Source organism: Panicum virgatum, chromosome 1K, assembly GCF_016808335.1.
Source record: "Panicum virgatum strain AP13 chromosome 1K, P.virgatum_v5, whole genome shotgun sequence".
Classification (NCBI taxonomy): domain Eukaryota; kingdom Viridiplantae; phylum Streptophyta; class Magnoliopsida; order Poales; family Poaceae; genus Panicum; species Panicum virgatum.
In genome coordinates, this window is record NC_053136.1 from 11,475,078 (window position 1) to 11,544,755 (window position 69,678).

General features: G+C 47.3%; 4 protein-coding genes and 2 long non-coding RNA genes across 16 annotated transcripts in view; 3 read left to right on the forward strand and 3 right to left on the reverse strand.

Annotated features, from left to right (window-relative positions):
* Window positions 1-1,039: 1,039 nt before the first annotated feature.
* LOC120694858 (auxin-responsive protein IAA7-like) lies at window positions 1,040-4,835 on the reverse strand. 3 transcript variants are annotated; one of them, XM_039978166.1, is made up of 7 exons: window positions 4,567-4,835; window positions 4,038-4,407; window positions 3,299-3,371; window positions 2,182-2,438; window positions 1,849-1,996; window positions 1,430-1,490; window positions 1,040-1,337 (listed from the first exon to the last, which is right to left on the reverse strand). In XM_039978166.1, the coding sequence occupies exons 2-7, from the start codon at window positions 4,306-4,308 to the stop codon at window positions 1,281-1,283; spliced, it is 867 nt and encodes a 288-aa protein (XP_039834100.1). In that variant the 5' UTR covers window positions 4,309-4,407; window positions 4,567-4,835; the 3' UTR covers window positions 1,040-1,280. The 3 variants fall into 3 exon arrangements, with proteins under 3 accessions (XP_039834100.1, XP_039834116.1, XP_039834108.1); XM_039978182.1 differs by having other exon boundaries at window positions 1,040-1,344; window positions 4,567-4,832; XM_039978174.1 differs by lacking the exon at window positions 4,567-4,835 and having other exon boundaries at window positions 4,038-4,518.
* Window positions 4,836-12,383: 7,548 nt separating this feature from the next.
* On the reverse strand, window positions 12,384-14,190 carry LOC120694876 (40S ribosomal protein S24-1). Its single transcript, XM_039978192.1, has 4 exons — window positions 13,956-14,190; window positions 13,695-13,865; window positions 12,818-12,904; window positions 12,384-12,651 (listed from the first exon to the last, which is right to left on the reverse strand). Exons 1-4 carry the CDS (start codon window positions 14,079-14,081, stop codon window positions 12,622-12,624), a joined length of 414 nt encoding a protein of 137 aa, XP_039834126.1. The 5' UTR covers window positions 14,082-14,190; the 3' UTR covers window positions 12,384-12,621.
* A 1,647-nt stretch (window positions 14,191-15,837) lies between these two features.
* On the forward strand, window positions 15,838-24,859 carry LOC120694885. Of its 6 annotated transcripts, XR_005683697.1 has the most exons (6): window positions 15,838-16,185; window positions 16,250-16,518; window positions 17,317-17,381; window positions 17,471-17,537; window positions 17,616-17,681; window positions 17,974-19,780. It is a non-coding gene; the product is annotated as an uncharacterized LOC120694885 (long non-coding RNA). The 6 variants fall into 6 exon arrangements; XR_005683693.1 differs by having other exon boundaries at window positions 15,838-16,518; XR_005683694.1 differs by lacking the exons at window positions 15,838-16,185; window positions 16,250-16,518 and adding an exon at window positions 16,844-17,182.
* Window positions 24,860-31,480: 6,621 nt separating this feature from the next.
* Window positions 31,481-42,445, forward strand: LOC120694904 (receptor kinase-like protein Xa21). The gene is made up of 4 exons (XM_039978228.1): window positions 31,481-32,998; window positions 41,422-41,440; window positions 41,699-41,853; window positions 41,924-42,445. Exons 1-4 carry the CDS (start codon window positions 31,556-31,558, stop codon window positions 41,927-41,929), a joined length of 1,623 nt encoding a protein of 540 aa, XP_039834162.1. The 5' UTR covers window positions 31,481-31,555; the 3' UTR covers window positions 41,930-42,445.
* A 226-nt stretch (window positions 42,446-42,671) lies between these two features.
* Window positions 42,672-44,928, reverse strand: LOC120694911. 2 transcript variants are annotated; one of them, XR_005683702.1, is made up of 5 exons: window positions 44,601-44,928; window positions 44,343-44,464; window positions 44,147-44,240; window positions 43,431-44,026; window positions 42,672-43,312 (listed from the first exon to the last, which is right to left on the reverse strand). It is a non-coding gene; the product is annotated as an uncharacterized LOC120694911 (long non-coding RNA). The 2 variants fall into 2 exon arrangements; XR_005683700.1 differs by lacking the exon at window positions 44,343-44,464 and having other exon boundaries at window positions 44,601-44,926.
* Window positions 44,929-66,615: 21,687 nt separating this feature from the next.
* LOC120694930 (monosaccharide-sensing protein 2-like) overlaps window positions 66,616-69,678 on the forward strand; it is a 4,560-nt gene continuing 1,497 nt past the window's right edge. The window contains exons 1-5 of one of the 3 annotated variants that reach the window (XM_039978274.1): window positions 66,616-66,730; window positions 66,951-67,163; window positions 67,268-67,374; window positions 67,787-68,353; window positions 68,935-69,678. The exon at window positions 68,935-69,678 is cut by the window's right edge and continues 218 nt beyond it. In XM_039978274.1, the coding sequence (XP_039834208.1) occupies window positions 67,296-67,374; window positions 67,787-68,353; window positions 68,935-69,678 (1,390 nt within the window). In that variant the 5' untranslated portion in view covers window positions 66,616-66,730; window positions 66,951-67,163; window positions 67,268-67,295. The other 2 variants (XM_039978259.1, XM_039978268.1) reach the window with 2 other exon arrangements.

Sequence of the window (69,678 nt, forward strand, 5' to 3'; positions counted from 1 at the left end):
AGGAGGACGAACAGGAGTCGTCGTCCATGGAGTCTGTGGAGGAGGAAGACGACGAGTCGTCCATGGAGTCCGTGGAGGAGGAGGAGGAGGAGCTGGACGAGCCCGGGGACGACGCGCCTCCCGCGAGGCAACTGTTCGACTTCTTGCACGTCCACCCGGGCCCCGCCGACGCCGACGCCGACGGCGCGACGGCGGAGCCGGGTTCGTCGACGTTCACGGCGAGCCAAGAGCCCGTCGACGTGACGCTGAGGCTGGGCGGGCCTCCCGTGCACGACCGTGGAGGGGCCGTCGACACGACGCTGAGCCGCCAGAGGCTGGGTGAGGACGGCGGCGGCTTCCGGTTGCACGGCGAGCCTGTCATCGGCTCCGCCGCGGACAACGCAGCCGGGCGTCGGCCATCCACCGTGCTGGACCTGAACAAGCCCTGCCCCTCAGAGTTCCCGGACGGCGCACCTGGCCCCTCCCGCGTGACGGACCCCGCCGCCGCGCCGGTGGACGTCGACGAGCGCCCCGCGGCGGAGCAGCGCCACCGGTCCCGGGCACTGTTCATCGACTTCTTCTGCAGCCCTGCCCAAGATGTCCGAGCGCCGGGCGTCCTCACCGCTGACTCCAGCTAACTGTCTCCATGCCCATTGCACAGGACCAAGCATCTTCAGTGGCTGGTCCTGGACTCCGGGTGTGTCACGAACGTTTGGCCAAGAACCGGAGAGGATTAGCAGCTTTCCCTTCCGCCGTGCTGTCTTATTTCTTTGTTTTCTGCTTGTTTGACATTGTCATCTCCAGCCTGTACTTCACAGGATCAGTGCTTTGCTGATCATAAGAATTGCATCTTTCTTTTCTTTTTTGTTGCAACTATTATATGTTATACGGCTACTGAATAGTTTCTGCAAGTCACGTGAGAAATTGATGATTATTAGGGGTATTCTACACACGCTGGTGTACTGAAGCCGTAAGCAATTGCAAATTTTTGGTGGAATGGAATACAGGGCCTGAATCAAGCAATGAGCTGAACCAAAGAACAGAAACAGTAATCGGCAGGTTGCATGCAACAAACAGAATTAGGCAGCGTTGATGTAGCGCTGATTCGTCTGAACATTTACATACCACGTCAAATTGACCCCAACACATCGCTTCTCTGAATTGACTTAGGCAGGAACAGAATAATAAGAACATAAAACCCAAAAGGTCGGCACCGATGATCCCCTTCCAAGAAAGTAGGCAAAAGAAAGGGAGCCCAGAGGAAAGACAATTTGATACAAGCTCAGAAGATGTTTTCTTCTTCACAGCACATCACAGGTAGTGTCAACACTCGGCCACCGCTCTTTTCCGGCCTGATGCTGTTAGCTGCAAGAAAAATTAGAGGTTAGCAACAATCTGAAGGCAGGTTCAGATGGTCAAGATAAGCAGGGAGTAGGGGAGAGGTACTGACAGATGAAGAGAGGTCAGATGTCTTCAGGACTCGCAGCCTCTTCACTGAAGAAACAAACATCCTGCAGGTATCGATGTAACATTGTTAGCTTGCTCTGCATTAAACAAACCTATACTGAAGGTAGCAGAGTTCAACTTTGGGCAGCATTTTTAGGAAGAAGTTTGACAAAATTTGCGTGTAGGAATATACAGTCTAGACCAATCAGACCGGTATTTTAATCTCGTCAAGTATATATTTTACTGTCAAACTAAGAGAATGAAGTATCGTACTAGTCTGAAATTCTGAATGGTAGCTTATAGGCGCTGCTATCAGATTTTAGCACATCTAGCTTCTATATCCTTACAGGTATGCATTTTAACATATTATTCAAATGCTAATAATCCTGTCATCTTCATAATCCCCCAACTAGATAAACTTACCCCCAGGGAACATCACCAACCAGTACCCTGTCACCTTCATAATCCTCATAAACTAGAGTGTAATCGCCGGTTCCATCTAGTAAACCAGATATCGCCACCTCTTCCTGTGGACACTCCCTTGGACCAGCAGCCAGAGGGTCTTGTTGTGCTGCATGCAGAAACAAAAGAATTGAACAAATTGAATCAGACACTGATCAAGCAACTCCGAACATTCAAATATTGAAAGCTATATAGAACTGAAAAGAGAAAATAGCTTTTCATCGCAATGCTTATCATAATCTTATATCAAGCAAAGGTAACAGGAACACGAAAACAAGAGGATTGATCATGTACCTGCGAGGAGTCCACGGAACAGCTTGTCGACAGCCAGAGAGAGATTCTCATAGCTATCAAGGGCATTCAGGTCGATTTTCCTTCCAATAGGAATTCCATCCATGTTAATTTTTATAAATGGAGCTCTTTTTGTGGTCTCTTCAGGTTTGGCAGCCTTCTTCCCACTCTGATGATCAAGGAATGCTTTGCTAGAGGTAGCTAGATTTCTTCTGAATGTACGAACTGGAGGCCACCCGATAACTGGGGCATTAGGAGATCTGAAGTACAAGAATGAAACTGTGAGACATGAAAATGAAGCATATGTAGTGGTTCTGGATAAGAATAGTAACAAAGAAGTTCCTGCTAGTGAAGTAGATGTACTGGTAACTGAAACATCATAGGCTGTTTGTTTCTGGGAAATGCTTCATGTTCAAAACAATTTGGAGTAATAACTTCTGGCGACTGGTATTAAGAGTCTTGAAAATTTAAGGCCTGTAGCGTTTGGCAACAAAATTGTGCAGTCTAAGGATAGAAAACTTCATGTCTATAGTTTATTAGTTTTACAAACATCGGTACTAATAAATGATTGGAAAAATTAAATACTCCTAGTACAAAATAAATCTAGACTAAGATAGCATAGTTTGTTTTTATTCTAAAGAAAAGTAAATACAGAACACATACTATGGCATGGTTCAGGTTCTTTTTTTTTTTTTGATAAACCATGGTTAAGTTCTAGGGGGTGTAAACTGTAAACAGAGAGGCAACATGGCATGTTCAAATCCATGGACTGGCCACTAGGGACTAGGGACAAAAAAAAAAGAGCACTGCACAGGGCCAAAAAACAACTGCACCCCTCATAAATGGGAGGAGCTCCATCTCCATATCCAGCTCCATGCATGGCAGCAGGCAGATGAAAACAAAGCCAACCGGCCCTTGAATCCTGGATGGTTTCGCCATGAATGAGGAGCAGGGAGGCAGGAGATGGAGCCACCTCCCTCTTAAACTCATGCCGGGGCAGACGGGAAGAATAAAGAAATCATTGGGGGCGCAAACATTTGAACAGGACTAGCTGCCAACTCCTAGCTACTAAAAAGCTGGTATGGAATTCGGCATGTGAGGGGTTATGATTGATTCACACCTTGTCTGGGAAGTGTTGTTAGTGGACGGAAGGGCATGCCCTGTAGCCTGTGCTGGGGACCCCTTTGCCTTGCCTGCACAAGGAGAAAGAAACAAGAGTTCATGCCGAGAACTTTTCACTTTCATTGCTACTGGGTACTGGCTCAAGAACAAAGCAAGAAACAAACAAGCTTACAAAAGGAACGAATGGAAGGGCTTGTGCAGAACGAGATCATAAGATCAAACAGGATGAATTTATTGGTTCTCAAGTTTAAAGGTCTCAATTGCTTGACTCGTACTACTTTGGAAGAAATGAACTACTTTTTTATTACTCAATTGCTGAGTTGAATGCAACAGCAGTAGTCGAAAAACTCAAGGTAGCACAAAATTACAAATATATAGGCACTCTCTTTAGATCTTGTCTGTAAAGTAAAAACCCTCTGAAATTAGACTGCATCTAGAATTTTTCAGGCCTTGATCATGTCCTCTGTAAGCTTAGTTTCTGAAGAAGAAGAAAACAGCCATGCTACTAATGTCTGTAAGAAATGCTGGAGAACAAAGGTGGCGCATTTTTTTCATCGTCTCATATTCATGTATTTATTTTAAAAAAGGACTAGCACTGTGGTAGCTCATTGCGCAATGCAACCATCCAACCAGACCAAGAACAACGTCAAGTCTGACTCGAATTGAAAACTGCTGCTGCCTGCTGAGAATCGAACCATGGTGCTGCGGGCGATCCAGAGCGAGATGACACAGCGTACCTTGCGAGCAGCAGGGAGAGAGAGCCGCCGCGTTGGAGTAGCCGAGGGAGAGCAAGGAGGCGCTGCCGGCGGCGGCAGCAGCAGCAGGGTGGCTCCCCTTGTCCCTGCCCGGCGCCCTCCGCCACGCGGGCGCCGCGGCCCCTCCTCCCCCTCCACCGGGGAGCCCGAGGCAGAGCTGCAGCGTCCTCTCCTCGTCGTCCCGGCCCTCCCCCTGCCCCGGCTCGCCCATCCAGTTGTGCAGGGTCTTGCTGGCCTCCGCTGCCTCCCCCATCTCTCCTCCCTCCTCCCTTGAAGCTCCAAGCAAGAGGATGAAGCGCACGAGACGACGACGACGCGCGCTGAAGGCGGCCCGGCCGGGGTCTCTTATACGCTGCAGCAGGGCCAGGGAGGACGAGGACGAGATCAGGGGAGGAGGGGAACACAGGGTGAGTAATAAACTAGGAAGAAAACAAACAGCTCGTCTCGGCAACAAGAAAGTCAAAATTGTATTTTAAAAAAAAAGAAATGCTGATGTGAAAACGGTGATGACCTCTGCTCCCTCGGCTCGCCTCCCTCGTGTTCTATGTCGGGGTGGACAGACAGCTCGCACGAAGAGGAAGCGAACAAATGAGCGGACGCAGCAGCTGCTCGCAGCCGCAGCTAGAGATGGAGGAGGAGGAGGTTGCCGTGCGGGAGTGGAAGTGGCCGGGCGGTCGCCTCTTGTGAGCGAGCCGGTGGACGGAGGGAGGGGGGGTCGGAGAGAGGAGGAGATCAGACGGGTGGTGGACAGGGGAGATTCCGCGGAGTGGGAGCGGGAATGGAGCACGGCAATACGCCAACGTGCTGGATTATATGGCATCTATAGCAGCAGCTGCTGCTGCTGGTGGCCGTCTAGCTACTACCCCATGGTACTCTATCATCATGCTGGTGGTGCTGGTGACAGAGGTTGTGTTTGGAACATGTTAGGATTCTAGCGCGCATTTTTTGAAAAAAGAATCTCGAATACATAGAGTATAAAATAAAGTCTATTTGCAAAAAAAAATTTAGAGAATGAGGTAACTTTTTGTGATGAATCTAATGACAGTAATTAATTAATAATTGGCTATAGTGATGCTACAGTAACTATTCTTTAGTTATGCAGTTAAAGACCTCATTAGATTTTTTAGGGTTTGTAGCGCGGAGGTTTTTAAATTGGTTTTATAAAGTGATTTTATTTAATATTGTAATTAGCGATCAAAAGTTTCCTAGCACTTAGCGCAGAGAACCAAAGAGGGCCAGAGGCTCTCTAAAAAGGTGGCAGGCGTTTAGTTAAACCCCCAGCATTAGCGAAGCGAAGACGGTTAGGAGGGTCGGTAGGGAGGCGATGGCGATGGGAGAGGAGAGTGATCAGTCAGCGATGGCGATGGGAGAGGAGAGGAGGAGCGAGGTGACAGGAGACGACAGGGTGGGTGAGGGGGGGATAATTGGGCGTGCAGCCGGAGAAGATTTGCACGATCCCAACTTTTGGCCGGCCCGCCCTCCCCTCCCGTGCAGCCGCCGTGCTGTTTTTCAGACACGGTCCACGCTTCCTCCCTAGCTCTAGCTGAGTACTACTCCCAGCTAGTAGTAGTCTGTCTGTAGCATCATCTTTTTCTTCTGCCCATGTCCATGTCCTCCTGGCCCTCCCAGAGTCCCAGCCAGCAGCGCGTTGGGCTGCGAGCGAGCGAGGCCGTGTTTGGTTTGTGTAGCGCATTGCTGTTGCTGTTCCCTGGGAGGACTGCTGCCGCCTTCTGCCTTCTCGTCAGGAACAGGGCGCTCTTGCAGTTGCGCCAGGCCATGTTTAGTTTTCAAAAAAAAAATTACAATATCTGTCGTATCGAATTTTAGAATATATATATAATATTAAATGTATTTAAAAAATAACTTATTATAGAGTTTAATTGTAAATGACGAGAAAAATCTTTTAAGCCTAATTAGCCTATAATTAAACATTAATTATCTAATAACAATAAAAATGCTACAATACTAAAATCCAAATAATTTCACAAACTAAACAAGCCCGAAAAGGTTTTCATTACAGCGACAGCGAGCGGGCAGAGGCAACAAAATATGCTGCGCTTTCCGCTGTCGCTGCTGCTCTGGTGGCCGCGCGCCGCGGAAACGGTTGGGTGCTCGGCTCAAGAAAGCTGCCCTTTTTTTCCCCCTCAGCTCAGCACAGCATTCGAGCTAGCAGCAGCATAGCATTGTTTGCATTTGCAGAGCTAATGATGGGTGGGTGGGTGTGTGTGAAGACACGCGATTTGGGAAGAAAGCGTTGATCTTCGTTGAATGGTGGCGAGCGAGGCTGGTCACTAGTCAGAGCTAGCTTTATCTTTCAACTATGATCGGGTTCTGATTCCTGATTCCTTAGGAAACGGTGGCTAATCACCAAATGTTCTAGTACGAGGTGCCAAACGACTTAGTCGACAAAAGCTCTCGGGGAACGGCTACTGCCAGCCCCTCTTTCCTAGTTTTTGCTAGCCAGCTTCTCCTAAAGATAATCCTGAACTAATAACACTTGTAAAGTGTAGCATGAGTCAAAGGTTGGACGTCGAGAGACAAGCAGGGCTCGGAAATGAAACCGCAGAGAAAAATCCAGTCGAGGTCGTGACTCGTGAGGTCTACGATTTCAGTGGACCAGAGCCCCAGGTCAGGTGAAGAAATATTGCAGAGATACGTTGTGTGTGTGCCGTGCCACAGCCACCGCAGCAGAAAAGAGTGCGCGTCTCTCTGAAGACTCTGAAGATGCTCTGCCGCCGGCCACGAATATCGACTGTGCATGCGCTGCTCTGGCCGGCAGAGGTAGAGCAGCAAAGCAGCGGCGTAGGCTACGACTCGCTCGACAGTATACGCACCCTCAGCTTTATAGGCTATAATTATATTTTATTTAATACCTCTAATTAGTGGTCAAATAAAATTGTAAAAAAATTCGTGAAAACTTTCTCACCTCTAACCAAACACGGCGCAGCAGGTAGCAACTCACCACAAAAATAAAATAAAAAAAATTATGGTCAAAATGTACATGTAAGTTACAAGTGGTTTTGATTTTTTTTCTAAATATATAACTTTTGATTGTCTAGATAACTTAAGACGCAGAGTATATGACATGACATGTCATTCTATCAGGCCGTAGGTGTAAATTGAGCTGCTAATTAGTACTAGCTTGTTTGTTTTGTGGTTTCCACGGCAGTGCCCGGTCGGCGCCGCGCCGCCTGTGTCAGCATCAACCCGAGGAAGCACGTCTGAAAAAGGCACACACGCCGAGCATCATGCATCTTGGCTTTCCGCATCTCCAACAGAAGCTATAAAAGCATCCGGATAGGTAAATTTTTACAAAACTTCAAAAACATGCATCCAACAGTCTCGCTATCGCCCCCCCCCCCCTCGGCATCCGGTTCGGAAAAAGGAGGCCATCGCTCGGCTTCTTTCGCTCACGTGCTCGGCTCGCTATCGCCCCCGGGCCCTCGCGCTCCATCCCTCCTGCGCGTCCCTCCCTGGCCCCGGCGCTCCCCTCCCGCGCTTTCCTCCCGGCGAGCTCTGGTCGGACCGTCGGAGGCCGAGCTCCTAGCGGCGGAGGGGCGGTGGAAGGCGAGCTTCCTCCCGGCGGCGGGCGAGCTCCCAGGGGCGACGGAGGGCGAGCTTCCTCCCGGCGGCGGGCGAGCTCCCAGGTGCGGCGGAGGGAGAGCTTCCTCCAGGCGGCGGGTGAGCTCCTAGGGGCGGCGGGTGAGCTCCTAGGGGCAGCGGAGGGCGAGCTTCCTCCCGGTGGCGGGCGAGCTCCCAGTGGCGGCGGAGAGTGAGCTCCCAACGGCGGAGGGGCGGTGGAGGGCGAGCTCCCTGCGGCGGCGGAGGGCGAGCTTCGGGCGGGCGCGCAGGCCGCCGAGGCCAGCAAGCAAGAAGAAGGCCCCCGCCCCTGCCCGCGCACAGGCGCTACGACACCTACGGCAGCTGCAGGAAGAAGGTCGAATCGGCGGTGGCGGAGTTCGGACTCGCGGCGGTGGAGTTCGCGCCCGCCGGCGGTGGCTCATGCACGGCCGCATCCCCACCGTCCAAGAGAAGCGCGCGACCATGGCGGACCTCCTCGGCACGGGCCTGGGCAGAGCGGGGCCGGCGGCGCTAAGCGGAGCGGGGCTGGCGGAGCCGGGCAGCACGAGCGACGCTGGACTGGCGGTGCTCGGCAGAGCGGGTGGAGCTGGGTGGCGCGGGGTTGGCGGAGCGGGCAGAGCTGGACAGCACGGAGCCGGCGGCGCAGGGCGAAGCTGGGCGGTACAGGCGGCGCTGGTGGAGAGGGAGTTTGGGAAATTTGGCTACTCTGTTGGTTCTCCCACTCTTTGGAGAGCTAATGGTTAGATAAATGGTTAGTTAAAAGTGAATATAGAGAGTGTGATTTGGAGAATCTGTTGGAGTTGCTCTAAAGCCGGCCGTTCCCTCGCCAAATGATTCGTCCATTAGGGCTTCTTTGTTTTTTTCAGTTTAAATAATAAGTCTTATCACATCACATGTTTACACATCAATAATTAGAAATACTAAATATAAATTTATTGCAAAAACTAATTTTATAAGTAGTGATTTAATCACGAGACGAATCTATTTAGTCCAATTAGTTAATAATTGGATCACTAATTGCTACAGTAGCCATTTACTAATCGTGCATTAGTTATACATAATGAATTCATCTAGAGCTTAATTGCAACTTATGCAATTAGTTTTATGTTAAGTTGGCATCTAAACATTTAAATTAATATTTGAATATTAATGTGACAATAATTTAGAAAACCAAACGAGACTTTACGTAGGTACGTAGCAATAAGCTCGGACGATCTCGTGTATCTGCTGAGTGCGCGCACGGCCGTTGGGTTCTCGGGTCGGACGGAGGAATCATTGCATCTGCCGCCGACCTGCGCCGCGCTCGCAACCACCTCACCTCACCTCACCTCACCTCACCAGTGACCACGCCCCTCGCATCGCATCGCATCTCCAGAGCTTGGAGGAGATCTTGGCCGGCCGGCCGGGGCGGCCGGTGGCCTCGCTCGTCGCCGCCCGCTGCACTACTGGTCCCCGGCCTGCACTGCAACTTTGGGCCGCCGCGCGCTGGCCTGCCGATAACTTTGACACGGATGATACCCATGGACCCGCATGCATGATACCGACATCAGTGGAGAGCGGGGGTTCGTCCCTATCGCGTCTGGACCACCGCCGCTTGGATTATACATACTATAATCTCTACGGACCTTGTCGCACTTAGGCTCCATTTAGGCCACTTGGATTATGCTTTCTGAACTAAATTCTATCCCATACTGTTTGGATCTATGGACTAATAAACTTTAGCAGCACGACACATGTAAAAAAATTGAAACCTTAGATTATATTGTATTGTTTCTCTCTCTTTTTTTTGTGAAAGATTGTATTGTTATTGTGCCTACATGCATGTTGCGCATAGTGAAGGGTAGTTTGATCTTTATACGCGGTTTGCGGTTGGTTTAATCCAAATTAGACGCGTTTTGATGGCTAATGGACTAAACTTTAGTAAAGGTGAAACTAAACTTTAGTATACATTTTAGTTCGCCTGTTTAGATATCTATCTAATGGACTAAAGTTTATTCCATGGGTCCAAACGAAATCTTGTTATATATTTTATACGGTGAGATAAAGTTGCTGTGGCAAGGAAAACATGCAAAACCAATGTGGTGACAGGGAAAACATGCATGGACGAAAGTTTGCGCTTTTTATTATCCTTCACATTTTCAGTACTTAAACTGTAACAGGTGTAGATTGTAATTTAATCTTCTGCCATGGATCAACCTGGATCGATCAGAGGTAATAATTAAGCACGCAGCATGGCATCAGTGTCTTCCTTTCTTTTTCCCCCCTCACTAATTTCCTTATTATTATCTTTCTCTGTTCGATGATGTTTGGCCTGGTCGATGGAGTTGCAGTTGGTGGCGCGTGGGTCGAACTTTTGGGTGTGGTGTGGTCCAATATTCCCCAGCAGGGTGCGTAGCGCAGCGTAGCTGGGTGGTGTGGCGCCAACTTTTGGCCGTCCATCCATGATCCATCCCCTCCGCTCACATGATTGCGAATTCAGTCGCTGCTGGAGTACTATTCATTCCTCTGTACTTGCGCTCTCTGCGACGCTGCCTTTGTCGTCCCTCTCAGTTCTCGTGAACAAAGAAAGGAAGCCATGCCGTCAGGGTTGGTGTGGTTGATGATCTGATCAGCAACCTGACGTAGCTAGGATTTTTACATAGGATATGCCAAATTAAATTATTTATATGTGAATAGGTAAAATCTATTTAGCAATTACAATCCAGATAGTTTAAAATAGCACATTAATAGGAGTGAAACACTATTTTTGAGGCCTATCAAGTCTACACTTTTTCTAATGGCCGTGAAAGTCTTGACTACGTCATCTTCATCCACATTCTAAAATGTCTCTCTCAATGAGCGTGACAGGGAGCAGGGAGAGGCGACGCTAGGCAGGGCGGGCGGGGCCCCGGCGGCGTGAGTCGTCCCAGGGGCGCTGGAGCCGTGGAGCGAGGACGGGTGACGGGGCAGGGACGAGGCGCGCCGCACGCCCAGGGGCCGAGCGCCGCCGCCGCCACCGGCCGCTGGTGTCGCGCTTCGCGCTTGCCCTCGCGTGGCCTTGCGAGCAGGCAGGGGCAGCCACAGGGAGAGCGCACGCCGAGCGTTCGTTTCCTCCATCTTGCATGGAATAAGTCGCCACGTACGCGACTTCACTTTAGCTCTTGTAAAAAATTAAAATCTCTTGTCATGACGATCTTCAATTTTGCGTGGTATCGATGGATGCCGCGCGATGCAGGCTAGGGAAGCCGCTGTACGCGCGTACGCATGTACACGCGTCAAGTGCACGGTCGCTACCTACATGAGGCCGCCCGGGGTGTGCGTCCGCAGACGTACGCGAGCGCGTCAGAAAACATGGCCTATGTGCTAGTAGTTGTTAATTACTTGGTTGCTAAGAGTGTGTTTAGTTGGTGAATTTTTTTTGGATTTTGATACCGTAGCACATTTCGTTGTTATTTGACAAATAATGTCCGATCATAGATTAATTAGACTTAAAAGATTCATCTCGTGCTAATCAGTTAGACTATGTAATTAATTATTTTTTCAACTGCATTTAATGCTTTATGCATATATCAAAAGATTCGATGTGACGGATACTTTAGAAATTTTTTGAGAACTAAACAGGCCTAATTAATCTGCATGCATGCTGCGTCTGGTTCAGACATTATTTGTTTTATGTTTTTTTTTACTTCCTCCGTGTTTTCTTGTCGGGGGTCGTTTTATTGGTATGGTCGTTTTATTGGTATAGTATCGCACTACCTCCCTTTATTGCAGTACAATACGAGGCGTTTGGATTATTGGCTAAAACAGGGGCGCTAAAGTTTAGCTCTAGAATGTTCTAATGGAGCTAAACATAGGCTAACGAGGGCTAATAGGTTCTAACAACCAGTTATCTATTATCAGTATAATTAGATCAACAATTAGCTCATATTTAGTCCTACTATTTGATATGTAAATAAATGGGCTAAAGTTTTAACAGTTGGATGCAAACACCCCCCTAAATCAAGAGACCTGCAGCATAGCACAGATGGTTCCCAGAAACTAACTCAAGACAAGCCGTTAGTAATAAGCGCGACATATGTGACGTACTACTAGTTAGCTCGATCGCATAAATTTTTTGAATAAAATGAGTGGTCAAATTTTAAATTAAAAAAGTTAAATAATCTATAATTTGAAACTGAGAGAGTACTAGCTAGATAGCTCACCCTTTCAACATCTTTGGTTGCCGATTCCTATTACTACATGCCAGCATATTAGGCCAGTGCATCCCATTCCCATAAAACACAAACACCCATGAAACACAAACACAGGAACGCTTTTAAAAAATGACTCGAGACGGGAGACGTCAAGGACTCGGGATATTCCTATATTCTCTAACCTGCCCTGGGACTGGGAGCTTTCGGCAGAGTGCATTGTGGCAGGCCGCGTCAGGTCTGACTGGGCTCAAATCATCAGCTAGCCCGTGTAATTGATACAAATCTGGCAGGCCGAAACCCGGCCCTCCCGCTCATAGCAAGCCCAATCGTTCTTGTTTCTTTTTATTTTCTGTTATGGAGGAGACAAGAGAGCGCTTTTAAACAACCGTTCTCGTTTCCACGATGCCCACTCTTTATTTTTTTTTTGAATTAATCCACGATGCCCATTCTTCTTGACGACACATACAACTATGCTAGTTATACCGTAAACCCGGGCTCCTCGTTTATAGCAGCCTCTGTCGACGCCGAACAATTAAACGTTTGCGCGAGTGGACGGGGGTCAAAGCTCACAGGCAGCACAATCTCGTACTCAGCAATTCAGCATAAATTCATGTCAAATCATTGTCAAATACGAGGGAGAGCCTCAAATCAAATGTGACAGGAGACGACGAAACTGCTCAAAATTCTACATCTAGCGGTGGATGAAGCATTTTCGATTTTCGCAGCGGCAACGAGATGGGCGTACAAAAATTTCTGATGGTGAACAGGCGGGCACCCGGACTCAGGGCTGCTAGAGCACAGTGACATCTTGCTTATTTCTTCTTCGCGTCGCCGGCCTTTGTCTGCACAACCAATCCGACAAAGGTTTTAGTTACAACCAACAAAAAAAATTAAGATTAATGTGGGGATTTTTAGGAAACAGTCAAAATTCCTGTGAGAATACAATGGCATCCAAACAGCCCCCCAAGTATTAGTGGGCAGCAGTCTGATGGGAGGAAATTAACATACCTTCTTCACACCACGGATCTTCTTCGCCCTGTTCTTCCTCTCCTTCATCTGCTTGCGCGACTTCTCCACCTTGGTAGCGAGACCGTTCTGCGGAATCAGAACAGAACCACGTCGTCAAAAACAAAGCAAAGCCATAGCTGGATAGTTGTTTCAGACATTCCAGAGGCGGCAACGTCAGGGTTTGGTGCTCATTATAATTGGCAGTGTCAAACTTCGGTGATCACAAAATTGCAGGACAATTTTACTCAAGAACACCGTGGCCATCAATTGTTCATTCCATGCCAGGTTTCAACGTTCATGTGCATAATTGACAAAAACCATATGCTAGACAAATTAGGTCTTCCTAAGGGATGATAGTTACAATAGAGGCCAGAAAAATCATTTCTGAACTTGAAAATAGGGTGTAGACATGTTGCTATTCAGTAGAACGAGAACTAGCACAATAAGAAAGCTTATCTTCATCCCAGTAAGGAATAAGCACACATTCTACTTCCATACAGCTTAGCACATTTACTCCAACTGACACTCTCAAGACTTGCATAATACAAAATGGCAAACAGGGAAGGGAACAAACACGATGCATCATGAGACAAATTTTGAACCATGAGGTAACAATGCAATCATTCAGGAAACTGTATCACATCATAAGGCTACATGACGACTAAATATCTTAATGACCTGATCAATGTATCACAAGAAATGGCTAACCAATGACCTGATCTGAACCAGCAGCCAGCTAAAATGTGCAGCAACCATAATAAACCACACCCAGCGAACAACTAAAAGGGGCAAAATTTGAGCATTCACTGTGCGCAGGACTAAGAATTTAGAGCTGGCAAGTGAGTAAAAGGGTGGTGGGGGTGCAAGAGGCTCGTACCCTGATGAGCCTGTATTTGGGCTCGAACTTCTTGGCCGCCTCGACGTTGTCGTAGATGAGGCCGAACCCCGTGGACTTGCCGCCTCCGAAGTGGGTGCGGAACTTGAAGACGAAGATGCAGTTGGGGTCCCTGACCTCGTACAGCTTGGCGAGCTTGTCCTTGAGGTCCGCCTGCAACGCCAAACGGATCGCGCCGCGTCAGCCCCGACCAGATGAGACACCTCGGCGGACGGGTCCCGACGAGCACGAGGCAGCACTGACCTTGGAGACGTTGGCGCGGCCCGGGTGGAGGACCTCGAGCACGAACTGCTTCCGGGAGAGCAGGCGGTTGGTCATGAACTTGCGCGTGCGGAGCGTCACCGCGGGCGCCGCCTTTGTGTCCGCCATGCTTGATGCTGCCTGCCTGCCTGCCTGCGGCGCGCGGGGTCGGCTTCGCCGGAGCTAGCTCGCGCGGGCGCTTGGAGGCGGCGGCGGCGGCGGGGAAGAGGGAGGGGATCGAATATATATCTGCTGAAACCCTAGGCCACTGCGGCTGACAAGTGGGAGACGAATGGCGCGTTTTGGTGGGCCGGATTGGATTCTACAGACTGATGGGCTTCAAATTATTAGTGAGCCTTTTTCGGCCGCCGCGGGAGGCACTCTGCCACTGGTTGTATAATTTCGGCCGCCGGGTTTTTTTTTTGGGGGGGGGGGGGGGGGGGGGCGCTATTCCTATATATGTTCCGGGAAAAACTTTTTTCAACACCTTCTACTTTGAGATGCGTGCACATAGGTAAGCTAACGGATTGGATGTGTATGGCAAACTAGCATGACGCGGCCTGGACGGAACAGCAGGTGCTGCCGTTAACCTTAAAAAAAAAGCAGGTGCTGCCGTGCGGAGGACCACCAACTGCTTAGGCCTCGGAGCAGAGCGGGCGGACGTGGACAGATGGGACATGAACTTTATTAGCTTACACGAATTTGTTTTCCAAATTGAATTTTGAACTTCTTTATCTCTCTAACGACTCATTTGTTTTCAATTCTGATTCAACCATCATCTTTATTAGGATTTTTCTAACAAATTGAGATCCGACATTGCAATATATTTTCTATTTTTTTATTTCAACATTTTAGATATACCATTTCAACATTTCCAGATATACTATTTCAACATTACTACATAAAATGTTGAACAAGTTTCTCTAAAATGTTGAACAAGATCTAAAGTAATGTTGAAATGTTGAAATAATATATACTAGCTCAACATTTACTTATCTTTTCTTCTGGTGGAAAAGAAAAATTGAGGGTCGCTAGCTTTAATGTACAACCGGAGCAAGAAAACGAACAAATGAAAAAAGATGCTTCCTGCTGTACTGCGCTCGGCTGCTCCTTACTGCTGTGCTTGCATTGGCCCACCAGCATCAACTCTCAGCAGACCTAAACCTGCTGGCAGAAAAAAATAAAAAAAACGAAAACTATGGCTGCTTAATGTTTGTGGGCCGTTTTGGACCTGCTAGTGTACACGATGGGCCTTAACTGGATTATAGATAGACAATCTAACCATCTTCCACAAGATGTATAGGAGGCCCCGGCGGGGGAGGGGGCGTATTTCTATATGTCATTGGCGCACCGCTATGTCCGAGCTCAGAATGACCACGATAGCAAAAATATTTTGGTTCGCGCCATGCTCATCGGACAGCCCGAGTCGCTGCTCCGTTCCCCGCACCTCACCTCCTCGCTACATGCACGTCGTGTACAGGCTGGAACCTTCTCGTTCCCTGCCGTCCCTCGAGCTTCCCCGGGCTTCTTAAAAAATCTCCCTTCCCGAAACATCTTGCCGGGCCGATACACATACACGCCTCCACCGCTCGACCTTGCTGCTAGTCGATGGCAAATCAAAGGCAGCGGCTTCCGTGGTGCTGCCGGTGGCGCCGGCCGGGCGATTCTGGGGCTCCCGGCGGCGGCCTCTATCGCGGTTATCGGGATCCTACTTCACAGTCAGGCCTCTACCCATCTTCCGCGGCGACCCAGGCGTGTGCCCCGACGCCCATCTCGCGCGCTTCGATCGCGTCTGCCGCGCCAACATCTTCACGGCCGTGACACCGGCGGCCGCCGCCCGCATCTTCACGGTGTCGCTCGACGGCGACGCCACGTTGTGGTACGACCTCACAACCTCGATCGACGAGGGTTCGCCGCCCTCGCCATGGCACGCCGTCCGGGCTTCCTTCCTCGACTTCTTCCGCCTGCCGGACGCCGCCAAACCCGTGCGCGCGGACCTCGTGTCGCTGAGGCATGAGCCCAGCGAGGTCGTCAACCGGTACCACCTCCGCATTCAGAGGACCCTGCCGACATCCCCGACGACGCGTTCCTGAAGGCTGCCTTCATCGACGGCCGCGGCGCCGAGTTCTAGGACTGGTGGTGCCGCGGCGCCGAGCTTCCGCCGGCGCTTCGTCCTCCATTTTCGGAGCATTCGCGAGTGAGCCCACGCCGCGTTTCGGGTCGTCTCCGCCAGGTCTGGCCGCGCCCTAGTCATTGCTCCCGAGTTCCTCTTCTCCATCTTGGGTCGTCTTCGCTAGGTTTGGCCGCTGGAACTGGAGCAGCCGTCCCGCGAGCTTAGAGGACCCAGTGCCTCCGTCCTAACACCGGCGAGCTGATTCACCGGCTCCTCATCACCGGCTCCTCAGCCCGCATAAGCAAGCGTCCACCAGCATCAGCCTCCCCTCACCGAGCTGCATCTGCCTGGCTGCTCCTCGTTGCCATCCCGTCGACGGACCACCGCTTCCCACGGAGCAGAACCAGAACAGACCGCCGCCGCCCCCTTCTCCGGCCAAATCTGGCCACCATGGTGAGTCCCTGCCAGTGGTAAGCCATGAAATGGAACCCCTTCCCTCTCCTCTTTCATTTCCCCCACTTTCGCCTTTTTCCCTTGACCAAGCCAGGCCGTGTTTAGATGTTTTGCCAAAAAAAATTTGCGATGGAATCTTGCTAATTTGAAGTAGACAATGAAGTCTATTTACAAAACTTTTTGTACAGATGGGTTGTAAATCGCGAGACGAATCTAATGATGCTAATTAATCCATGATTAATTAATAATTAGCAGATTGTTACTGTAGCATCACTGTTGCAAATCATGGATTGAGTAGGCTCATTAGATTCGTCTCGCGATTTACAGCCCATCTATGAATAAGTTTTGTAAATAGACTTCATTTAGTACTCCATGCATGTGTCGAAACATTCGATGTGATATTTTTTTTGCGTTTACGGGGTTTATGGGGTGGGAACTAAACAGGGCCCAGTACCACCGTCGGCCATGGCTAAGATCTTGAAGTTCTTGCTGTTAGCCTCAAGAAAAAGGAGGTAATTACATTCGTATTTGTTGTGTCTTGGCATATCTACAGATGACCCCCCTCCAAAGTTTAGTTTCCTGCAGTTCGGCCCAAGCCTACCCCTTCGCTAGTTCTTACACGTTCCTCTGCAGCATTAGAGATCACCTCTAACTAGGTGTCTAGGTTAGCTATAATTCAAAACATCTGTTCGGTTACTGAAACTAAAAGGATTGCAAAACACTTCTAATTTGTTTTTCTTATTTTGCATACTTCTTTCCAAATCCTTGTGCGAATGTCATGATGAATCTCATCTGAAGAATGCTTAGCTTCAAGCGATGATTCACGCATGTATTTGCATCAAAGACAATAATAGTAACCACAGGTACGTGTTTGATATCAACTTGTACTCATTTTTATATATTTCTGAGTTTCTAATTTCTTTTTATTCATTTTGAAACTGTTAATAAGCAGTCATCATGATACAAAATTTCGGAAACTGATGAATACAATCAATTCGAGCTCTGTACCTAATCCCCATGTAAGTTGAAATCCTGCATCAGCTGTCAATTAGTTCTAACTTGCATATTTCTTACTAACAGCATCAATTGACATTCAGCGACCAGTTGATGGCTATAGCATAACTCTGCTCCATGAAATCAGAAAGAAGTATTATCACTACAAGGTAAGAATTAAGTCCATATAAGTTAACTTAATGATTGTGACACAGGATTAATTAAACTTAAGAATCAAGGAAAGAAGTATTAATCAGAAGTATTATCATAGCATAACTCTGCTCCATGAGTGGAGCATGAGCTCGAGAGTTCAACTCTAGATTTTGGTCGTTTGGTTCATTTTATCCTTACAAGATCAGTTTTGTACGGAGCGCATCTGGACTCTGGAGTTCTCTGACTCTGTTTGAAACTCGACCTGATACTTGAATGCATTGAATTGACTGCTATTTTGTTTGATGACAGCTCTGGAGTTAAATTAACTTCACGTGTTGACAGTCCACCGCCACGCACAGGATGCTGGCGTTTCTGCTGCTGTCCGCAGCCGGCCTTTTCTACTCAAGATGTTCTTTGATCGGATTGGATCTGACAAAGAGAAGATTGCAACTGTCATATGGAAATTGGGACCATTATTATTGATCAACATAAAACAGCACATCATCCGTCACAGGATGGTAAAAAGGAATAGCTCGAATCATTATATTGTTCATTCATGGTATATAATTAATCATGTGCTCAAAATTTTAAGTGTCACTGGAAAAGGTATGAACACTTCATTGCAATGATTGTGTTACTTGCCTACAAGTTAAAAATAAGAACACATCTGATTGATCATAGAAATTTGACATAATAGTGGATGTTTTTAGCAAAGATCAGTGTCTTGCTTCTCTTGGGCTGGGCCTAATTATTATTTCCCAACAGAATACAATGACAGACACATTACCACATGTTTGACATAGGCTTTACACATGCAATGAGGCAATTGTTGATTATGTTTTAGTGCCACAAATATTCAAGTTCAGACTGAACATTTTTTAAGTGATGTATATTAAAACATGAATTGGATGCATCCTAGCAAAAAGAATGTAGAGAGTTTGGATGATTGAGCTTTGACACGTAACTAAACAAAGCATTATTTGGATATGTACGGAGTTATTCGTTTTCTTTTTTTTTGGAAGACCAACGGAGTTATTGTTTTAGGATAATAGTTTCAGCTTTAGTAATTGTAATAAATATTCTGATTTGGATACTATCAAGTCCAACAAGTATTTTTGGATAATATTAAAAGTATAATAATATTTGGATTGAACAGCTTACCAAATAAGTATGTGCCAGGTTCATGCTTCGAATATTCTAGACTATTTGAATTCATGCATTTGAATTCATGCTCTGAATAACTAGGATGTTTGGCTTGCAGACACAAGCAGCAGTGCCCGGGTAGCTATCGTAGAGTTCAAAATTCATAACCTTAACGTTCAAAAGGTAAAAGAATTCAGACCTACCAGTTCAAATTATCGCAGCATATTATATTATACAATAGATCTATTTTTTTCACAAATGCTTAAACATGACTATTCAATGCAGAGTCTGCAAATCTTAAATTTTAAATTCTAACAGAACTACTAAATTCTAATTGTTTCTGATAATGACTGCAAGTCCCTATAACCACTGTAGCAACAAAGGATGGCAATCCAGCTGACAATTTATTTTTAATGTTTTTTTTTGAATTTTGATTTTCTTTTCCCTTTGATTTCATAAATATAGCAACAAAGTCCCTCTATTGTTTCTTCTTTTATTTACTTCTAAAAAAAGTTCTCCATTCAATTGTATTGTGTACAATTGTATTATGATTATACCTTCTGCTCTTAACTTTCTCTTCACTCACTACTTCCAAACAAAATCTCAGTTACAAGGTCTACCACAGGTAAGCACCAAACTTACTCTAGTTCCTATTTCATAAATATCAGCTGAATTAATTACTTACATCTGCAAATCAGAAATTTCCTGTAAGGTGATATTATGCACCACTTGCTCTGTGAAAGCAAGAAGAGGCTCCAAAAGATTTATGGCTCGATTTGTCAATTACCAATAACATGTTTTAAGTGTAGTGACTCTGCAACTATATGCTAATAAGCTAATGACAAATAAAATGTGTAGATTGAACTGCTTTATAACAATGTGTTTTTGCTGGTAGATTTGTAGGGACAAAAACCAAATAGATGGTAGTTTCCATACTATTGTACGCATATATCTACCTTCATAGTTAATCTTCTATTTTCAAGGAAAAACAAAAAATGCTACTAATTTACAAGTCCATTATATAAGTAAACGCTGCTTAAATTTGGTTATCATTATGGGAAAAAAACGTGGGCGCGCGAAGGCGCGCGCAAAGTACTCGTATCCAAGGTAACGACTTCATTAAGACCGGACGTATGTTTCCTCTACTTCACGGCAGTATAAATTGGCACTTTAACTCATGGACAGCGGCACGTGCAAATGATTTTGAAACTTAAAAAAATTGTAGTTTCTAAACTATACATCAAATTCAAATTTTGATTGCACAACTATATCTCTTTCGATGAGATCTTCAAAACAAGACCCTATTTGAATATGTTTCAACAATATTTTTGAAGACACATAAATTGCTTTATGTACAATGAAAAAATACCAAAATAAATTAGTTAAAATGCTAAACCAATTTGCTAAAATTTCCTGGTATTGATCCATGCAATCAAAATTCACCTACCTAACTGTAACATCCCAGTTTTCATCATGATTAATGGGGAGTGTTGAAATTTATAATGCAAACTTCTAGAAGGTTCTATAAAAATAAGGATAAATCATGACGTAATTTTGTTCACCATGACAAGGTTCTAGAATGTTCCACAAAAATCATAAGAAGACAAGAAGCTTGGATATTTTCTTGCCATGGTAAAATTTAGAATTTTCTAGAATTAGATATTTGTTGGGAACTTAGATATTTGTAGGGAACCTCCTAGAGTGTGACATGTGTCACTCATCTAAGAGGGTATGAGTGCCTATATAAGGAGGGTGTCATCCCTTGCCATGCCATACTACTCCACTCCATCCCACACACATCTAAGGGCATGGTAGAAGTGAGCATAGGTAGAGTGTGCTAGGTGTGTGTTCCTTTGTTGCTTCATTAAGGTAAGCGTCTTTATAAGTGTTAGTCTCCCGATTAAATTTAAGTACTTAGTGTATAAGTTGTGATCCATCGAAGGTTGGCTCTACCACTCGGGATCACAAAAGGGTCTGGGCTTCATCGAAGGTTGGCTCTGCCACCCGGAAGCCAGCTTCATCTGTTGGTAGGCTTTGCCTCCCGGAAGCAAAAGGCGGCTCTGCCGTCAAAAGGACCCAGTACACTAAGTAACTAGAAGCTGACCGACTCTGAATTGAGTTGGTGTAGGTCCTCAACTTAGTAGGGCTGCCTCAATCACTAAAATAAAACTTATGTTGCAAATAAACTAGTAACGTAAAATAATACTAACGTTATACGAGGTATTACATAACTACTAGGTAAACTATTTTATACTCTTGCCTTGCGTTAGTATATTCGTTCCCTCCAGTAACCAGCATACGCATGCTTGCACCCACGACAAAAATCATCTCGTCTCTTTCCATAAAAGCTTCTCAAGTCACCGTACCATGTCATAATTCCCAGACAATCATGACAGCGCCTACCTCCTTTGCCATAACTTCATCATTCCCTGGAAGCCATAGAGTACCCACACCATTGACCTTGAAAAGACCCGTCATGGCAGCACCCACCTCGCTAAAAAAATCGGGGTCGCCACGAACAGTGCCGGCCGAGATCTTTTTTCCGCTGAACCGCCTCACCCGCTCGCCCTCGCTCGCGCACGCGCGACACGCCGGCCCCACGACGGGACCGTGCACTGCCGCCGGCACCATGCCGTGCCGCCCACCCCCACGTCCCCACCTCGCCCACGCCGCTGCAGCGCCCTCGCCGGCTTTGCCGCCTCGGCGCTCGCGCCTTCAGTGCTGCCACTGTTCACGTTGACGGCGAGCTACCGCAGCCCACGCCGTCGCCGTCCTTGCGCGACGCCGCTGCTGCTCTCCTCGCCTATAAAAGAGCAAGGCTGTGACGAGCCCCGTCACCAGCCCAAGCGCACCGAGCCGCTTCGCTCCACCAGCTGAACCACTCCTCCCGAGCCCAGCTCACTCACGAAACGAAGCTCCAATAATTGATCCTCTTCCTCGAGCTGTTCCACGCCAAGGTGAGATGGCAGGCAGCTCCCCCGACCATTAACTCCACTAATAAAGGCCCAAAACACCCCCAGGCCGTGAGCACTTAATCCAAATCATTCTACCAATCAATACTGTAAACTCAAAATCTCCTTCATATCAACTCCTTTTCACGTAACTCTTTTTCCTCCTATTTTCATCTCTATTTGAGCTTATTGCTTGCTTGAGTTTGTTTGCCGGTTGTGCCGTTCTCGCCCGTAGATCACGGAGTGACCGAGGAGGAGCCCGCCAAGGAGCCAGAAGACCCGTACCACGAGCAGGAAGCCGCCGCCGACGACGCGTACGCAAGCGAAGGCAAGTTTCATCGACCCCTACGTGAGCGGTTGCACCCATGTGAGGATGTTTAGCTGTAGCCTGGGTCTAGGATCGATTACATATACCAGTACTTGAGTGATTGAGTGTGCTCATACATGCATATGAGTAGTTATGCATATCCAGAGTTGAGACTAGGATATGAAGGGTTTTGGATGAGGTTAGGGCAGCTGGGTATGCTGGAGCCGGCGCTACCGTGGTGGTAGACTGGCAGGTGAGTGCTACCGTGGTGGTAGGCTCGAGTTGATATGTTGAGGGATGATTGCTGCCCTGGTGAACCATAAGGACCGAGTTGTTTTGACATCTCACCTAGCTTACTTTCAGTACGACCACATGAGTTTGTATGGGCAAACCTTAGCCTAATCCCACTGGCTAACCTGGTAGTCGTCCGAGGTGGATATGTTTTGGGGAGAGACCTGGAATGGTCCAGACCCGAGGGTTTGGGGGCGACTAGTCGGGGTTGAGCCACGGCTGGGTGTCGGCTATGACGGAGCCGTCTCTGGACGGTGAAGTGCGTGTGGGTAAAGCGTACAACCTCTGCAGAGTGTATAATCCATTCGAATGGTCCGTGTCCACGGTATGGACAGGCTACGGTGTGGTCCTGACAACTAGTGAGCTACCTATTGTGAGTTGTATCGGGAAGAGTTGCATACCATTAGTTGCATTGTTAGTAGAATGTGCTTATTTATTATGTGTCGTGCATGTCATTTCCCCTCCCGTAGGGTGAGGTGGAGCTTGCTGAGTACTTTTGTACTCATCCCTGTTGATTTTTCTCCAGAGGATCCTGACTTGTGCCAGAAGACTACGAGTAGATCGTGTCCGCATCCAAGCTGATCGAGTGGAGCCGTGATGGATGAAGAGCTAGTCCTGCATGTCGCTATGCTAGTTGTTATCCTATGGTTGTTCTGTGTAGCTTTGTGTTGTCACTTTACTCCTCATGTACGTGTTAAATAAAGCTCTGTATGACTCTGGACTCCACATGATGTAACATGTATTATGCCGGAGATCTTATTCGGTAATTAATACATAGTTTAGCCTTGATCTTCGGGTCGGGGCGCTTCACTAACAAAGTTGTTTATCCTTATCCACTAATAACACCAAACAATCTATCTTTAGAACATTATAACATCAATAACCACTTAACTGAACTCAAGCATGCGAAGCAATATTATGTAAATCCATAAGCAATTTTGCAAACATAATAAGCAAATTAGAATACATGAAAAGTGTTTTCTTTCAAAAAAGAATATATCATTAAAATATAGTGGTGTGAGATCTTGTTTTGAAGCTTTTATTAAAACAAACACAACTGTGTAATCGGACTTTGATTTCGATGCTTGATTTTGAAATTATAATATTTTTATTTTCAAAAAATTATGTGCATGCATGTACTTTTTTCTTCTCTCCTTGTCTCTCACATGCATGCGGCGGCCGCACCGCTAGTCTACTTTACGGCACGGCTAGTCCAATCGCGCATGCAATTACCATCGCTAGTGTTCTGTGCTAGTGTTCTGTAGATTGGAATGGGAGTCTATTATAGTATTATACCACCCATTTTAACCACTTAACCTAGAATTTTAACCTTCAATTCTAAACTAGGATTAACCTATTAGCGCAATAGTAACGTGAACTGGAACCCCTCCCATAAATTTGTATCTATAATAATATTTTTGTTACGTAATAGTAGCACTCTAACAATGAAATGCTCAGCTGGATGAAGAAAGATTATATTCAAACCTTCTTAGCTGTTCCAAACCTAACTGTAGTGTAAAAGCCACAAGAATTTATTTTCTTTGGTCCAAATTGAAGTTATGTACGCTCGCTCGTTGGCATCACCGTACCGTTGCTTTGGTGGGGTTGGTAGCTCAACCCGTTGCTGTTACTCCTACCTCTGTTTCAAAATATAAGTATTTTTAGATTTGATCAAAGTCAAATCTATTCAACTTTGAACATTAATATTCTTATGAATGAATTATTTTAAATATAAATATTTATATATTATGATAATTGCTTTCATAATGAATCTAGTAATGTTATTTTTATCTTATAGATCTTTATAAATTATTTACTATTTATAGTCAAATTTGATCAAATTTGACTTTGACCAAATCCAAAAATACTTATATTATAGGACGGAGGGAGACTGAAGTAGCTAGCTCTAGCTGATCAGAGGATGCTGCTGAGCGCTGGCCACACAAAAAACGGAACCATCAGTCGTCTCACCTGCTGTTCAAGCGTCACGTGCAAATTACCAACCTTCCCAGCGGCTACAAAATAGCAAGACCTCAACACGCTCGAAGGCGGCACGCGCGAATCGGCAGCAGGCCAACACACCACGCCGCCGGCTGGAGGCTCGGGACATACGGCGGCCGGCGGCGTCATGTGGCCGGCGGCGCCGACGATGTTCGCCGTGGGCGTCCTGCTCGGGCCCTTGACCGCCCTGGCGCCGTCCGGCCGGAACCTCACCGCGCTGCTGCCGGAGCTCCGGGACCTCCTCGGCTCCCTCTTACCACCACTGCAGGGGGGAGTTCGTCCTGCTGGCCAGTACTCTCGCCGGTGGCGTTAGTTACTTGTTTAATGTAATTTGTAGCTGGTTGCACCGATGAGTCGCTTCATGGCCACAGCTCGGTGCACGATTGGATTTAATCTGCTCGCCGCATGTCCTGTAGTTATGTGTCATCATCAGCTAGTTGAGCTTAAGAACTCAATAGCTGCATAATTGTGATAAGTTTATTATTGTTTATCTTTTCAGTTTTATTATTTGCTTGTGTAATCTTTTCCGTACATTGATTTAGTTTTGCACATGTATACAAAAACATAAAAAATAATCAAGGAATAAGTAATAAAAACATTGTCACACCCGGTTTTCAGAACAAAATCGAATGCATCTCATATGTACGTCAGAATCAAGTTTACACACATATGATACACATTATAAGTGAATATATATCAAAAGATAGTGTTCAAAACGTAAGCAAGAAAGAGTACATAACTTTATTACACTCCAATAAATAGACACGCAAGTCTTTAATTATTTCACCGATAATCTAAACGAGTACTGCAGCAGCGACTTCCTCCACAGACAGTTGACTGGTGAACGCACGCATAGAACTTCTCGAAGTCGTCGTAGTTCTCCACTTCAACATTCTCTTCTGAACAGTATTTAGGCAAGAGTGAGTACTCTTATGGTTGGTACTCAGCAAGTGGGAGAAGAATGCAGGCCATCAAGGGAGGCTAGGGTTTATAGCGGTTAGCATTTTAAGTTAGTCATATTTTATTAGCAAACATCTATTAACTAGGTATAAGTTTATACCAACTCACATAAGCATAAAAGATATATCCTCATAACAAAACCATAGAAACACGGATTAAATTATTCAAAAGTAGTCTTATTTTTTAAATATATAGGAAAATTCCATTCTACACTTGCTTGTAGCTACTTCCACATGTGTATCTCATCATATATTACGTATCTGATCCAACGAAGAGTATGTACATGGAGTATGTGATCATACTTGAACATCTGTGATGGTATATACATTAGGTATGTAACCATACATAAAGTATATATGTGGACATACTTATATAGAAAAATTTCTTTCTATACTTGCTTGTAGTTACTCCCATGTGTGTATCTCATTATACATGACGTATCTGATCCAACGAAGAGTATGCATGTGGAGTATGTGTTCATACTAGAATATCTATGATGATATATGTGTTGGGTATGTGACCATATATAGAATATATGGACATACTTATTTTATATACTAATACTAAGGTATAATCATAGTATATTTAAAAAATAGGGTTGCTTTTGAAATTTTTCATGTATATACTTTTGAAATATCTTAGAATAAGTATATGAACATACTTAAAGTAATAAATAAGTATGCGGACATACATACTATGGTATACTGATGATAAGAGTAGCTACACACGAGTGTAGAAAAAAAACTCGTCTTATATATATATATATATATATATATATATATATATATATATATATATATATATATATATATATATGTGTGTGTGTGTGTGTGTGTGTGTGTGTATGACATCATTATCATTATCATCATCGGATAATGTGATTAACTCATCTTTACGACATGTCACTATAACTCTGTGATAATTGAGCTACGTAAAACGGCATATTTCAACCAGGAAGGAATTATTTGCAAAAGGGTAAACCTTGTATTATGTGGTCACCATGACGTCATGATGATGTCAACAAGCTAGCAACCACTCTCTCCTCCTTTCATGCGTCGGCTTGACTTGCACGAGCTTGGGGCTTGGCACGACGGTAGCGGCTACGCGGGTGATTACCAGTTCCAAAGGCACCTTGGTCCATGGTCTGACTGGAATTTGTGGAAGGCTCGCCCTTATCAAACAGAAAAGATGTCATCATGGTAGTGGTGGACAAGTTTTTCAAATACGCACATTTTGTTCCATTGTCACATCCCTTCACAGCACTGCAGGTTGCTCAAGCCTATATGAGCAACATATTCAGACTTCATGGATTGCCTAAATCTATAGTGTCTGACAGAGACAGGGTGTTCACAAGCAATGTGTGGCAACAACTCTTCAAACTATCTGATACCCAGCTGCTTATGAGCTCATCCTACCACCTCCAAACAGATGGACAAACTAAGCGTCTGAATCAATGCCTCGAAGCCTTTATAAGATGCACAGTGAATTCTTGCCCCCAAACAATGGCCTAAGTGGCTACCACTCGCTGAGTATTGGTATAACACCTCTTACCATTCAGCTTTACAACTCACTCCATTTGAAGTGTTTTATGGTCATCTCCCAAGACATTTTGGCATCTCCAATTTGCATGCTTCTGCTATACCTGAATTGGAAACCTGGCTGAAGGAACGAGATTTGCTCACCAAGCTCATTCAACAGCAGCTACTTCGAGCACAACAAAGAATGAAGTCCCAGGCTGACAAACTAAGAACAGAAAGGGAATTCTCTGTTGGTGATTCATTTTATCTGAAACTACAGCCATACATCCATAGTTCTACGGCTCAAAGAAGTAACCAGAAGCTGTCATTTAAATAGTTTGGCCCATTCCCAATAATTCAGAAGATTGGCAGAGTCGCCTATAAGTTACAGCTCCCTGATGATGAAAGCGATCGGGTGCTCTAGCCTAAGAGGGGGAGGGGGTGAATTAGACACTATTAAAACCTTGACATATGGCTCCAACTAGTTTGCACAAAACTTAAACTAAAACAAGCTAACTATATGTGCAACTACGGTTCACCTTAGTGTGTAACCCTCATCCCAAAAGAGTTTTGCAACCTATAGTCAATCCTAGCAAGATACTACACTAAGAAGGTAAAGGCACACAAGTACAATATGAAATGCGGAAGCTTAAAGAACGAGATGAGAGGAAGCGAACTCTCGACACGAGGAATTATCCCGTGGTTCGGATTGCCACAAAGGCGCCCCTACGTCCACGTTGTTGAAGCACTCACGAAGAGTATCGCTTCCCGGCAATCAAGTCTCTTCCGTGAACACAATCACGGTCACCTTGATCCCGATCTTCATTAAGGGAGATTGCCCACGAAGGAGGGGTCTCCGTCCCCCGCACAATATCGTCGACGCCGCTCCACACCAAGCTGGAGGGTCGTTGACTTGCCGGCGAGCCACCAATTGCTCCAAGGGGCCGGCACACCGTAATACAAGTGTGGTTCACTCTAGAACCAGCCACAAGGATCTCAACCTTGCTTGTTCACTCACTCAAGAGCTAATCTAGCACTCACACTTTACAAAGCTAGTGCTAAAACCTAAGGATATGATCAATGATCTCTTGTATGGCTTGGAGGTGTTCTTGGGTGTGTGTATGACTTCTAGCAACTCTAGCAAACTCAAAATAGCCGGGGTGAGGCGTATATATAGGCCACCAACTCAAGAGAGCCGTTACTAGCCGTTGGCCAGTTTTCTGCGTAGGCATCGGAACTTCCGGTGCACAGGGCATCGGTTCTTCCGGTCACTCTGCGCTTTGAAGTAGTCGTTGGCCTCTCTGACACTGCTGCAGCAACTTCAGGGACCATCGGTTGATCCGATGCTTAGGCGTCGGTTCTTCCGGTGACACTTGATCCGCAGATAGCCGTTGCTCTTGCTGACGTCATTGCACTGACGCCTTGCTCCGACGCACCACCGGTTCAACCGATGCTGAAGGCTTGGCTGCTGCACGCTTGACAACGTCTCTGGAACATAGTATGTTGAATGCACCGACGCTTCTCTTGACACCGTCGGTTCAACCGGTGCTTCATTCTTTCTTCACTTGATCTCCAGAGGCGCTCAGTCTTGCACCAAAGCCAGGCCGTCGGATGTTCCGACAACCATCGGATGCACCGATGCTATAGGCATCGGTTCTTCCGGTGCTACTGATTTCAGTATAACTCGTCCAATTCAGCGTTTCTTTGAGTTCTTTCTTCATGTTTTGCTTTGCATGGCCTTTGTACATTATCTCTGGGATCTAAAAATGTTCACTCAACAAAATCATTAGTCCCATTGATTGCATTGTCATACGATCACCAAAATCACTCGAAATGGCATAAATGGTGCCATGTTCGTTACAGATGATAGTCGTATTCACCTAGTAATCCATGTATCCCAATTGAAGCGACATGTGCCATCTCATGTACAGGTCAGTACAGACTTGGCTTCCATTCCTGATGCTGATAGTGAGCTACTTCCAGCTGCAGTACTGGACCGGCGTTGCATCTTTACTGGGAACTCCCAAAGACTCAACTACTCGTCCAGTGGAATCATCTTCCTGCGGATTGGTGCACCTGGGAAGAACTTCATGATGTGCAGCGCCGATGCCCTAAAGCCCCAGCTTGGGGACAAGCTGGTTTTTCAGAGGGGGGCAGTGTCACGACCCGCGGTGGCTAGTAGCTTGTTGGGCCGTTTATGTTCGGCGTTTGCCTTTGTAAGATTGGGCCAGAGAGATATAAGCCCATTGTAAGCTGTCGGTGCGGTGTATAAAGCCCGGCAGTAAACTGATTCAGAGAATCATGGCGTAACAGAATTCTATCTGAACCCGTTTTCTCTCTCTCTCTCATTCCGAACTCTGCTTCTTCTTCCTTGGGTTCTCGTTTCCCTCCCCTGCTGCCTCTTCCCTGAGCACGAATCCTTCCGGGTTCGTGACACATCGCCGGGAAGACGGAGGTCGCGAGGGCGGGGCTGCACTCAGGTGACGGCGGCGACTTGCAGCGGCCAGCTCTGGGCGGGGCTCAGCGACGGGCCGACGGCGACGTCTCGATGGTTCCCCCGGCAGTGGCGCGAGCCATGCGCGGAAGACGACGACGAGGGGCCAGCGTGATGGCGTGGTCGGCGCCGAGGCGGGGTGGTGTTGTGGAGACCGTCGCGACGGGCGGCGGCGCTGGGATGGCGTCGTGGTGAGGCGGGGCTGTGGGCGGCGGACGCCTGACGACCAGCGTCGACAGCGGCTGGTGGCGTCGACGGTGCTGAAGCATATGCGGTGGCGCTGGGCGCTTGTCCTCCGGCGAGTTGCGGCTCGCGGCATGGCCGTAGGGAGGCAACAGGTGTGGACGCCATGCCGTGCCGCCAACGGACAGCGCGCGGCTCCGGGCGTACCGCGTACGGCACCGGATCAGAACCAAGATATAAAAAAATCCAGTGTGGAAATATGGTGTACCGGCCTAAATCACAAGAGGACAATACATACCTATTTTTATGCTATCTTAGGTTTTCTTTTTCTTTCCTTGTTTTGTGTGTGAAAGATGTGTCTTAGTGAAAAATGATCGGATGCTCTAGTCTAAGAGGGGGAGAGAATGAATTAGACTACTTAATTACTTGATCTAAGGCTCCAACTAAAAACACAATAAATTAGACTAAAACATGCTATCTAGATGTGCAACTATGATTCGTCTAGTATGAAACTCCCGTCCCAAAAGAGTTTTCAACCTATAGTCAATTCTAGTAATATAACATACTAAAAAAATAAAGACACACAAGTTGCAAGAATAAATGCGAAAACTTAAAGAAGGGATGAGAGAAAGCAAACTCTCGACACGAGGATTTATCCCGTAATTCGGATTGCCACAAAGGCGCCTCTACATCCACGTTGTTGAAGTACTCACGAAGAATATCGCTTCCGGCAATTAATTCTTTTCCGTGAACATAATCATGGTCACCTTGATCCCGCTTTTCACTAAGAAGCTTGCCCACAAAGGAAGGAGATCTTCACGCCCCCCGCACAAGTTTGTCGATGTCGCTCCACACCAAGCCGGAGGGTCGTTAACGTGCCGGCGAGCCACCAATGCTCCAAGGGGCCGGCGCACCGTAATACACTTTTTGGTTCACTTTAGAACCAGACACAAGGTCACAACACCTTACTCCTTCACTCTCAAAGGTGCTAACCTAGCACTAACACTCTCAAATATGTGCTAAGGACTAAAGATATTATCACTAAGCTCATGGATGGCTTGAAGATGTTCTTGGATGTGGATGTGATGTCTTGGAACTCCAGCCAGCATCAAGTGACAGGGGGTGCCCATATATAGCCTTCCAACTTGATAGAGTCGTTTTGTAGCCGTTGGGCACTTTTCTGCGTGGGCGTCGATTCATCCGATGCAGGACCATCGATTTAGCCAGACACTCTAAGCTCGAAAGTAGCTGTTGAGCTTCTGATTGGGTCTGTAGCTGCCGTCGGTTAAATCGATGACAGAGTGTCAGTTTAACTGGTCACACTGAGCTTCAAGCTAGCCGTTGAACCTGGCTTCTTCTGCTGACGTCATTGCACCGACGCCTTGTTCCGATGCACCGTCGGTTTAACCGGTGCTGAAGACTTCGCTCCTGCGTGCTTGACATGCTCTCTGGACAATGCTAAGATCAATGCACCAACGCTTGGATCTTGACCGTCGGTTCAACCAATCCTACCGACGTTTCTTCTCTTGACACAGCCATGCTCTATCTAATGCACCGACGCTGCCGTCGGTTTAATCGGTAGTCGAGTGTCGGTTTAACCGACACACTATACTCTGTTGAACTTCGTCCAATTCGTCGCGGCGGTCATTTGGACACCTCAAATATATTTGTTAGTCCTATTGATTATGTTGTCACTCAATCACCAAAATCACAAATATTGGCTTAAAAGGGTCATAGTTCTTACACTTAGTGTTAATGCTTATAAAATAACAAAAAACATAATATTATGAGGAAACAATACTGTTAAAACCAAAAAAAATCTAACTGCATTAGTACCGGTAACCGCTTGTACAAATTTGGTAATATCAGGTTTTTACATATAGTTGATCGGAGAACAATAGCCTTCACGGGCATCACCTCACCACCCTGGCAATGATGGCCGCACAGTCTTTCGCTTGTCCTTTATTTGAACATAGGAGAAAACGGCATAACTGGAACAATAACAGAAGGAATAGGTAACCTCATTAACTTGAATGAACTTTACATGGCAAATAATCTTCTCATAGGTTCTATTCCAGCATCTCTCGGCAAATTAAAGAAGTTAAATGAAATTAAGCTTTCAAATAATTCTTTCTCTGGACCCATTCCTGCAACATTGGGCAATCTAACAAAACTTACTACCCTTACACTCAGTAGTAATGTAATTAGTGGAGCTATACCTTCTACTCTCAGCAATTGTCCTTTAGAAGTTTTGGATCTTTCTCACAACAATCTTTCTGGTCCGATACCTAAAGAACTAATTTTCATATCAACACTGTCAAGTTTCATGGATCTTGCGCACAATTCCTTATCTGGGACTTTGCCATTAGAAGTGGGAAATCTAAAAAACTTAGGCAAACTTGATTTCTCAAGTAATATGATTTCTGGTGAGATTCCAATATCCATCGGTGAGTGCCAAAGCTTGGAATATCTCAACATATCTGGAAACCTGTTCCAAGGGACCATTCCAGTTTCACTAGGAAATCTGAAGGGCCTCTCGGTGCTTGATCTTTCCTATAATAATCTATCTGGGGCCATCCCTGAAATCCTTGGCAACCTAAAAGGCCTTTCTTCCTTGAACCTCTCATTTAACAAATTCCAAGGTAGTCTTCCAACAGATGGGGTATTTCTGAATGCATCTGTCATCACGGTTACAGGAAATGATGACCTGTGTGGTGGCATCCCTCAACTGAAATTACCACCCTGCTCAAACCACACCACCAAGAAGCCACCTCAAAGACTCGGCATAGTAGCCCTTATATGTGGAGCAGTTATTTTTGTTACATTAGCAGCTGTACTGTTTGTGTTCTACCAAAAGAGCTGGAAGAAAAAAGCAAACCTACAAATTTCTGTCATAAACCAGCAATATATGAGGGTTCCTTATGCTGAATTGGCCAGTGCAACAAATGGTTTTGCGTCTGAGAACCTCATAGGAGCAGGGAGCTTTGGCTCAGTCTACAGAGGGAGAATGAGAGGCAACGACCAGCACATAGCTGTTGCTGTTAAGGTTCTCAACCTCATGCAACGTGGCGCAACTCAGAGTTTTATTGCAGAATGTGAGACTTTAAGATGTGCTCGACATCGAAACCTTGTGAAGATCTTGACAGTCTGCTCCAGTATTGATTTTCAGGGCCGTGACTTCAAGGCCCTTGTGTATGAGTTTCTACCAAACGGAAATTTAGATCAATGGCTGCACAAACATATCATGGAAGATGGTGAACAAAAATCGCTTGATCTGGCGGCAAGGCTAAGCATTGGAATCGACGTGGCATCTGCGATTGATTATCTACACCAATATAAGCCAACACCAATTATTCACTGTGATCTTAAACCAAGCAATGTTCTCCTGGATAGTGACATGGTTGCTCACGTTGGGGATTTTGGTCTTGCAAGGTTTCTGCATCAAGACAAAGATAAATCAAGTGGCTGGGCATCAATGAGAGGATCGATTGTGAGGAATGTTGAGTACTCTATCCTGCTTGTGATGAGTGAATTGTCAACCGTGCGGTGTGATCGTGCGCTTGGTCTTTGGATTGCAGGTACACGGGCGTCGAGTGTCGACGGGGAGCTGCCGTGGAGGTGCTGTGGCCGATGGACCGTGCGGTGGACGGCGGTGAAGGGCAGCCAGGACCCGAGCTCGGACCGGGCGGCAGCTGTGGCGTCCACTCCTGGATCGAGGGCGCAAGCGGCGACGGAAGGCGGGCTTCTTGGTTTGCGCCACAAAACCAAGGAGGCGGGCGGCGGTTGAAGACGCCAAGTCGTGGAGGCACGGGCGTCGGTCTCGGGACTGACGGAGGCGACGGGCGTCGACGGCGTCTAGGGCCTCGCTGCGGGCGAGGAGGTGACGGGCGTCGGGCGGCGTCTAGGGCCGTCAGAAGGCCGAGGCGGGAACGGCGTCTAGGGCCACGACGTGGAGGCGGGAATCTTCCCGCGCGTGAGGTTTTGGCGGTTTTCTCAAAACCGGCCATCTACCCGGGTTTCGCGGACCCTTCAAAACCATGGACTGGATCTTCATCAAGACGGCGGCATCGCGGAGAAGACTTCGTTTCGAAGAAAGAACCTCGGCCGTCGGATGAGATCATGTACAGGGGGTGCTGCAGGCCTACCGGTCTGACCGGTCCCTGGCACCGGTCTGACCGGTCTAACACACCGGTCTGACCGGTCCAGCGCACCGGTCTGACCGGTCCCGCGGGTATAAATACCCCTTCACTTGTGTTAGGTTAATTGCGGCTTTTGTAATCCGTTCGTGGACTCTCTGTTTCTCCAGGCCGCCGCCCCTGCGTCTCCCTCCCTCTGTTCCTCTCGTTTGAGTTGATTTTGTCCATGGATTGTTGAAACCTTGTAAGGGATTTGATTGGGAAAGGAGGCCCTATCCTCCTCGTGCCCTCTGGGCTTTTGATTTGATTCAATCCCCTGGTTTTGTGCCTTGTGCAATGGATTTTCGATTTCGTTTTTGGCACACTTGATTGAGAGGAGACCTCGAGTTTTTTGCTGTGATTCCCGTGCTCCCAACTCTGACCTAAACCCTCTGAAATCACTGGCGTGTTCGAATTCGAGTTCTTGAGTATTTGAGAAAACCCCAATCCCTTTTGATCTCCCCCATAATTCTCACGATTCGGTGATCTTTAGGACGAGATCTTTTGGGGATATGTTCACGGGGTAGGGGCGAAGCAATCCCCCAAGTTTCATCGGATTTCGTGGTCGTTTGCTCGGGATTCATCGTTTGAATCCAATTTCTCGGGGGTTTTCTGGGTGCTACCGGTCAGACCGGTAGGCACGACCGGTCAGACCGGTCCAGCGCACCGGTCAGACCGGTCCTGGCAGATCAGTTCTGCAGTTATCCCGATTCGCTTCCGTTTCGCTTCGTGGTTTCGCTCGCTCGTTCGAGGCCTCTTGTGTTGGGTTAGCTTTTCAATAGCTACTCCAAACTTTGGCCAGAACGCTTGAGGGTTTGGGCGATTTTGGGACATAGGCCGACGATTCGAATTTCGAAGAAATTTTGATCGGCTCCCATTCACCCCCCCTCTGGTCGCCGGCTTCGGTCCCACAATTGTTATCAGAGCTCGGTTGAGGTTTTTAGTACCTTAACCGGTTCGAAAACCACTCGGCGACCATGGCAAGTCTTGGTAAGATCCCGGTGTTTTCCGGCGAGGATTATGCCTACTGGAAGGTTCGCATGAGAGCCTTCCTGCAGAGCATGGGAGCCGATGTCTGGGAGATTACCACGAACCAGCTCTACGAGGTGCTGGCTGTTCGGACCACACCTCTTCAGGTGACCCAGCACGAAGCTAACGCCAAGGCTGTCAATGCCTTGTTCGCTGGCGTTTCTCGTGCGGAGTTCTCACGCGTCCAGGGTTTTCAGGAAGCCCACAAGATTTGGACGTGTCTTGAGAACTACCACGAGGGTACACCTCAGGTGAAGGCCAGACTGTTCGAGACTCACCGGCGTGAGTACGAGAACTTCACACAGGAGTCGGGTGAGAGCATTGACCTGATGTTCAGTCGTTTTCAGTCGATTGTGAACAAGGTCAATGCGAACAGATCTGCTGGTGCCCTTGAGTACACAGAGCACGAGAAGGCCCTTAAGTTACTTTACGCACTTGATCGCTCTGTGTGGGATCTCAAGGTGAACACCATCATTGAGTCTGCTGGCTATGAGACTCTGACGGTGAACGAGCTTTTCAGCAAGCTCAAGGCCACGGAGGTGGATAACCAGACACGAGCCAAGCTCAATGGTGCCCCTCCTTCCAAGAGCGTCGCTCTTGTGACTGGCCCAGGTGGATCGAGCTCTAACGCTAACTCTGCTCTTGGCTTTTCTCTTGCATCTTTGCCTTCTGTTTCAGATGAGCAGCTAGAGACGCTGGGCGACGACGACTTGTGCCTCCTCATCAGCAAGTTCCAGTGCGTCTACCACAACAGGCAGAGGAAGAAGAACCCCGGGTGCTACAACTGCGGCGATCTGAACCACTTCGTCGCCGATTGCCCCAAGAAGTCCGGCGGTGGCCAGAACAACTCCTTCGACTACTACCGCCACCGCGACCGCGACGAGGGAGGCTCCAACAAGGAGCGTCGGCGCCACAAGCACCGCAGTCGTGACCGGGGAGGACGCTTCGACAAGGAGTCGCTCAAGAAGCGCTTCCAGTACAAGGCCAAGAAGCGGGAGAAGCCCTTCCTCGCACAGCTCAGCGACCTTGACAAGAGCTCCGACACCGACCGCTCTTCTTCACCGACCTCCAACGACAACGACAAGAAGAAGAAGAAGAAGCGGGACAAGGAAGCCACCGGCTTCATCGGCCTTTGCTTGGCGGCCCGTCGGCGCAAGAGCTTCTGCACCATGGCGGGCGAAGCCAATGGTGCTCGTGCGTCTTCAGGTGGACATGCTACACCGACGCACTCCGGCTCTTCTCCTAGATCCGAGAGCGATTCAGAGGTAAACTCCACGATCGACCTGCTTGATACAGAGGTTAGGGAGTTGTACGCCGCTCTCGACAACCAGAAAAGGCTGCTTAAGGAAGCAGCTAGAGAGCGTAGAAAGCTTAGGGCTGAGCTGGCTTGTGCTAGGGAGAAGTCTAGTGAGGATGAGTGCGCTGGCTGCATATCTCACATGAATGATCTTGTTGTTCTCCGTGCCAAGCATGATGAAAACGTCGCGAACTTAGATGTTGTTAAGATTTCGCTTGCTGACGTGTCTCATGAGCTCGCTAAGGGCAAGCATGAACTAGAACTGGTTAAGGATGCTCCTATTGTTAGCGATGTGCTTGAATGTGAGGAGTGTCCTATCTTCAAGTCTGATCTAGCTTCTTTGCAGTCCAAGTTTGCTACTGTTGTGTGCGAGCTAGAGGAGATGAAGTCTAGGCCAGTTTTGCTTGGTGCTTGTAAGCTTTGTCCCACGCTTAGGTTGGAGCTAGAGGAGAAGAACGCTTTGATCAAGTCTTTTGGAAAGACTAAGGTCGTAGAGTCTAGCCCACCTATTGACTGCTCTGTTTGCCCTGGTTTGATTGCTGATTTAGATAGTCTTGCGGTAGAGAAAGCCAACCTGGAGAATGAGAATACCTATTTTAGGGCGATTCTGAGTTGGGTTTCTAGCAGTGAGCCGCAGTTGGGCATGATAATTAAGCAGTTCAAGCGTGGTGATGGGTTTGGGGTCGGTTACACATACATGAAGTCAGACTTTGACAGGTTGTATGGTAAGATTGGCAAGGCTACTGGAAACACTGCCAGCACGAGCACACAGCCTTCGCTTGTTGACCCCGCGGATGGTGTGCTTAAAGAACCACCGAAAGCACCTCCGCAGAAGCAGGTTTGGGTTCCAAAGCCCAATGAGCTGAGGAACTCCCTCGACACGCTCCCTGCTGCCACAGCCCAGGTTGCCCAGAAGAAGGGGGCTGCTCCTCCCCGTCCGCAGGCTAGGCCTCCACCTCCCAAGCGTGAGGTGAGGTACCACTGCGAGTTCTGTGACAGGGAAGGTCACCTGGAGGAGTTTTGCTTCAGGAGGAAGCGGGCTGTGAGGCGAGAGCAGGAGGGACGGAACGCGGACATGTACTCTGCTCGGGTGCATGGTCCTTCTCGGTGTGGTGATAGGCGAGATGCTAAGGCGCGCCGTGTAGGTGGAGGTCAGGGAGACGGTGCTGGTTACCGTGCTCCAGCAGGTGGTCGCTTTGCCGGCCGTGCTCCTGGTCGTTTTCAGTACGGCTATGGACCACGGGACCGAGGCTTTGGAGGAGGTTTTGAGGCTCCACGCTTTTCTCGCGGTGGTGTTCGTCAGCCTCGTGGTAGACGGGACAGGGGATACGCTTTGCCTGACTTTGCTTACCCTTCTGTAGAGCAAATGGCTCGTCACTGGTTTGCTTCTCACTTTGCTAACCCCAGTGTCGAGACGTTTGCTCCCCCTATGTCTCGTTGGTGATGCAGGTTGGTGGCTTGGAGAACAAGTGCTCCTTGGATCTTGGTCTTATGCAGGTTTGATCAAGACTTGATGGTTCTCCAAGGCTGATGGATAGCCCGTGGTGGTTTATGTATCATATGTACATTTGATTTTGCTCTTTGAGTTCTTTGTACACTTTCTGCTTGTGACTTGTTGTAGATTCTTTATCTCATACTTGCTCTGCTTGCTAGGTCTGTACTTGTGCTATGGTGGACTAGCTACTCTGTATGCTAGTTTTTGTGGTTTTCATATTGTCATGACTCTTGCTAGCTCAGGGTGTGTGCTTTGTTCAGTTCCCCTCATGCTTGTGTAGCTTGTGCTCCTTAGGTCTGGTTGCTAGCTCAAGTATCTTCTTCATATAGTGTTGCTGCCTTGGTTCATGTTGTTGAGTGCCTTTAGACTTTTCTAGGAATATCTTTCGTCTTGATATGTTCTAGAGTGTCTTTTGGTATACTTTTGCATGTAGCTTGACTAACACCTAAACGTTTGCTTGAGTCTTGCTCTGGATCTTTGGTGTTTGCTATCTTCTTGTGTCCTAGCTTCTCTTGTGCTAGGTATCACTTGTTGAGGGGGAGCTCTACCTCAGGTGCCGATGATGATTCGGAGCTACTGCGCCGGCTGCAGGCTCCGGCCCCTTCTGCTTCGACTACCTCAGCTCAGGAGGACGATCCAGTACCACTACTTCCACTTCGATCGTTCACCTCTACAAGAATCTGTTCGAGCAGAAGGTGGACCCACTGAGGACGCAGGGGAGGTGACCTTGAGCTTGCTATACTCTAGGTCCAGCGGGATCTTCATCGAGGTATGTGAGCATTCGGCTTGTACATTTTCCTCTCAGGATGGACTGGTGGTTTTCTGATTGTTGCCTTTTCATGGTACTCAGTTGGATTCATTGGTCTAGTCCTGTGTGTCTTTGAGCTGTTGTATTTGCTGAATTCTTCAGTTGCTTAGCTTTCGGCTTTTCTTTGTCTTTCTCTTATGTTTTCTAGGTTTGGTAGTTGCATTGTGCATATGCATTGTACATGTTTGCATTTTGCATTGTCTCACTTGCACTAGCATTCTTGTATACATTGCTATGATCTTCTAGTGCCTGCTAGTGTGAGTTGATAAACTTGATCATGTATAGCTTGCTCCATTGTGTATATGACATCATCTGAGTTAAGCTATTTTGATTTGAAAATCTGAAAACATGATCACCCTGTCTTGGCTACTAGCATGTTAGGGCGTGTTGATATGCTTTGCTATCTTATTCATGCTAGTGTGGCTTTTCGTTCAGCAATTCATATTTGAAATGATCTAAATCTGATAAAATTGCTTGAACTGTTCTGAAAATGGATTGAAAATATCCAGGTGGGATTGCTTGTCGCACTGATCGAGCTTTCGGGACGGCTCACTTTGCACTTGTGAGAACCCGGGCAAGGCTGTGCATGACTGAAACGAGTGCTTTAAGCTTTTGATTGTCTTTTAGCATAGGCTTGGCCTCGTTGCTAAGTAAAGCATGACAAGCTTTCAACCCCTGGCACTTAGAATTGCTTGATATAAAAAAAATTGATTGAAAAGTGAATGTTGGCAACTTGTTTTGGCTGTTTTGGCTCACCTGTATGAGTATGAGTAGCACTGCTTTTCATTCCCTACTTGTTAGTGCTAGATCATGGGTGATGCTTTTATTTCTCCTAAACTGAACTTGTCTAGGTCTAGACTGATTTGATATACCCTGTTGAGCTAGATGCAGGTCTGGTTTATGGATGCACACGTGCTTGAGACTAGATGTTGCTCATATTTTTGTATCCCTGAATGCTTTCACTTACACCTCCTGCATTGCATTCATGGCATAGCATCTGTTCAGGGGGAATTTTTGCTTCAGGGGGAGCTTTAGCTCTTTTTAGGATTGATGTGTGCATGTGCCAACAAGGGGGAGAATTTTGAGAGAAGTGATCGAACAAGGGGGAGACTTGTTTGATTTTTGAAAAACTTGTTGTGCACAGGGCTTTGAGAGTGCATCATTTTGGGAGAGTTGCACTTATGAGAGGGAAAAATTTTGCTTGGGGAGTTTCTGCTTTGGTTTTGGCTCCTGGTTTCCTTGTTTTCCCTCAGCTTCTTGCATGACTGCGTCGAGCGTTACCTCTGTCTTTGAGGAGTCATGTTTTGGATTTTGATCGATTGTGTCGAGCTTTTGCCCTTGTCTTAGGGGATCGATCTTTGCTTGAGTAAGTGACTGTTCTTGCCTTTCTTAGCTTTTTGTCACTTGGTTGAGTTCTTCTCTTTCGTGCTTCTTTATTCTTCTTTGGTTTCACTCCTCTTGGTTCGTTTGTGGTGTGTTGACAATACACTCATCAAGGGGGAGATTGAGGAATGTTGAGTACTCTATCCTGCTTGTGATGAGTGAATTGTCAACTGTGCGGTGTGATCGTGCGCTTGGTCTTTGGATTGCAGGTACACGGGCGTCGAGTGTCGACGGGGAGCTGCCGTGGAGGTGCTGTGGCCGATGGACCGTGCGGTGGACGGCGGTGAAGGGCAGCCGGGACCGGAGCTCGGACCGGGCGGCAGCTGTGGCGTCCACTCCTGGATCGAGGGCGCAAGCGGTGACGGAAGGCGGGTTTCTTGGTTTGCGCCACAAAACCAAGGAGGAGGGCGGCGGTTGAAGACGCCAAGTCGTGGAGGCACGGGCGTCGGTCTCGGGACTGACGGAGGCGACGGGCGTCGACGGCGTTTAGGGCCTCGCTGCGGGCGAGGAGGTGACGGGCGTCGGGCGGCGTCTAGGGCCGTCAGAAGGCCGAGGCGGGAACGGCGTCTAGGGCCACGGCGTGGAGGCGGGAATCTTCCCGCGCGTGAGGTTTTGGCGGTTTTCTCAAAACCGGCCATCTACCCGGGTTTCGCGGACCCTTCAAAACCGCGGACTGGATCTTCATCAAGACGGCGGCATCGCGGAGAAGACTTCGTTTCGAAGAAAGAACCTCGGCCGTCGGATGAGATCATGTACAGGGGGTGCTGCAGGCCTACCGGTCTGACCGGTCCCTGGCACCGATCTGACCGGTCTAACACACCGGTCTGACCGGTCCAGCGCACCGGTCTGACCGGTCTCGCGGGTATAAATACCCCTTCACTTGTGTTAGGTTAATTGCGGCTTTTGTAATCCGTTCGTGGACTCTCTGTTTCTCCAGGCCGCCGCCCCTGCGTCTCCCTCCCTCTGTTCCTCTCGTTTGAGTTGATTTTGTCCATGGATTGTTGAAACCTTGTAAGGGATTTGATTGGGAAAGGAGGCCCTATCCTCCTCGTGCCCTCTGGGCTTTTGATTTGATTCAATCCCCTGGTTTTGTGCCTTGTGCAATAGATTTTCGATTTCGTTTTTGGCACACTTGATTGAGAGGAGACCTCGAGTTTTTTGCTTTGATTCCCGTGCTCCCAACTCTGACCTAAACCCTCTGAAATCACTGGCGTGTTCGAATTCGAGTTCTTGAGTATTTGAGAAAACCCCAATCCCTTTTGATCTCCCCCATAATTCTCACGATTCGGTGATCTTTAGGACGAGATCTTTTGGGGATATGTTCACGGGGTAGGGGCGAAGCAATCCCCCAAGTTTCATCGGATTTCGTGGTCGTTTGCTCGGGATTCATCGTTTGAATCCAATTTCTCGGGGGTTTTCTGGGTGCTACCGGTCAGACCGGTAGGCACGACCGGTCAGACCGGTCCAGCGCACCGGTCAGACCGGTCCTGGCAGATCAGTTCTGCAGTTATCCCGATTCGCTTCCGTTTCGCTTCGTGGTTTCGCTCGCTCGTTCGAGGCCTCTTGTGTTGGGTTAGCTTTTCAATAGCTACTCCAAACTTTGGCCAGAACGCTTGAGGGCTTGGGCGATTTTGGGACATAGGCCGACGATTCGAATTTCGAAGAAATTTTGATCGGCTCCCATTCACCCCCCCCCCTCTGGTCGCCGGCTTCGGTCCCACAGATTGGTTATGTGGCTCCAGGTATGCTTCTATTCTTTTGTAGCTTTGCTTTTCCATCCATCTAAAGTTAATGCTCTCTTTGTATGTGGAGTGGTGATTTCGTCTTTGTATTTCACTTAGCATGATTCAATGAGGCTCCATTTTCAGTACTGGAGAAAAACTAGGAACTAGAAAATTTCATATTTGTCAAACTAAATTTTAGGCTTTTGAAATGAATATTATTAAAAGTAGTTGTAAAAATGAACTTGATAAGAAAGAACTCCTTTTGGCTGGTTTTAGAGTATGGATTGGGCAATGAAGTCTCCACCCATGGCGATGTCTACAGTTATGGTATACTGTTGCTGGAGATTTTCACTGGAAAAAGTCCAACAGGCAGTGAATTTGGAGAAGCCATTGGACTCCGCAAGTACGTTCAAATGGCACTTCCAGACAGAGTGAGTACCATCATGGACCAACAATTACTGAGACAGAAAACAATGAATCAAACATGTCTTACTCTGGCAGCACTAGTGATCTGAGAATCTCCTGCGTCGCTTCCGTTCTGCAAGTTGGAATCTGCTGTTCAGATGAAACACCAACAGATCGCCCGCCGATTGGAGATGCTCTCAAAGAGTTGCAGGCAATTAGAGACAAGTTTGACAAGCACCTATCTGGCTCTCCGTTGAAGGATCATTGTTGTCAAGCCATTGACACAATTGAAGGATTTTCTGGCGCGTGACGTCTTGATGCTTTACCGTCCACTACATTAATAATGAATTGCAAGCTGGGACTTGTGTGGGTTCTTGTTATCCAGGATAGTATTTTTTAAAAAACGCTTCATCTTGTTCAAAAGTAAAGTTTCCTAGTTGTTCTGGCAAAATGGATTGTTGGATGTTAGCCTCTGCTACCACATATCATGTAGTATATGATTTGAACTACTCGCGTTTCATTTTAGAATGGTCACATAATCATATTTAGGATGCAAACTGAGCCTCTGCTCAGTACAGATTCCAAAATCAAAGTAGCAAGATTGCATTTTGCTCTTTATGCAGAGGCCATCTGGAGTCTTCAGTTGGCTCATTGGATGTTTCTACAGTTCATCACCTACATGGCCTACCTTTTCAGATTGCTGATCAAAGCTGTCTCATCACAAGCTCCAACCGGAGCTCCTGGTCACTGGATGTTGAGGCCAATGCCTCTCCATACCAAAGATGTTGTCTGGCCAGTCATTGTGAAATACATCAGAAGTGACTGGCCGGAATCAAGAGTCATGTTTTCAAATCATATCATTGAATTCAGAACTAGTTGCCATGGCACCAATCAGTCCCTGATCAGGCGATTAATCGTGACTAATCAGGTGGATAGGTCCGACTAATTGGGATTTTACCAAGTTGCCTCAGTACCGACTAGGACGACTTGAAAACATGGATCAAGATGCAGCAAACTTGCTACAACTTCTCTCTCTCTCTCTCTCTCCCTCCCTCCCTCCCTCCCTCTCCCTCTCCCTCTCCCTCTCCCTCTCTCTCTCCTGGAAACAGAAAAATAATCCAATATCCATGAACGGTCCGCGGCATTTTGATTTTGCAGGCTGGAGTTCCATGTTTCAGTAACAAATGCAGACACACCTCATCCAAATTGTAGTTTTCCTGAGAGAGTAGCAGGTAATTTTACTCGCATTTGATTTCATACCCATTAGCTTGGTGATGTGACAAGAAATCATCTTGCAGCCCTGCATACTTGATTGCTGGAGAAGTCCTCCTGCACTGCTGCAACTGCTAATCAACAAGAACACCACAACCTTCCATAGTTTCACCTCCTCCAACCTTCTCTGCGTGTTCTTTCCAAAGTGAAATTTGGAAAAACCGACAGCAGATTGGCTAAGCTGGTCGACACGAGAAGCCCTTTTTGGCAGCCCTGTCCAAGCACAAGCACAGATCCCAGATGCTGGAATATATTAGGCACATAATCTGATTATAAGAATATATAAAACCAGTAGTAATCAAGTTCTAGAATTAAGGCTGGGAAGGGCTACCTCTGGTGCGGACTCGACGCTGGAGCGATAGTAGAGCTAGCAGCTGCGCGGAGACGGCACGGACCAGGCTTGGGTCATCGCCGGCGGTTCGGTGCTCGATCGGGGAGACCTCAATTAGTCACGCGGCTGAAGAATCTTTGAGGCGAACCTGAGTCAGGGCCCCTTACAGGATATGATTTCAATGGCAACATTGAAATCATATCATCTGAAGATATAGATGATCTGCCATTTCAGGATTTGCCGCGCGCGACCCGTGCTTCAACGTCATGCGGCACTGGGACCCATAGGTCAGTGTGCACCATATGGCAAAAATCATCTAGCATCAGTGGCGAGTCCTCGTGAGTTCATGAAAGAAAGAGAGAAACGCCTGCCAGTGAGTAAACCCTGTGATTCCGTCGATGCCTCAGAAAACCTAGACACCCGTCAGATGGCATTTTCAGGGTTTTGATTTCAGATGACCGCGTCCCACCCGATGAGTGTCGTACTCCACCAACGAGTGGCCGTCCAGTGACGAGAACCTTTTGTTGGCCAATTACTTGTCTCATCTTCCAGATCTAGTATGCTGCTGGAAAGCTGGTGCCCATCTGCTTGATGCTCTGTCAGACAGGCACACTGATTATCTGATGTCCTCTGAAACAGGCTTCACTTCACCAGAATATATCCATGAAAAGTAGTAGTTTCTAGAGGAGTAGAATCTGATTGTATCGATTGATTACCTCTTCCAAGCTCTGAACTGGAACTTTTAGGAAGGGCAATATCAGGCTCTGACTCCAGAACATGTCCCCTTGTTTATCCGGTCGTCGACCCTTCCTGATTCGAAGAGGCCAATTAAGACAGGTTTAGAAATTAGGAAAGTTCAAGGGCACATTGCCGACTAATACCCCTCTAAGATAATCAAATGGGAGGACCTACAAGGTGGGCAGTGGGTGAGCACTAGTATTCAGAGTTGTTTCGATATGTCAGAGGAAATCGCGCGATATGTCGCGGCACGAAGGAAACCCACTGAACAAACATCTAGTATGGCGGCCCAATGTCTGAAAATATCAAGTGTTTGTTTTCAGACATCTAGTGTAGTGCCATGGATCAGATAAACAAAGAATGTGCGCACGATAGCAGATTTCCTATGATATGATCCTTCATCACAATTCACAAAAATAAAAAGGACAGCACCTCACAGTAGGTGGGACGATGTCGAGCCGGCGGGTGAGCGTGAAGCGACGACTGGGCCGGTGGGAGGCGATGCGGGGCGGAGTTCCTGCCTGAGCCTGACCATTGGGGTTGCGACGGCGCATCGCGGGGATAGGGGACGCGGCGGCGCGCGCGGGAGTCGGCGGCTCGGCGTCGGATTCACCGCGACGTACTCACCGGCGCCGGCCCGGTTGCAGCCGCCGCGGCCGCGGGTGCTCCGGCGTTGGAACTCGACGTTCTTGCCCTTCATGCCCCGCGGCAGTTCCCCACGCTCCAGGCGGACGGCGGCGGAGCAAGCGAGGAGGAGCAGCGGGGCTCACGGTTCTTGGGCCCAATTAAAAATAGGCCGGCCCATATGAGGATTGCAGAGGAAAGGCCTATCAGCTGCAAAAGGTAGGAGCAATCCAATTGGGCTTGGGCCCAGATGAACCTCCCTCCTACGCGAGACAACTACTTTAGCTAGGCTTGTTAAGCTGATCAGTGGAGATGTACGTGCCCGATTTTCCTTCCATCAAGCAATGACGAGAAAAAAAATAATACACGTTTTTTTTTCTATCATAAATTAATACACGTTCCAATTGAATAGTTCATGAAAGCCAATTGTTTAAACTTTGTTCCATCTAGGCACTTACTTGTCTTGAATATTCCTAAGAAACAACAAGAAGATATCATGTATTATAGAAATGCTAAAAACTTAAGCAGAGAAGGACGAGAGGCATGGCCGCATGGGTTGTGGTTGTGGATCCAGTTCCTCCTGTCGCTACTCGCTAGCGGGAAAAGACCATTACCATGGGAGTGCATGTATAAAATGTTGCCTAAGGGGAATGGCGGACGAAACACCGCGTCGGAGGAAGAGCCAAGACGATGCCAAGGAAAGAGGACTTGGGCTCTAGTTGGGCTGTTAAATACATTTTATATAGCTAGCTAATCTGATAAAACTACAACTTTCAGTCCATGTGGGCAGGGGATGCGGCCGGAGGCAAATGCAAGGTCAACTGACCCGTTCTTGCCTGCCAAAAGAGAATGGTGGCCTCGGCATACTTAATCTGGAATGCTTCGCAAGGGCACTACGGCTTCGATGGCTTTGGCATGAATGGGTATCGCCACAAAAAGCTTGGGTTGGGACAGAAACTCCATGTGACACTATGGACAGACTACTTTTTGCCGCCTGCACACAAATCACAATTGGCAATGGAAGGAGGACAAGCTTCTGGAGCTCTGGTTGGATAAGTGGATGCAGACCAAAAGATGTAGCGCCAAACCTCTTCAGTATATCAAATTGCAAACGGAAAACAGTAGCGGAGGCACTAGCAGGTGACGCGTGGATCAGGGACATACATCAGAATAGTCATCTAACCACTACTCACCTCCTAGAGTTTTGTAAGCTCTGGGAGCAAGTGCGGAATGTACGACTATTACCTGGTCTTGAAGACCAAATCCGCTGGAAATTCACGCCCTCAGGAACATACACAGCTGCGTCAGCCTACAAAGCGCAGTTCATTGGATGCACCAAGGCAGCGATGCCAAGCACAATCTGGAGGACTTGGGCACCGCCAAAATGCAAATCTTTCATCTGGCTCATCACTCAAAACCGTGTATGGACTTCGGATAGGCTGGCAAGGAGGGGATGGCCTCACTCGCCTTCATGCCCCCTCTGCAGAAGAGTCATAGAATCGGCACACCATTTGCTCTCCGATGCAGATACACTAGAAGGGTCTGGCAGCTTGCTGCGGAATGGATCGGCTATCCAGAGCTCAACCCAAACAGGTGGAGACCGAGGGACAATGCGCTCTCTTGGTGGCTGAACATCAGTACTACGGCGGCTGTGCCAAAGAAGGCCGTACGGAGCCTAACCATGCTAATCAGTTGGGAGGTCTGGAAGGAGAGAAACAATAGAGTTTTCAATCAAAAGGAAACACCACCAACTAGGTTATTGGAGAAAATTAAGGCGGAAGCAGTCTTTTGGGCAACAGCAGAAGTAAAGAACTTAGCGTCTATAATACCACAAGTGTAATTATTTGTTACCGGTCCTCCGGTTTGTACTCTTCTTCTCTATCAATGAAATAGGCACAATCTCGTACCCGTTCGTTCAAAAAAAAACTTTCAGTCCATCATATTTCTGAGTCATTTGAAATTAAAAAATGGTTTGTCAAATTTCGGATAGCTGCCAGACCCTGGTGGAGATGGCTGTAACTCCGATTAAGAGGGTCGCAGCCTGAAGCTTGTCATGTAGCCAGTTTCGGTGTGCCAAGACGGGATCACTCTAAGCATATTAGTACTCATTTTGTGTAAGGAAAACCCCCTTTTCTTATCAGCGGTACGCTTGTGATCTAGACCATCGGTCCCAACTACAAAGAACTTCTTCCGCTCACTGCCTTTGGCCACTGGCAACGGAGGGGCCACAGCCCCCCTAACAGTGCAAAAAAAAAATTAATCCTCCCTCTCCTTCAATGAAATTCGTGGTAAATTTACACTTTTCCAGTGCACAAATTTGATTTCCTTAAATCTTAGCAGCAACGGTATGGAGGGACCAGTACCTGAAGACATACAACTCTCAAAACTATGGTACCTGAGGCTAGGTAACAATTACTAACTCCACCTTATGGCAACTCGAGGGTGACAGGCCGGTGACCTAGATCCGCTGGCTCCGGCGCCGATCTCCTAGGTCGTCGGAGGTCTTGGCCGGTGGTGGGAAGGCATCTGTCAACCAGCATGGTGTCCCTCCTACGGCTGGTGCAAGGGGAACGGAGTTTCCCATCTGTTCTACTCTACAAGCATACCTAACTCGGATAGGGTTTGGGAGAGTTTGATACTTCCACGGGAAGTGCTTAAGGAATTTGCGTGTTCTACTGGTACTCGAATAGATCTAATCCAGAGTATTTCTACACGAGGGACCGGTCGCCTAGCCGTTAACTCTTGTTCTCTCTCGCCGCGATTGCTAGATTGCATCGACCACGTCCCTCTTTCGATCTGCAGTGGGGGTGATACGGGGAACCCGGTGACGGATCTGCCCACCCGAAACTGCAATCGTCTGTTTGGCCGTGATCGTGTAATCTGCAGCATGTCGACGGAGAACAACGGAAGGAAGATGGAAGATGAAAAGCAGAAAGGAGTGCCCATGATCAACCAGGAGGCCCCTCTTGGCGATGGCCTGGGGGTTCCAATCGCAGATGAAGGACAAACTGATGAGGTGCTTCCGGCTAGCCCGGATGCTGACGACTTTGACTTCGATCCTGCCGCGGAGGCGGAAGATGCGTCGCCCACTTGGTATGCTATGGCTAGGTTCTACTCGAGCCAGCCCATACCAGGAGCATGTTCGACGAGATGGGTGCTGCATGGAGGCTGAACAAACCTATCCCTGTCCGGCCGCTGGAGGACAACAGATTCATCCTGGAATTCAAGGTAGAAGAAGAGTACAAGTATGTAGTCAACGAAGGGCCATGGCGTCACAAGGGAGATGCACTCATAGTAGTACCATATGATGGTTTCAGCCGGCCCTCGAAGGTGATCATCGATTCAATTAACCTGTGGGTTCGGTTCTATGATGTTCCGGTCACTCTAATGTCCCCGGCTTTCACGTCAGTGCTGGCGAAGAAAGTTAGCAAGAATATACTGGAGGTAGAAGGCCCTGTCAGGAACTTCCTGCGGGCGCGAGTTGTTTACCCCTTGGCTGAGCCGCTAAAACCTTTGGTTGCAGCTACGGTCAAGAATGTGGGCGTGATGAATTTTGAGGTGAAGTATGAGAATGTCCCTTACTTCTGTTTTCGGTGTGGAAGGATGGGTCACTCCAAACGGGAGTGCCCAGAAGAGGAGGACGAGAGCTCAGAAGAGGAGGGAGAAGAGGAAATCAGGAAGAGGAATCGCTTTGGAGATTGGATGAGAGGATCTCCGATAAAAAGAAACAAGATGCAGAATACTACTGTCCCTGCTGCGCCACAGCGGGCAAATAAAGCTCTGAACTTTTCCGGCTCACAACTTCGGAAGATACAGGCAGCATCAAGTGCCACGTGCGACGTTCAGGGCAAGAACAAAGAGAGGGGGTTACAGCAGCCTTTGTTGCTGGAAGGAAAGAAGAAGGTTTCCACACCAAAGAAGCTGCCCGACGATGTCAGTAATTCCTTAACAAATAGTGTGCACCAACTGGCAATGAATGACCCTCACCCAGATTTGAGTGCTTCGGCTTTTACTGGTGTTGGAGAAAGAGTTTCAGGATTAAACTCCTTTTTTTATTCTGGTGGGAGATCAACCTCGGACTCTGCGGAGGGGAACAAAGCTTTAACAATGAGCGAGAAGCTGCAGGCTGCCAGGAAGGCCAGGGCCAGAGGCGTACATGACAAGCGAGCAGGAGGAAAAAGCCCGAGCCCTATTAAGGACATAGCCAAGCAGAAAAAAGCAAAAACGAGGTGCACGTCTGCTGCGGTTCTGGAGGCAATCCACAAGCTGCAGCATGGTGAAGCGCCCTCGGTGGAGCAGAAACTGAAGGAAATGGAAAGATTGGCTGGTGATGACCTGGGAGTAGATCAGATGAAGGAGGATGTTCGCGGGACCGACCAGGAGGTGCCTGGCAACCTGACGGGAGCTAACGACAAGCCCCTTCAGGAGCCATGAATGCGTTGGCTTGGAACTGTCGGGGGATCGGGAACCCCGGACAGTTCATGAATTAAGTGGCTTTGTTAGGTCACTTCATCCCAAAATTGTTTTTCTTTGTGAAACTAGAGTCAGTAGTGATAGAGCGAGTAATCTTAAGTGGAGATTGGGCTTGCGTAATTGTCTTGCTATTAGTAGTGTCGGTTTAAGTGGTGGTTTGGTTTTATTTTGGGACGAGTCTTTGTATGTCTCCTTGCTGTCCCAGGGAGATCGTCATATTGATGTCTTAATAAAAGAAGAACCGAGTCAGGCTCCTTGGAGAGCCACATTTGTTTATGGAGAGCCCCGAGTAGAGAATAGATATAAGATGTGGAATATTTTGCGAAATCTGTGTGGGGAGTGGGCTGGGCCATGGTTTCTTATGGGTGATTTCAATGAGGCAATGTGGCAATATGAACATTTCTTGGAAACACCGAGAGCTGAACGGCAGATGATGGATTTTCGCGAAGTTCTTAGTCATTGTGATCTCCATGACATTGGTTTTTCAGGTCTGCCATGGACTTACAACAACAACCAGGCAGGTAGTAGGAACGTTCATGTGAGACTTGATCGTGGAGTAGCCAATTCAGATTGGTCGCACAGGTTTCCTGGAGCTCAAATAAATCATCTCTGCTCTGATCTGACCATAAGGCTCTTGTGTTGTCTCTTACAGGGTCAGACGATGGTGTTAGAAACACTGCGAGTTTCAGGTACGAGATCATGTGGGAGCGTGACCCCAGCTTGGGGTCAGTACTTGAAAAAGCTTGGATGCGCAGGAACCCGGGGAGTGACCTTGGAAGCTTAGCGGAAAACCTCAAGCACATGGCGGCATCCCTAAAGACGTGGAGCAGAGAAAAATTTGGAAATGTCACTAAGGAAATTGAACGCCTTCGGTCTCTGTTGGAGCAGCTGGAAGGTGAGGATAATATTGGTAATAGAGCTGAAATTTTGCAGGTGAAGATAAACCTTGACGAGCTGCTATACCGAGAGGAGATGACGTAGTTACAGCGCTCAAGAATTAATTGGTTGAAAGAGGGTGACCGAAACACAAGATATTTTCATCGAAAGGCCCGATGGCGTGCAAAAAAGAACAGAATTCGCAAATTGAAGTGTGAAGATGGAAGCTGGTGTGCTAACCAGGAGGAAATGAAGGGTATGGCTTCCCAATATTTCTCTGATTTTTTTTCTAAAGACACATAAACCCCCACGACCTAACCAATTTGTTTGATGCAAAAATCACTCCTGAGATGAACCGGGACCTATGCAGACTGTACAGCGAGGAAGAAATAGGTAATGACTTGTTTCAGATTGGACCTCTAAAAGCCCCAGGGCCGGACGGCTTCCCGGCACGGTTTTTCCAAAGAAACTGGGGGCTAATGAAGGCAGACATTATCACAGCTGTGCAGAATTTCTTTGAAACGGGGGTCTTGCCTGACGGGGTCAATGACACGTGCATTGTACTCATCCCCAAGATTCAGTTCCCTGAGCAGTTGAAGGATTTTAGGCCTATTAGTCTGTGCAATGTTATTTATAAAGTGGTTTCTAAATGCTTGGTCAATAGACTCCGGCCCATTTTGGAGGATATTATTTCGCCTAATCAGAGCGCTTTCATCCCTGGGAGAATGATCACAGACAACGCCCTCATCGCTTTTGAGTGCATTCATACCATCAATTCTAGCAGAGATGATCGAGGTAATTTCTGTGCGTATAAATTGGATCTATCTAAGGCATATGACCGAGTCGACTGGGATTTCTTGAACAATGTTCTTCTGAAGCTGGGCTTTCAAAGTGATTGGGTACAACGTGTCATGACTTGTGTGACATATGTACGATATTCAATTCGCTTCAATGGGTCGGCGTCGCCACCCTTTTCCCCGACACGCGGTCTTCGCCAAGGTGATTCTTTATCGCCATACTTATTCTTATTTATAGCTGATGGTTTGTCGCAGTTGATTCACAGGAAGGTGCAGGACAATACTCTGTTAGAGCTGAAAATTTGCAGAGGGGCGCCGGGTATATCCCATCTCCTCTTCGCGGATTATACTTTGCTCTTTTTCAAGGCTAAACCTGAACAAGCACTAGTCGTGAAGGAAATCCTGGACACATATGCGAGGTGCACGGGTCAGTTGTTGAACCCGTCCAAATGTTCAATAATGTTTAACAAGAAGGGAGCCGAGGACGATCAGAATCAGGTCAAACATATTCTGGGAGTGGAACTATCCTCTTTTGAGCCAAAATATTTGGGGCTCCCCACCCCATCGGGAAGAATGAAAAAGGACAGATTTCAATCTCTAAAAGAAAGGCTGAGTAAGAGATTAAGAGATTACTCGGAGAAACATATGTCCTCAGGGGCTAAAGAAATGCTCATTAAATGTGTGGCGCAGGCACTTCCCACCTACATCATGAGTGTTTTCCAAATTCCATTGGGGTTGTGCGATAGCATGACTAGCATTATTAGGGAGTTTTGGTGGGGCACTGAAAAAGGAAAAAGGAAGATGGCATGGGCGGGATGGAACACGTTGATTCAGAAAAAGAGTTATGGAGGTATGGGTTTCAAGGATCTCCGATTATTTAACCAAGCACTGTTGGCTATGCAAGCTTGGCGGCTGATGGAATACCCAGATAGTTTATGCGCCCATCTGCTTAAGGCCAGGTATTACCCAAGAGGATGTTTGGTTGACACATCCTTCTGTTCTAATGCTTCTAGTACTTGGCAGTCTATTCTGCACGGGTTAGAACTTTTAAAGCAGGGCGTGATTTGGCGCATTGGGGATGGTAGGAAAGTGAGGATATGGAGGGATCCATGGATTCCCAGGGAGTTATCGCTAAGAGTGACAACGACAAAAGGCAGACAAAGAAGCAAATGGGTGGCCGAGTTACTGGATGCAAATGGTAGACAATGGGATTTCAACAAGCTGATTGCCATGTTCAATCCTGCAGACGCTGACGCCATTGCTAGGATCAAAATTCCTACTCATGCTTCAGAAGATGTTCTTGCATGGCATTTTGATAGGACTGGTACCTTCACAGTCCGCAGTGCCTATAACTTAGCCATGCAACTAAAACATAAGCAAGGTGAAGAAGCATCTAGCTCTTCGCCAAATGGGGAAAGAAATATATGGTCAAACATCTGGAAGACAAGGGTGCCCGCAAAAGTCAAAATCTTTGCATGGAAGTTAAGCAAGGATATTCTGCCAACCAAAAACAACAAGTTCAAGAGGAAGCTGGAAGCCGATGGAACCTGTGACTTATGCGGGCTAGCTTCAGAAACAAGCTTTCATGCTGTGGTGACCTGCCAGCAGGCGTACAACTTGAGGCAGGCTATGCGTGAACACTGGGAGTTACCAGCAGAGCATCGCTTTGCTCCTAGCGGCCCGGACTGGCTGTTGGTACTTCTCGATGGGTGCACAAGTGAGCAGAAGGAAAACACCCTCCTAATGCTATGGAGAGCTTGGCTCATGCACAACAACATCACCCATGAATCAGGGCCAACGGGAGTTACAGATTCTGTTCATGCGCTGCTCTACCTGAAATCAAGCCTGCAAGATGCAGAGAATCATTAAGAGCTCGAGTTCAATGGCAAAGGAAAGATGCAAATAGGATCTGCACAAAGTGGTTTGCGCAAGGAGGCATCTAATCCCAGGGAAACCTGGTCACATCCATCTGACGGGTGGATCAAGCTGAACGTTGATGCATCCTTTGTGGACGCCACAGGCTGCGCGGGGACCATGATGGTAGCAAGAGACAGCGAGGGAAGGGTGAAATTTACTGCCTGGCGTGCGCTTTTCAACTGTGCTAGTGCAGCGGAAGCGGAAGCACATGCTTGTGTTGAAGGTTTAAGACTTGCCTCCCAATGGTGCCATCATCCGATCATCCGAATCGGATTGTGCTCGTGTGACGCGGGCATTGTTGTCCACGCGACCGGATAGGTCAGAACTCGGCTTCATCATAGCCGAGGGCAAAGAGCTATCTCAGCTTCTACTGGAACTGAAGATAGTGAAGGTTAAGAGAGATTGTAACAAAGTTGCTCATGAATTAGCTGCGTTAGCTAGGCGTAACACTCACTCAGCGGTATGGTTAGGTCAGGCTCCTGCGTGTGCCATAGATATCATCAATGCCGATTGTATTCAGCCTCCTGCCTAGTTAATAAAGCTCTCTCTTTACCCGAAAAAAAGGTAACAATTACTAAAGTCGACCACTGCCATTGTCTATAGGTGAGCTTCGTGCTCTCGAGATACTGATATTGAGGAAAACAGTTTTTTTTTTGGAAGATTGCCAGCAGATGCATTAGGTCAGTTGACAAATCTTCCCGTTTCTGATTGGGCTTTTTTTTGGGGGGGGGGGGGGGGGGGGGGGGGGAGGGGGGGGGGGACCATGCTTCTGATTGAGCTTGGCACTCAAGATGGCCTCTATCTAAATGGGCTGCTTGTCCAGTTGGGCCTTTCGAAAGAATACATACACCAATAGGGGTTTATCAAAAGAACGAAAATCCTCTCAAAAAAAAAAATCAAAAGAACGAAAATATGCAGAGGTAAAGAAACATAAAAAAAAATGCGAAGGCAAAGAAGCATAAAAAAATATTTTTTTTGGCAAGGAACATAAACTCATATACTTTTATTTCCCCAGCGTTTCAAACTGCGAAGAAGATTTAAAAAAAATGAAATTTTCAGACATGAAAAGTTTAATTTATGCGCATAGTCACATTATTTTTGCACGTTTTTGTTTTGCAGACGCACGCATCTATATTCTAGCATGCATTTTCTTTTGAAAAGGAGTTCTAATATACTCTACGAGACCATAACATTGTGAACAAGCAAGCAAATTACTTCATTATTTGAACTCGTGAAAATTGATAATATTTTCATGTGGCATGAACATATGAAATTGACACTATTTTCGTGGCGGCAGGAACACTCATGGAAATGAAATTTGCCCTTTAGCTTGGCAGTTTTTCGTGACGGTCTGAATGTGTCTCGTGATGGGTTTTTTTTTGCTTGGAGAGGAATTTGGATTTTCAATTTTTCATGAAGGTTATAGGCCTATACATAGAGGTGGTAATGGGACATGGCCCTAATGACATCTTCACAGCCCAACATGGCTATTAAATATTTTAATTTAAAATTGTATAGGTTTAGAGCCCAACCCTTTTAAGGTCCAACTTTTAGATTTTCTAGGCCAAATTTCAAGACCCTTTACCACTCTACCTACACGAGAAACATTTGCTTGCTTGTTTGCTCGGTGGAGTGGATTGGTGGAGCAGACTGCTTGTTCTCGAGATGGAGGACGCAGGCAAGAAAAGAGCCCGTCCTGCCGGCGGAGCCCTCCTGGCCGCGCGCGTGTGCCCGAGCAGGATGCGGCACAGCCATGGACGACGGTGGCAAAGAGGGAGTCAGGGAGCACGAGGCGTTCCGCATTGCCATGACCTAGGGTTTCGGAGGAGCGAGGGTTGCAGCGCCTCCTCGCGCGCACGAGATGCCCACCGCCGGCATAGCTCGCTGCGAGAGATGTACACACGAAGTGTATATGTGTATATATTGGGGTTTCTTCATTCATTCAATTGTTAGTATCCATATCCATTCACATGTAACACACTGTTACATTATTATTTCATCAACTAATGGTAACTCGCTCGATCATTCTATGGGGCATTTTTCTATACAGGTAGGTGCGTCCACAAAGCATTTGCGTGTATTCTTGGTGTCACAACACCAACAATTCCCTCCTATGCAGTCCGTGGAGCAAACTTTTGGTTACTCTCGTAACATTTATGATTGATCGCCCTATTTTTTTTGAAAGTTAACCAGGTTAAGGTCAAGACATACAAAATGACCATACACTCATTATTATCAGTTTCCCTTTCAAATATGCAGTGAATTTTTTCTTTGAAAGGGTAGTGGAATTTTAATTACAAGAGAGAGAGAGAGAGAGAGAGAGAGAGAGAGATTGTGACGGACAATATAATATGTTTTTCTGAAGCGGCAAGGAAGAAATATTATCAGCTACTAATCAACTTTCGAACACAATCGTAAAAACATTTTTTTTCTTATTTTACTTACATTCGGCATGAGTGGCAATGCATCCAAGAAGCAGCAACGAAACCAGAACTATCGCAGCAACGCTCCTTGAGTGCCTCTCCATACCATCCATACGCGCTGTCTGTATATATAGGAAAAATTAGGGAACAACATATACAAGATGCCAAGATAATTAGCTAGAGTTGATCACCCCTAAGCTAGTGACTGCTGCCAACCTTTTTCCAGAGTTAGTACCGGTCTGATACGGAATTTCGCAACAAAGAGAGAGCAGCAGCTTCGCCATGTAACCATGTTCCTGAAAGGGTCCTCTGTCTCTGCTGCTTCCATCGACGACACTCGATGACTCGACTGCATCTGCTCATGAGCTCATCTGCATGTACGCATCCATGTCGGACAGAGACCACCGAGAGCACTCATGATGGAGTAGCATGTACTTGCTTTGGCTGTTTGGCATCCTTTCCGTCGTTAGCACTGACTGCATGCGTAAGGGCTCAGAGCGGGTCTGATACGGAATTTCGCCACAAACAGAGCAGCAGCTTCGCCATGTTTTCGAAAGGGCACTCTGTCGTCTGTTGCTTTTCCGTGACACTCTTGAGTACTCTACTGCATCTGCTGATCTGCATGTACACACATCCATGTAGGAGCCATGCAGTAGGAATGTAGGATCGAGTAGGACAGAGATGCCACGAACATGCGATCCCTCGGTCCACGCGAGGCACTGTGAACCATGCATGCAGATGTGTCTTCTGTGTGCCCGGCCTGCTTTTTTCGCGAACGTGCCTAACACGTATTTCATTAAGAGGAGGAGAATTACAGCGACGTTGCTATAAGAGAACCCTCGTAGTGTAGAAATACAAGACCACCAAGCAAGTGGCAACGACCGAAAGTGAGCTAAAGCAAAAGGAAAGAAAGAAAGAAAGGGAAGCGAAGCCACCCAACCTAACGAACCTAGAAACGACCAACATCCATCCCTGCAGAAAAGATACATCGTGACCTTGAATGTCTACGGCGAATTACTAAACGACCAAACTATAACTAAGGTGGCAAAGCATCCACCTAGACGGCAAAGCATCCGTCTAAGACCTAAAAGCGCGGAAAACGGCGGCTAAGCATCCGCCCAAGAAGCGACGACAGCAGCAAAGGTTCCACCAAGATGAGGTGGCGAAGCATCCACCTAGACGGCAAAGCAACCGTCTAAAACCGAACAACACAGCAATTGGCGGCCAAGCATCCGCCCAAGAAGTGACGACGGCGGCCAAGCTTCCGCCAAGACGACGATAGCGGCAAAGCATCCGCTTGTTCCGACCACAAGCGCAGACATAGCACGGCGGAGATGCAACAAAAGAGCATTGGCACGGATGGACGACGACCTTGGAGCCACCACCAACCATGGCGACCACCGGCCGCCGGCCTACTAGGGCGCGGCGCGGCAATAGGGCGGCGGCCAGGGGGTGGCGACCAGCAGAGCGTTCGCCCACCCGAGCACAAACAGTGGCGGCGCGGCACCAGGGCCCCCACAAGGCGAGCCCTGGCAAGGGAGGGCCGGCCACCGGCGGCCAAGAGCCCAGCCACGCCACCCAGTGGCGAAGAGCGGGGGCGGCCTGGCGGTGGCGTTCCAGCTGCCGGCGACGCCGCTCCTCCAGCAGCAGCACGAGCGCAGCGAGGCCGTCGTGCTCCGGGCCCAGCGGTACAGCGGTGACGAGGGCGACGACCGCGGCGCGCCAGGCAGGTCGTCGACGTGTTCCCCGTGCTGTTGAAGGGCACCCGGGCGGCAGACGGGCTCGCTGGGGAGGAGGCGACCATTGCGGATGACCTGGCTGGCGCTGACCAGCACCGGGGACGGCGGGTCACAGCTCCCGCCGATGCCGGCCAAGCCGAACACGAAGCCACACTCCGGCGAGAGGAGCTCCGGCCACCAGTGGAGCCCAAGCGAGAGGAGGGCCGGTCCCCGGCCAAATCCCACCGAGGGAGCCCAGATCCAGCTCGGGGGAACCCCGATCCGGCGAAGGGGACGCCGGATCCGGCCCCAGGCGGCCGGCAACCGGCGGTGGCGCAGGTGAGTTGCAGGTTCGCGAGGTTAGGGGAAAAAGGGGGGAGGGGGCAAACCAAGCCGACTTCGGCTCAGATGCCGGCCGCCGGCGGTGGCCTACGGGAGGGGGTGGATGGGGGTGCGGCGTCGCCCCCCAAGTCACCCATCGAGGACGACGCGCGGGGGGGGGGGGGGGGGGGGGCTTGCAGTGGGAAGGAGCTGACAAGGCTATTGTCTTGTGCCCGGCCTGCTGGCAGCAAGCATGTGCAAAAGCATCGCTAGCTGTTCATCATAAGTATATTAAAAAAAATGCATGCGATTACAAATATGTTGCAATGATGAAAAGCGAAACAAAAATAATTTCGATCTATATGCGGTGTGTGATGACATGGTAGATGCACTTCGTTTTGTCTTTCTCCCGATCGAGAAGATTTCAGATGACATTTGAACTTAGTCCGCCTTTTTTTATTGTTTTAAGAAGATTAATTAAACCCGCAATCCATGGGAAAAACTAGCTTATTTATTTATATCCATTAAAAAGCCGGCGCAAATGCCCTCTACAAGCAGGATATTTATATTTTTTTCTTTTCCCACTTGTCTCCTCTTATTGTAAAGTGTAAACTCACACTAAATTGGAAAGGTATGTAATGGCAGCTAGCCAATTATTTAGGACCTCCATTTCCAGACAAACAAAACTTTGAACTAACTTCAATATCATTTCCAAGTTTTGTAGAGTGGATCATGGAAATTAGATGGTTGTTAACTATCGGGAAATTAAATAGCAGCAACGTTTGTAAGCACGTGATTACTAGAGATGGCATTATGTATATTGCCAATAAAATAATTAAGCAACAATGTATTTCATGGTTCCAATTGCTTGCATTTTTTAGATTATGGAAAATTTTCCGGCCTTGATCATTTACAAACGAATAACTATAGTCAAAAGAGTTATAAGAGTTCTTAGATTCTAGACCTTACACGAGGAGTTTCACAAATACAAGAAAAAGACTATAAAACAAAGAAAGAAACCTAGAAGATTAAGCTCCAAACTTTTTCTTCGTTCCCGCTTGAACCTTGCAATGTATTCACGCATACCAATCCATCACATCACTCGCCTGCTTAGAAGCTTGTTGTCCGGATAGTCTGTAGCTTGCTCCCCCAATTGCTTGCATGCCGCATGATTTTAATTTGAATAATTATTGCTTTCAGAATAAAAGTAGAGCACTTAAATCCAGCCCAACTTTTTCTCAAATTAAAAATTTAGTGCATACTCGTACTATGCCATGGTTTCGCTTTATTTTCTTTTGAAAAATTGGCTAAAAGCCATGCTTTCTTACTCGTTAAGGTTCCGTGTGGCCCATTTTTAATTTTTAGTTTGAGGGATATCTGTGCTTGAGGGGGATACACAACGAGAGTATTTTAAGTTACCACTTGGTCAGAGTTCATAAGCTGGGAGAGGTTCTAGTACTATCCTAACTTCCATGATTTTTCTTTTGAGGAAAACGGAAAAGAAGGATAATTGAGTGGCCGTGTTTGAACCTAGAATCTCCATCTGCAGCTGTGCATCAAGGCCTTCAACCAAACCAGCTTCAACTGCAAGTTAGCCATGGCAGAACCAGAAACATGCATGGCCCATGGAACAACTTGTCCAGCAGAGAGTAGGCAGCGCTGTCCTAGTTGTTGCCCTGGCCTTGATCCGATCAGCCATAATGCCATTGCTTGCAGCTGCAAGTTTGCAGCGGCGACGATCAAAATGAAGATTATATTCGGCGGTGCGATATCGATCAATGGTGGGGAAAAATGCAGAATAAATCAGAAACACCAAAAATCCAAAAATGGTGGAGGAAAAGCTTTGGCTGAGCTCGCCATCAGCACCATGTATACATCCTTTTCCTTCTTTTTCTCTTTCATTTTTTCTAAACTGAGGTCACATTCGTTTCGCTTTCGAGGCCATTGGTACTAAATGAAAGCCAGCGAGCCTCACAATTTGCCAGCGAGAGACAAGGACCTCCTCCTTCTAAAAAAATAAAATATATATATATATATAACAAAATGAAAGCCAGGTAGCAGCACTTGATTAGTCACCTGCTCCTGTTAATGCAGTACCGAAATTTGCAGAGTACTATGTTTGTGTTGGAGAGCATTGGCGCTAGGTCATTGGATGCTAGCTTAGCTTAGCTTCCATTACAATTACATGGGATCGGATCGGCAGGCCGTTGTCATGAGCAGAGCTCTCGCAAGAATCCAAGGAGAGGATCCCATGGACACGACACGCCGATGGCGAATCGGCGATCGGGACGGCCCCCGGCTCAGGAAATATCGCGCCTGCAGCCCAAATGATTTGATGCACCGCAGCGCGAGAGATTCCACATGCAATTATTGCTGACGGCCGGCCGCTCCATCATCAGCGTTGGACGCCGCCCGGCCGGTCGTGCAGCTCAGCTCGGCGATCTTTCTTCAGGCCTCACGGCGGCGCGTCATCGCCGGCTCGCCGTGGTAGATGATGCTCCGGCCATGGCGCTCCCCAATCTCGTGACGCCGCTTGGTCGGGTCCAGACAAACGGCTGTTCAAGTGTTGAAGATGCATTGGCGCGGCGCGCCCGCAACACAACACATGGTGTGCTCGAGTTGCTTCGGCGTGAATGATTGGATTCCCGGGTGGTACACATGCCGATGCGTTCTGTTCGGCGCCCATCCATCTGCGTACACCTTGCACGCAGCATATGCCCTCTGCTGCTGCGCTTCTCATCTTGTTGGAATCTTGTCAGGATGTGCTCCTCCTCATGCCCGCCCGTTCCCTTGTAGACTGTTCATCCACCCGGAACAATCTTCTCCATCCGCATCTTTACTGAATCCACCCATGAGCCAATTAGGTCAGTCTTCCTGAATGACGAGGTATGCAGGACGTTAAGGCTGGGCGAAAAACTCGAAACTCGCTAGCTCGCTCGACTCGCTCGTTAGTAGCTCGGCTCGAGCTCGACTCGTTTTATAATGAGCCAGCTCGTTTTATAACAAGCCAGCTCGCTTTATAATGAGCCAGCTCGAGCTGGCTCGCGAGCTGCTCGCGAGCCATAACAAGCCAAGATAAATAACAAATATTGTATGAATTAGTTGAAACGATCAACGAATAATTGTTGATCATGGTCATGGATGATAACATACTTATATTTTTTATTATAAAATTCACATTATTTTATTTATTTCACTTTAAATATGCATGTGATGTGTTTTTTATATAGATTTACGGTTATCATCCCTATGTAAATATTTTTATACTCTGGCTCGCGAGCCAAACGAGCTAGCTCGAGCCACTAACGAGCCGAGCCGAGCTAGCTTTCTGGCTCGTTTGTATAACGAGCTATAACGAGTCGAGCCATAACGAGCCGAGCTATAACGAGCCGAGCCACTAACGAGCCGAGCTGGCTCGATATCCAGCCCTACAGGACGTTGCATTAGGCTTCTCCAATCCAAAGGGAGACGGCTTCGCTAGCTGAGATCCCGTGCCGTCACTGCACGTGCAGTGACTGCACGGGAACTTCGTCCAGCAAAAACATCCGAGCTAGCGAGTATTCAGCAACTAGCTGATGGCGCGGCATCCGAGCTATTAGTGGGACCACACAGGAATCGAGGTGCAGGTCCTCTCTTCCCGCCACTCCTTTGCCCTTCCCGCCTCTGGTGGGTGGAGTAAAATATGCAAACGGGTGGGTCCCACAGAAACTCCGAGTAAGTATTACAGTCCGCGTTGAGCGGGCGGAGAGTTTGTGTGGCAGAGACCAGAGAGAGAAACTATGAGAGAGTGGAACGGGCGGTTCATGAATCGCTCGTTGGGAGCCGGCGCAAAGGCTCACGCTCTCACTGCTGCTCATTAACTAACTAGTGGGGTCCGCCACCCAACAGGGTGATCTGGCACCCTTGCCGCCGGTAGCCGGCGAAGACCATAATCCTTACTCTAAGACTGTCCACAGCGAGAAGAGCAAATGAAGGAGCAAATATACTATTTGGCACTGTAGATGTACTGTTTGGCACTGTAGACAGAGGGGGCGTGGAAATCGATGAGGAGATGCTCCTGAGTTTGCTCGGCCCGTTGTGGACGGCCTAAGCGTGAAAAATCTGCCGTGTACTTCTAAAAGCCAGCACCTGGCGATAACCGTTGGACACGGCCTTACAGTGAGAATTAGCATGGCACTAGTAACATTCTTCTGTTGGTTTATTGCAGAGAGATCTGATCTGATCTGATGCCAGCATGACAGCATCTTTTTTTCCGGTGTGTATGCAGATCCTCGAATGGCCCCGTCCCCGCGCTGTTGCTTTCAGCTCCCAAATCATTCTCTGGTCCACTCACCACTCATTTTCGGGGCATCGCTCGCAATGAGGCCCCGAGCCCGTAACTCCGTAAAACGCAAAAAAAAAAAAAAGAGAAAAGTCCATTTGACTCCCTGAACTTATTACCGAGTCTGAAAAACCCCCCTTGACTCCAAAACCAGATATTATGCACCCCCAACTCGTGAAAACCATACAAATAACCCCCCTGCAACAGTTCAAAGTGGTTTTTGGGTGGTTTTGCTACTGTGGCATGCGGGCCCCACATGTCAGCCTTTTCCCTCTCTCACTTACATGTGGGTCTACATGTCATCACCTACCTCGCTCTCCCTGCCGCCACCAACTCCACGCCACGCGCCCGCGCTACCCGGCCGCGCCGCTGCTCCACTAGCCGCGCGCGCTGCCCGCTCGCGGCCGGCCGCACCGCGCCCTGGCTCTCGCTGAGCTAGACCGCTGCGGGGGGCTCCCGTGAAGGTCAGCTGCCACGGGGAGCTCTCGCGAGGCCGCGAGTGGGGCCATCGACGCAGGCTCATGTTGAGCTCGGTCGCCGCCGCAAGCTCCCACCACCACGCCCGTCGGAGCTCGGCCTGCGCCACGCCGGTCCTAGCCCCCATTTTCCCCCTCCACCATTGCAGCTGCCCCAAGCTCCTTGCCGGCGTCGATTCTCCTTCTCTAGTGAGCCTGCCTTCGATTCCTTGCGCTGGGAGCTCATCCTCCCTTCTCTTGAGCTGTTCGGGCCCTCACCCGACCGTTTCCAGGCTCTTCCCGGCGTGCTCCTCCGCCTGGCGCCGCCTCCCTCCGTTGCGCCACCCCTTCCGCCGCCTCTCTCTGCCCGTACAAGCCGCGGTGAGGCTCGCCGCCTCCCCCTCGTCCTCGTGCGCGCGGCGAGGGCAGCAGTGACGCGGCACGGCCGGCCGCGAGCGGGCAGTGCGGGTGCGCGGCGTGTGGCGGTAGGGAGAGCGAGGTAGGTGATGACATATGGACCCTATATGTAAGTGAGAGAGGGAAAAAGACTGACATATGGGGCTCGCATGCCATAGTAGCAAAACCACCCCAAAAACCACTTTGAACTGTTGTAGGGGGTTATTTGTCTGGTTTTCACGAGTTGGGGGTGCATAATATCTGGTTTTGGAGTTAGGGGGGGTTTTCAGACTCGGTGATAAGTTCAGGGGGGTCAAATGGACTTTTCTCCAAAAAAAATGTTATATCAAATGCTTCGACACATGCATTGAGTATTAAATGAAGTCTATTTACAAAACTTTTTGCATGGATGGGCTGTAAATCGCGAGACGAATCTAATGAGCCTACTTAATCCATGATTTGAAACAGTGATGCTACAGTAACTATCTGCTAATTATTGATTAATTATGGATTAATTAGCGTCATTAGATTCGTTTCGCGATTTACAACTCATCTGTGCAAAAAATTTTATAAATAAACTTCATTTAGTACTTCAAATTAGTAAGATTCTTTTGAAAAAAAATTTGCAACAAAACTAAACACGGCCAGCTTCCACTTCTTTTTTTTCTTGAAGACAACTCTCTGCTTCTGCTTTTCTCCCAGGCACTAGCAGGGCTAGAGGGGACAGGTCACTCTCCCTCCCTAGACAAGCTCCATGCCTTTCCCTTTGAGTAAGTTCTTGACTTGGGGTGTGTTTAGTTTGTGAAAAGTTTACGAAAAAGTTGTTATAGCACATTTCGGTTTTATTTGGTAACTATTGTCCAACCATGGAATAATTAGTCTCAAAAGATTCGCCTCGTCATTTACAACCAAACTGTGCAATTAGTTATATCTTTTAACTATATTTAATACTCCATGCATGTATCGTAAGATTCGATATGATGTGCGTTAGTGAAAAATTTTGGGAACTTTTCGCGAAACTAAACACAGCCTTGAGTGAAAAGAGTACTGGAGTGATCCTTTTATTTTTTGAGAAAATTGAAACGGGGAATTTGCTTCCGAAATCTTGGAAATACAAAAAAAATCTCAGCAACGTCTGACAGAAACGTTTACAAAACATTATTGCTTTGGATCTGCACCAACCAGAGGAGGAGCACACGGATGCAACTTTATTGATGCTTTCGATTTGGACTAATGAAAAAGGGAGGCGTCTGCATCAAACAGCCATATAGGAGCCGGGAATCAGGCCGAACAGGACTAAAATGACATGGGATTTCGACGGGTGGTTTGTTCCTGAGCCGGGGATGGCCTTGTCGATTGCAGCTGAAAAAGTGGCCGTTGCTTGTGGGGACGGCAAGGCAGAAGCGGCAGCTTCTTTCATGAGGCAGGCAGAGCATACTTGGGACCCCAAGCACGGCTGGTAAAGGGTCACAAATTTTAGCCTTGATGAGCAGAGTTTTAAAAAAATTAGACTATTATCTTATACAATTTTAAACTACTAGTGGAGATATACGTACCACGAGCACATATTTAATTTTTTCCCATCAAGCAACAACATCATTTATATTTCTTAAATAACTAATGATGTCAAATTTTTTAGAATTTTGATAGAAAACATTAACGAAATCAATTTTCTTCTCCCTTTTGTCAAACCTTTTGGCCTGACAAGTGGGGTCTTCATGAGGGATACGGTGGGCCTAATCTGGTGAGAAAGAATTTTAATAGTTTCAACTTATTATTATTATTATTATTGAAAATAAACTATACTACTAAAATTATATAAAGATCAAGCTATATTGTGAAGAGAGTACCAAAGTTGATCCGTTACCACCCTCACTAAGTGTGTGTTTGTATCTAATCGTAGGTCAATGTTCTCTACTCGCGAATGCGCCAATGAAATCATCTCCAATAGTTCTCAATATTTTCTTTCCAAAAAACTTGTCGTTTGTCAACTCCTAAAATAGGTACGGGAAGACAAAAAAGAGTTCATCTCAAATAGTTCTTTATTTTTACTCCTAGAAATGAGAAGTTATGACCCCACAAGGATAATTCCGTGACGGGGAGGGGCAATCGGGAGGGGAAAAGCGGTGCATATTTTTACGCATAGAGGGGTCAATTTGCTAATTGTTAGGAGATGATGAACTATGATGGGGAACTATTGGAGTTTTTTTTCTTTTAAAAAAAATAAAGATGGAGAAGAGAGATTGAAAATTATTGAAGATGCTCTGACGATCGCTGCTTTTTCTAGTGTAGGTTAGCATACATCATACTTCTAGTTTATAACTCATTAAAAATCAGTAGCAAATTCTGACCGTTGATCCCTGCCAACACAAAATAACAATGGCCGGCACAGCTAGATTTCCCTGGATCCAGGACATGGACAGTTAAAGCCAAGAAAACTCGGCCGTCACCCTCCATGCCTCCAGCTGTTCGTCCGATTCCCTTCTTTTTGACGGCTGGAAGCAGTCTCAATTCAATTCATCGTTCCGCAACAAACCAAACCAAACCAAACCTTACCGTGAATTTCTGTCACCTTCCTCTCGCCGTTTTAAAAAAACGCCGCGGCCGTTTTGTCCATTCCGTACTGCAGCTCAGCCACGCACGCAACAGCGACGATCTGGGCCATATTTGAAATGAAATCTTTTCACATTTAAAGTATTAAATATAAATTAATCACAAAACTAATTAAAAAACTCGTCTGTAAACTACGAGACGAATTTATTAAGACCAATTAATATGTTAGTATCACATGGTTACCCTAAGATTCATCTCATAATTTACAAGCAAATTATGCAATTAGTTTTTTATTTTGTCTAGATTTAATACTCCATGCATGTAAGATTCTCATTCGATGAGATAGTTTAAGAATTTTGAATTTTACAACTAAACAAGGCCTTAGAAGTGGGGTGTTATACTGACACAGCTCCGGCTCCACCACCTGCTCCTTCAGGTTTGTTCTAAACTAAATTTGGCAATTTTTTATGAGACTTGTAGAAAGAAATAACAGCATTTGTAATACTAAATTTCTTTCACGGAATCCACGATGAAGTAAGGCAAAATAGTCAATTTGATTCCTCAACTTTTGTCGTAGGTTCAAATTCGTTCCTCAACTATGAAATTGACCAATCTAGTCCTCAAACTTTCTATTTGGGCTTAATTTCATTCTTAGACCTATGTGGCATGCCATGTCAACAATAAAAACCCTAAAAGTGAGTCAATAGATATAAATAAACTCTTTTACCTCTGATTTTTCTTCACGTTCAATGTGTTGTAAAAAAAATATGGTTCAATAGTCAATTAGAATGCACAAATAAATAAAAGTGTATACCTTTTATTAATAGATATAAGATCAATAATACCTTTTTTTGCAACATCAATGAATTATGAGTTAATATAGCATTTAAATTAATACATGTGTTGGATTCGGTAGCATACCGGAAACATGACATGCACATTGGGGACTTAGCATGCCATATAGACGTGCCACGTCACATCAGAGTTGAAATAAGACTCAAATGAAAAGTTTGAGGGCTAAATTGACCTTTTTGATAGTTAAAGGAAGAGAATTGAGAGATGAAATTGCTTATTTTGCAATGAAGCAAATATTAATAGTGTATATGTTAAATAGTATAGTTGTTGCTGTGTTTTCCTATAAATTTGATCAAATTTAGTCAAGTTTAAGTTAGGACAAACCTAATACAATATCTATATACATTACTAAAGCGAGTAAGATTTCTACCCAAAGTTATGCGAGTCGGACCAACCCCTCCGCCCACGACTCGATCACGTAGATTTCTACAAATTAATATACAGGCACCAATACAAATTAATATACAGGCACCAATTCGTATTCGATACTTCTATCAATTTCTATCAACTTTGTCTGTAAAAAATGTACGAGCATATAATAATTTTCAATCTAAATAAAAACGAGACACTATCGCCTAGGAAAAAACAAGCCCGAGTTCCAGGGGATTCCACGCGGTCGCAACAGTCCGTCTGCTGACAGATCGGTTCCGGTTGGTTGCTAGCAGATCGCCTGGCGCGACGCCGGCCTCAAAAATCAAATCTTTCCTGCGCATGTGCCCCTGCTGGCAATGGGGAAGAACACACACACACACACAGAGAGAGAGAGAGAGAGAGCGGTGGCAGCTGCTCCGCCGTGCCTGCGCGTGCTGCGTGCCCCCTTCTTCGCTGGAAAGGTCGGATCTTTGGGCTTCGGGTGCGTTCGCTGCCGGTCGCGGAAAGGCCGGTGTTTTTTTTTTTTAACTTCCCCTTGTTTCGCGGTGGCCGCGCTGGGGGAGAAGGCGTGAACTCTCGCTGCTGCTGCCTGCGGGCTGCGGCGTCGCTCTCGTGGCGTCCCCATGTGGCGCCGGGGCACTTGCTCCGCCTCCCGCTGAGCCGTTTTGTCCTCACGCGCAGGGACCCTGATCGCCTGCTGCTTCTTCTACTCCCCCCATCCCCTCCTATTCTATTGCCAGCCAGGGGCAGGGAGGAGGGAGCCCAGACGTCGATTGGGGAGCGGCTCTTGGCCCCCGTTCGAGCCGCCCGTCGCCTCTGATCTGGACCCGGAGGGTGCAGCAGCTCCGCCCAGCAGTTCTTGGTTGGATTCCGCCGCCGCCGCCTTCTTGAGAGGTAAGGTGCTCGGGTTTTGCAAGAATTTTGCTCTCCTCCCCTCCTCTTCTGTGCTGGTTGCTTGCTTCGATGTGTTCGTTCTGAGCTGCGTCGCGCGGTTGCAGGGGGGCCTTTGTTGGAGGACCAAGAAAGATGTCGGGGGCAGTGCTCGTCGCAATCGCCGCCTCAATCGGCAACCTGCTGCAGGGGTGGGACAATGCCACCATTGCAGGTAATCTTGTGCTCGCGGTAGATTGGTTTTGCCGGGCATGTATATGCTGCTTCTCCCTCTCGTATAGTCGCGCTTGTATTTCCGTCAGATCAGTTCCTCCGAGACTCAGATCGGATGTTGCTTGGTACCAGGTATCAGATCATGTGCAGAATTCTCACAGAAGTGCTTGATGGAATTCTGTTGGTTGCTATTCTATTCTCGGAAAAAACGTGCCCCTAGCTCTGTCAATTAAGAAAAATATTCCCAGATTTTTTCCCCCAGAAATTGTAATGATACTAGCTTTATCCTGCTTGTTTGATCTGTTAGAACCGTTCAATTCTCGGTTATGTGGTGTCCAATTATTATCTTTTGCGATGTTTAAGTCCTGATGAAATATTGGTGGGGTCATTCACAATACAATTATCTTCTCCAGGTGCTGTTCTGTACATAAAGAAGGAATTCAAATTGCAAAGCGAGCCCACTGTGGAGGGGCTAATTGTGTCCATGTCACTCATTGGTGCCACTATCATCACCACATTCTCTGGGCCAGTATCAGACTGGATCGGCCGCCGCCCTATGCTTATCCTCTCTTCAGTTCTGTACTTCTGCAGCAGCCTCATCATGCTATGGTCCCCTAATGTCTATGTCCTGCTGCTGGCCCGTCTTGTAGATGGATTTGGTATTGGCTTGGCTGTCACGCTTGTGCCTTTATACATTTCAGAAACAGCTCCTCCAGAGATTAGAGGTTTGCTGAATACACTGCCACAATTCAGTGGTTCGGGAGGAATGTTCTTGTCATACTGCATGGTGTTTGGGATGTCACTATTGCCATCACCTGACTGGAGAATTATGCTTGGGGTGCTTGCCATACCTTCATTGTTCTTCTTTGGATTGACAATATTCTATCTGCCTGAATCCCCAAGATGGCTTGTCAGCAAAGGGAGGATGGCAGAAGCCAAGAAGGTTCTGCAAAAATTACGTGGGATAGACGATGTCTCAGGTCTGTTTTGCTAAAAATAATTTAATGTTCATTTCACCTAGAGTTCTACCTGACTAGAGGCTAGTTGTTGCGTCTCTAGTCTCCAGTAATACTGAATCGTTGGCTAAATTCTGAATTGGTCTGTGTTTGCACTATATGTTGAATGGCATAAAATTTTAGGTTTTTTCTTGTCTTGCAAAAAATAAAAAAAATCAGTTGAAAATTTGCAGAATGATGATTGCAAACATTTAACCATAGATGCTTGAAGAGCTAAATGTTTCAGTTTGCTTGACATCTTATCTATATTTGAAATTTTATGTATAGTTATTTTATGGAGATGTAGGTACTAGGCACGTAAAAAGAAATAAGCGATTCCATTCTTCTTTTGCTCTTTTAGTAAATACATTGATTACACTGTGGCTAATAGATGCAACTAGAGCTCTTCTCTTTGTATAATATGCTAATTTTGGAAAGTTATACAAGTTGGTTGAGCCTTGGAAATTCTATCCAGTTCATAAGTTTCTGGTTTATTCACGTTTATTTATTTAACAGTGACATACACAAAAAGGCCATCTGATAATTCTAAGTGGGCAATTTCGCAGGTGAAATGGCCCTTCTTGTTGAAGGGTTGGCGGTTGGAGGAGATACCTCCATTGAAGAGTACATCATCGGCCCTGCCACTGACCCAACTGATGATCACGTTGCTGATGGTGATAAGGAACAGATCACTCTTTATGGTCCTGAAGCAGGGCAATCATGGATTGCTCGACCTTCCAAAGGACCCAGCATGCTTGGAAGTGTGCTTTCTCTCGCATCTCGTCATGGCAGCATGGTGAACCCGAGTGTACCCCTTGTGGATCCGATCGTCACACTTTTTGGGAGTGTCCATGAGAACATGCCCCAAGCTGGAGGAAGTATGAGGAGCACATTGTTTCCAAACTTTGGAAGTATGTTCAGCGTCACAGATCAGCATACCAAAAATGAGCAGTGGGATGAAGAGAATGTTCACAGGGATGACGAAGAATATGCATCAGATGGTGCAGGAGGTGATTATGAAGACAATGTCCACAGCCCATTGCTGTCCAGGCAGACTACAAGTGCGGAAGGGAAGGACATTGCACACCATGGCCACCGTGGAAGTTCTTTGAGCATGAGAAGGCCAAGCCTTCTGGGGGAGGGCGGAGAGGGTGTGAACAGCACTGGTATTGGTGGGGGATGGCAGCTTGCATGGAAGTGGTCAGAGCGAGAAGGTGAGGATGGTAAGAAGGAAGGTGGTTTCAAAAGAATCTACTTGCACGAAGGAGTTCCTGGTTCAAGAAGGGGTTCGATTGTTTCACTCCCTGGTG

Coding starts and splice junctions, on each gene's coding strand:
- LOC120694876 (XM_039978192.1), bottom strand. CDS start 14,081: ATGGCGGACACAAAGGCGGCGCCCGCGGTGACGCTCCGCACGCGCAAG. Junction 12,905..13,694: donor CCAAATACAGGCTCATCAGG/GTACGAGCCTCT, acceptor CTGATTCCGCAG/AACGGTCTCGCTACCAAGGT. Junction 12,652..12,817: donor AGATCCGTGGTGTGAAGAAG/GTATGTTAATTT, acceptor TTGGTTGTGCAG/ACAAAGGCCGGCGACGCGAA.
- LOC120694858 (XM_039978166.1), bottom strand. CDS start 4,308: ATGGGGGAGGCAGCGGAGGCCAGCAAGACCCTGCACAACTGGATGGGC. Junction 2,439..3,298: donor AACAACACTTCCCAGACAAG/GTGTGAATCAAT, acceptor CTTGTACTTCAG/ATCTCCTAATGCCCCAGTTA. Junction 1,997..2,181: donor GTTCCGTGGACTCCTCGCAG/GTACATGATCAA, acceptor TTCTGCATGCAG/CACAACAAGACCCTCTGGCT.
- LOC120694904 (XM_039978228.1), top strand. CDS start 31,556: ATGGCAAATAATCTTCTCATAGGTTCTATTCCAGCATCTCTCGGCAAA.